Source organism: Bufo gargarizans, chromosome 2, assembly GCF_014858855.1.
Source record: "Bufo gargarizans isolate SCDJY-AF-19 chromosome 2, ASM1485885v1, whole genome shotgun sequence".
Classification (NCBI taxonomy): Eukaryota; Metazoa; Chordata; class Amphibia; order Anura; family Bufonidae; genus Bufo; species Bufo gargarizans.
The window spans coordinates 642,397,404-642,453,507 of record NC_058081.1 but is presented as its reverse complement, the minus strand read 5'-3'; the positions used below and the strand labels follow the sequence as shown (position 1 = coordinate 642,453,507).

The 56,104-nt window shown below is 44.2% G+C and overlaps 1 protein-coding gene and 1 non-coding gene across 2 annotated transcripts; one reads left to right on the top strand and one right to left on the bottom strand.

Annotated features, from left to right (window-relative positions):
* The first annotated feature begins 20,018 nt into the window (after positions 1-20,018).
* On the top strand, positions 20,019-53,971 carry LOC122926879 (EF-hand domain-containing protein D2-like). The gene is made up of 4 exons (XM_044278392.1): positions 20,019-20,200; positions 28,425-28,572; positions 49,761-49,895; positions 53,565-53,971. The coding sequence occupies exons 1-4, from the start codon at positions 20,037-20,039 to the stop codon at positions 53,697-53,699; spliced, it is 582 nt and encodes a 193-aa protein (XP_044134327.1). The 5' UTR covers positions 20,019-20,036; the 3' UTR covers positions 53,700-53,971.
* TRNAT-UGU lies at positions 44,204-44,282 on the bottom strand. Its single transcript has one exon. It is a non-coding gene; the product is annotated as a tRNA-Thr (tRNA).
* Positions 53,972-56,104: the final 2,133 nt, after the last annotated feature.

Sequence of the window (56,104 nt, the reverse complement as noted above, 5' to 3'; positions counted from 1 at the left end):
GGTTAGGCAGGGATATTCAGGGAAAGTTAGTGGGGGGAAAAAAAAAATCGGGTGTCCCTAGCACAGCTGGGTGACCCTAGACCCCCCCCCAGGGGTGCTGCAGCTTGCCCCCCCCTGCCCCCTCCCCCCACAACTGTTTTTGGGGAGCTGACTGTGGTCGGCACTTTTAGCATCCGGCCACTGTTAGCACATCGCACACCCCAGTTTGAATTTTATTTTATTTTTTTACATTTTTTGCCCTTTTTTTTTTTTATTTATTATTATTTTTTGTCTGTTAGGTTTAGGGTAAGTTCGTGAACACCCGTGCCCCCACACACATGCACACCAAATAAAGTTTAACACGCACACACACACACTTCCCTATGGCCCACCGGATGTTCTCGGCCGAGGAGGCATGCGCCCAGCTTGCCTCCGAGTCCCAGAGACCCAGTGAGGACGAGGATGACCCCACTTTCCTTTTGTCATCTGCGTCCTCATCATCTAGCAATGATGATGAGCCCCCAAGGCGGCAGAGACGCCGCCAGGCGGAGCAAGGGGACTGCAATGCTAGGGACCCTGTGGCCCACACTAGTACGAGCAGCTTCGGGGCTCGCACTAGTTTTCCGGCCCACCAGATAAGTCCACCTGAGCCCCCTACCGGTGAACTTGTCTGGTGTACCCCAGAGCATTTTGAGCCTGCGATTCCTGATTTTGTTGGTCAACCAGGAATCCAGATTTCCACAGTGGGCTTCACAGAATATGACTATTTTAGTCTTTTATTTCAGTGACCACTTTGTAAATCTGATGGTTGAGCAAACGAACCTGTACGCCCAACAGTTTATTGCTCAACACCCGGGCTCCTTTTTAGCTAGGGCCGGTGGCTGGACTCTGGTCAGTGCAGCCGAGATGAGGACGTTTTGGGGCCTCGTGCTGCACATGGGCCTAGTCAAAAAACCTAGTGTCAGGCATTACTGGAGTGGGGACATCCTCTACCAGACCCCACTTTACAGTACGGCCATGACACGTACCCGGTTTGAGGCCACCCGGAAATACCTGCATTATGGAAGGTGATCCTGCCTATGACCGCCTGTACAAAATCAGGCCGGTCATCGATCACTTTGAGGCCAAATTTTTGGAGGCCTATGTACCTGGAAGGGAGGTCGCGGTTGATGAGTCTCTAATTGCTTTCAAGGGGAGGCTCATTTTCCGCCAGTATGTTCCATCTAAGCGGGCAAGGTATGGCGTGAAGCTGTACAAACTTTGTGAGAGTACCTCAGGGTACACTTACAAGTTTTGTGTCTACGAGGGGCGAGATTCCCGTATACAACCCCCAGAATGTCCCCCCACTCTGGGTGTTGGCGGGAAACTTGTGTGGGGCCTTATGCACCCACTGCTAGATAAGGGTTACCAGCTGTACGTGGATAACTTTTATACTAGTATCCCCTTGTTCCAGTCCCTCGCTGCCAGATCCACGTCCGCTTGTGGGACCGTGCAGAAAAATCAACGCGGCCTCCCTACCCACCTCCTCCAGGTACCTATCCCCAGGGGTGAGACCCGTGCCCTTACCACTGGAAACCTGTTGCTGGTCAGATATAAGGACAAGAGGGATGTCCTTGTACTGTCCACAATTCACAGTAACGCCATCACCCCTGTCCCTGTGCGAGGTACCCTGGCAACGGTCCTCAAGCCCGATTGTATCATCGACTACAATCGGTATATGGGAGGAGTTGATCTCTCTGATCAAGTCCTCAAGCCATATAATGCCATGCGCAAAACCCGGGCATGGTGCAAAAAAGTTGCGGTCTACTTGGTGCAGGTTGCCATGTACAACTCTTTTGTGCTGTCCCAAAGCACTGGCAACACAGGGAAATTACTTCAGTTCTATGAGGCAGTCCTCAAGGACCTGATCTTTTCTGACCGGGAAAGAGCAGGCCGGAGTACCTCGGGAACTGGAGGCGCCCGGATCGTCCCTGGCCAACACTTTCCCGGTGTGGTCCCCCATACTGGAAAGAAGGGACGGACCCAAAAAAAGTGCAGTGTGTGTCACAGGAGGGGGATACGGAAGGACACCAGAACTCAGTGTGACACGTGCCCCGATCATCCGGGCCTCTGCATTGACGGTTGCTTCAGGGAGTACCACACTTCCATGGAGTACTAAATTTATATTCCCCTTCCCCAATTTAGCCACTGACAATCGGATAAAAAACTATGGTTCTCAGACTTGAGACACTAAAACAAAAAAATAATATTAGGTATCGTCACGTCCGTAAGAATCTGCTCTTTAAAAATACCCCATGACCTAACCCCTCAGATGAACACGGTCAAAAAAATAAAATAAAAACGGTGCAAAAAAAGGATTTTTTTGTCACCTTACATCACAAAAATTGTAATAGCAAGCGATTGTCACCTTACATCACAAAAATTGTAATAGCAAGCAATCAAAAAGTCATATGCCCCCCAAAATAATGCCAATAAAACAGTCCTCTCATACCGCAAAAAATAAGCCCCTACCTAAGATAATTCGCTAAAAACTTTTTAAAAAAAACTGACTCAGACTATGGAGATACTAATATGTTTTTTTTTGTTTATAAAAAGATAAAATAGTGTAAAACATAGATAAATAAAAAGGAAATAGACATATTAGGCAGGGGCGTTGCTAGGGTCTCAAAAGATCCGGGGCACAAGCCCCAATAAATATGTTGCCCCCCCCCCCCCGCACTTTGCTGTACTTACTATACAGCAGCACTTACCTGTCACATCGAGGGCCTCCAGGTGACGTCTCCTCTCTGTCATCATCTTCTCTGTAGATCTTCTCTTTCATCATCTTCTCCACTCGGTCCGGACACTTTTCTCAGCCGCCTTGTCTCTGCAGAGTGTGACACACAGACATCTTAGCTTCCTCACATTCTATCATTATCCCCCAACTGGAGTCCCCACAGTCTTATCCTGCTGCTTACTGTGCCCCCCCAGGGGTGTAGCTATAGGGGGTGCAGATCTAGCAGTCGCTACCGGGCCCAGGAGCCTGAAGGGGCCCAAAGACTTGTGCCGCATAAGAAGACACACAAAGCACTGAGGGAAGGGGAGCCCAAGCTGAACTCTTGCACCGGGGCCCATGAGCCTTTAGTTACGCCCCTGCCCCCCCCCCCCAAATACTATCCTGAAGAAACATTACTGCCCCCCATAGTAATAGTGCTCCTCATAGTCCCACCAATAGTAATTCCCTTCTAGAATGCCTTCATTAGTAACACTGCCCCAACCGTGATAATGCTCCTCAACAATGCCCCCATTATTAGAAGAGTCCTCCCATATTAATAATACCCTCACAGAGTCCCCAGTAGAAATAAGGCCCCCTATTGTTCCCCAGTGGTAATAAAGCTCCTTACAGACCCCTCAGTAGTAATAAGGCCACCATAGTGCGGTTAGTAGAAATAAGGCGGATCTATAAGACCCTCCTATAGAGCCCCCAGTAGTAATAAGACCGCCTATAATGTCCCCTGGATCTGCAGTGCCCCCTGCAGTTATACTCCTCCCTCCACCATACAGTCCCATGTAAATAACATCACCTCCTCCCCAGCCGCCTCCAACGCACAATCCCATGTAAACATCACACCCTAAAGCTACTTTCACACTTGCGTTCGTGCGGATCTGTCCTGTACTTGTACAGGACGGATCCGCACCGATATAATACAAACGAATGCATCCGTTCAGGACCGATTTGTTTGTATTAGATTTGAATTTCTAAGTCTCAATACGGATCCGTCCTGACTTACATTGAAAGTCAATGGGGGACGGAACCGTTTACAATTGCACCATTTTGTGTCAATGCAAAGGGATCCGTCCCATTGACTTACATTGTAAGTCAGGACGGATACGTTTGGCCCTGCAAGGCCATGCGGACACAAAAACGCTGCGTGCAGCCGTTTTGGAGGCGGACCCCAAAATGCTGCACGCAGCGTTTTTGTGTCCGCATGGCCTTGCAGGGCCAAACGTATCCGTCCTGACTTACAATGTAAGTCAATGGGGACGGATCCCTTTGCATTGACACAAAATGGTGCAATTGTAAACGGTTCCGTCCCCCATTGACTTTCAATGTAAGTCAGGACGGATCTGTATTGAGACTTAGAAATTCTAATCTAATACAAACGAATCGGTCCTGAACGGATGCATTCTGAATGGATCCGCATCCATTCAGAATGCATTGGGGTTAAACTGATGCATTTGGGGCTGCTTGTGAGAGCCTTGAAACGGATCTCACAAGCGGATCCCCAAACGCAAGTGTGAACGTAGCCTAAACAATAATTCCCATGTACATAAACATCATTCTCCCCCACCATCCACTTTCAACATACAGTCCCATGTAAATAACATCACTCCCTCCCCCAGCCACCTCAAGCACACAGTTCCATGTCAATAACATCCCTCCCTTCAGCCCTAACATACATCCCAGTTAAATAACTACAACTCCCAGCATCTGCCTCTCCCTTAACTTACCTCTCCTCATGTACAGACATCACCATAAGGCTCCTTCTCCTTCTCCTCTTCATTCCGGTCCAATCCTGCACTGGTCACATGATGGTGACATCATCCAGGTCATCCTATCACAGCCTGTTTTGCTGATCACATGACCTGTGATGTCACCACAGGTCCTTCGCCTCTTCCCAGTGTAAGATTCAATTGTATTGCCGTTCTGTGTACGGCAATACAGTTGTATCTAGTAGGCAGGCAGGACATTCGGGGCATGGGACAAAACATCCGGGGCCCAGGCCCCGAATGTTTTAACCTAGCGACGCCCCTGATATTAGGTATCACTGCGTCCATAAGAATCTGCTCTATAAAAAATACCCCATGACCTAACCCCTCAGATGAACACAGTCAAAAAAATTAAAAAAAAAAATTTCCATTTTAATCTGTTTTTTTCCCACTAACAAAGCAAGGGTTAACAGCCAAACAAAACCTAATATTTATTAACCTGATACTGCAGTTTACAGAAACACCCCATATGTGGTCGTATACTGCTGTATGACCAAACGGCAGGGCGCAGAAGGAAAGGAACGCCGTACGGTTTCTGGAAGGCAGATTTTGATGGCCTTTTTTTTTTGGGCACCATGTGCCATTTGAAGCCCCCCTGATGCACCCCTAGAGTAGAAACTCCATAAAAGCAACCCCATCTAAGAAACTACACCCCTCAAGGTATTTAAAACTGATTTTACAAACTTTATTAACCCTTTAGGTGTTCCTCAACAGTTTATGGCAAGTGGAGATGACATTTCAGAATTTCTATTTTTGGTAACCTTGCCTCACAAAAATTTTATATAGATAAACCAAAAATCATATGTACCCTAAAAATAGTCCCAAAAAAGCTGCCACCTTATCCCATAGTTTCCAAAATTGGGTCACTTTTATGGAGTTTCTACTCTAGGGGTAAATCAGGGGGGCTTCAAATGCGACATGGTGTAATCAAACCAGTCCAGCAAAATCTGCCTTCCAAAAACCACACTGCGCACCTTTCCCTCTACGCCCTACTGTGTGCCCGTACAGTAGTTTACGGCCACATATGGGGTGTTTCTGCAAACTACAGAATCGGGGCAATAAATGTAGAATTTTGTTTGGCTGTTAACCCTTGCTTTGTTACTGTAAAAAATGAATTAATATCGAAACTTTGCCAAAAGATTGAAATTCTCAAATTTCATCTCCATTTGCCAATAACTCTTGTGGAACACCTAAAGGGTTAACGATGTTTGTAAAATCAGTTTTGAATACCTTGAGGGGTGTAGTTTCTATTATGTAAGCCTCACAAAGTGACTTCAGACCTGAACTGGTCCCTAAAAATTGGGTTTTTGAAAATTTCCAAAAAATTTCAAGATTTGCTTCTAAACTTCTAAGCCTTGTAACGTCTCCAAAAAATCAAATGTCATTCCCAAAATGATCCAATCATGAAGTAGACATATGGGGAATATAAAGAAATAACTATTTTTGTAGGTATTACTATGTATTATAGAAGTTGAGAAATTGAAACTTGGAAATTTGCAAATTTTTCCCAAATTTTTGCAAATTTTGTATTTTTTTTATTTTACTTTATTTTACCAGTGTCATGAAGTACAATATGTGATGAAAAAATGTGGTCCTAAAGTCAATTTTTCTGTAAAAAATTTGAATTTTTAATTTTCACAGCCAATTCAATGAATCAGCTTTGAGGTCAAAGTTCTCACTACACATCTTGAAATATTCCTTGAGGGGTGTAGTTTCCAGAATAGGGTCACTTTTTGGGGGTTTCCACTCTAGGGGTACCTCAGGGTGTCTTCATATGCGACATAGCTCCCAAAAGCCAATCCTGCAAAATCTGTCCTCCAAAAGCCCTATGGCGCTACTTCCCTTTTGAACCCTGCCATGCACCCATACATCATTTTTTTCAGCACATATGGGGTGTTGGGGTATTCGGGGGGGAAATGGGGAACAAAATGTGGGGTAAATTTTGTCCTGTTACCCCTTGTGAAAGTGAAAAATGTGAGTCACTTTTTGACATATTTTGACAAGCACCTTGACATATTACTTGAGGGGTGTAGAGTCACTTTTTTGTGGGTTTCCATTGTAGGGCCACGTTGGGGTGTGTTCATATCTGACATAACTCCCAATTACCATTCCAGCTAAATACGCTCTCCAAAAGCCATATGGTGCTCCTTCCCTTCTGAAGCCTGTGGTGTACCCATACATCATTTTTTTAGCACATATGGGGTGTTTCTGTAAACTCCAGAATCAGAGTAATAGATTTTGAGTTTTGTTTGGCTGTTAACCCTTGATGTGTTGCAGAAAAAAATTATTAAAATTTAAAATCTGCTAAAAAAAAGTGAAATTTTGAAATTGAATTCCCATTTTTATTTAATTCTCGTTGGGCACCTAAAGGGTTAAAACGTTTCTAAAATCAGTTTTGAATAGCTTAAGGGTTGTAGTTTCTAAAATGGGGTGATTTATGGGTGGTTTCCAATATGTAATCCCCAGAAAGTGACTTCATAACTGAACTGGTCCTGAAAAAATTGGGGTTTGGAAATGTTTTGAAAAATTGTAAGATTTGCTTCTAAACTTTTAAACGTCCCAAAAAATAAAATGTAATGTTCAAAATGATTAAAACATGAAGTAGACATATGGGGAATGTAAGGTAATAACTATTTTTGGAGGTATTACTATGTATTCTGAAAGTAGAGAAATTGAAATTTGCAAATTTGTCCAGATTCTTGGTAAATTTTGTATTTATTTATTTTTATAAATAAAAATTAAATTTTTTGACTCAATTTTACCAGTGTCATGAAGTACAATATGTGAACAGAAAATAATCTCAGAATGGCCTGGATAAGTAAAAGCGTTTTAAAGTTATTACCCCATAAAGTGACACATGTCAGATTTGCTAAAAATGGTCTGGTCCTTAAAGGGGTTCTGTACTTTGTTTAAACTGATGATCTATCCTCTGGTTGGCGGGGGTCCGACACACGGGACCCCCGCCGATTAGCTCTTTGAGAAAGCAGCGGCGCTCCAGCAGCTCCATGGCCTCACTGTTTACCGCTGGCCCAGTGACATCACGAATAGTATCAACTAGCGTGGGCGGGGCTAAGCTCCAGTCAAGTGAACAGAGCATAGCCCTGCCCCCAGCAGGGCTATGACGTCACTGGGCCAGCAGTAAACAGTGAGAAGGCCGCGGTGCTGCTGGAGCGCCGCTGCTTTCTCAAACAGCTGATCGGCGGGGGTCCCGGGTGTCGGACCCCTGCCAATCAGATGCTGATCTTTTAAGAGGCTAGATCATCAGTTAAAACAAACTGCAGAACCCTTTTAAGGTGAAAAATGGCAGGGTCCTTAAGGGGTTAAAGGGGTTGTCCGGGCTTTTAATATTGATGACCTATCCTCAGCAGTATGAGGAGACGGTGCGCAGTGCGCATGTGCTATCTCTGATCGCTCTTCCTGCTAACTGCTGCTTTGTCATAGACAGCAGCAGTGAGCAGGAAGAGAGAGACTGGAGACGGCACGTGCGCTCAGCGCGCGCGCGCCTTCTCCTCATACAGCTAATCGGCGGGGGTGGGGTGCCGGGTGTCAGATTCCCACTGATCTGATATTGATGACCTATTCTGAGGATAGGTCATCAATATTAAAAGCCCAGACAACCCCTTTAAATCATTGATGCAGTAAAGTAGTAGTATTATATTTTTGTAGTAATGTAGAGTAGTATTATATGATTATATTGGTAAGGTAATGTAGAGTAGTGTTATATAAATATATAAGTGCAGTAGTGTAAATGAGTATTATATGATTATAATTATGCAGTAGGGCAGAGCAGAATTATATGAATATATTGGTGCAAACGTGTAGAGTAGTATTACAAAATGATTATATTGGTGTAGAGTAGTAGTATATGATAATGGTGTAGTGTATTATTATATGATTATAATAGTGTAGTAGTATAGAGAAGTATTATATGATTACTATATAAGAGTAGTATTATATGATTATATTGGTGCGGAAGAGTAGAGTAGCATTATATTGATATAGTAGTGTAGAGCAGCATTATATAATGATATTGGTGTAGTATTGTGAAGTAGCATTATATGATTAGTGCAGTAGTGTAGAATTATATGATTACAGTGCCTTGCAATAGTATTCACCCCCTTGACTTTTTTCATATTTTGTTACATTACAGCCTTAAGTTCAATGTTTTGTTAATCTGAATTTTATGTGATGGATCAGAACACAATAGTCTAAGTTGGTGAAGTGAAATGAGAAAAATATATAAATAAAACTATTGTTTAGAAACAGAAAATTGCCATGTGCGGATGTATTCACCCCCTTTGTTAGGAAGCCCATAAAAATCTCTGGTGCAACCAATTACCTTCAGAAGTCACATAATTAGTGAAATGATGTCACCTGTGTGCAATCTAAGTGTCACATGATCTGTCATTACTGTACATATACACACCTTTTTTGAAGCGAGAGGCATCACTAACCAAACACTGCCATGAAGACCAAGGAACTCTCCAAACAAGTAAGGGACAATATTGTTGAGAAGTACAAGTCAGGGTTAGGTTATAAAAAAATACCATCAAATCTATCAATAACAAATAGAAAGAACATGGCACAACAGCAAACCTGCAAAGAGACGGCCGCCCACCAAAACTCATGAACCGGGCAAGGAGGGCATTAATTCGAGAGGCAGCACAGAGACCTAAGGTAACCCTGGAGTAGCTGCAGAGTTCCACAGCAGAGACTGGAGTATCTGTACATAGGACGACAATAAGCCGTACGCTCCATAGAGTTGGGCTTTATGGCAGAATGGCCAGAAGAAAGCCATGACTTTCAGCAAAAAACAAAAAGGCATCTTATGAGTTTGCGAAAAGGCATGTGGGAGACTCCCAAAATGTACGGAGGAAGGTGCTCTGGTCCGATGAGACTAAAATTGAACTTTTCGGCATCAAAGAAAACGCTATGTCTGGAGCAAACCCAACACATCACAACTCCTAAAGAATACCATCCTCACAGTGAGACATGGTGGTGGCAGCATCGTGCTGTGGGGATGGGACTGGGAAACTGGTCAGAGTTTCGGGAAAGATGGATGGTGCTAAATACAGGGATATTCTTGAGCGAAACCTGTACAACTCTGTGAGTGATTTGAGGCTAGGACGGAGGTTCACCTTCCAGCAGGACAATGACCCCAAACAAACTTGAGGGGGTGATATGTAAATGTGTTGGAGTGGCCTAGTCAAAGCCCAGATCTCAATCCAATAGAAAATCTGTGGTCAGACTTAAAGATTGCTGTTCACAAGCGCAAACCATCCAACCTGAAGGAGCTGGAGCAGTTTTACAAGGAGGAATGGGCAAAAATCCCAGTGGTAAGATGTGGCAAGCTCATAGAGACTTATCCAAAGCGACTTGGAGCTGTGATTGCCGCAAAAGGTGGCTCTACAAAGTATTGACTTTAGGGGGGTGAATAGTCATGCACCTTTTCTGTTATTTTCTCCTATTTGTTGTATGCTTTACAATAAATAAAAAAACAAGCATCTTCAAAGTTGTGGGCATGTTCTGTAATTTAAATGATGCAAATCCTCAAACAATCCATGTTAATTCCAGGTTGTGAGGCAACAAAATATGAAAAAAGTCAAGGGGGTGAATACTTTTGCAAGGCACTGTATATTGGTGTAGTAGGATACAATATTATCATATGATTATATTGGTGCAGAAGTGATGCTTAGTATTCTGTATACTGGTGTAGTATTAGGCTAGGTCTACATGACGACATGTGTCGCGTAAAAAATTTGTCGCAAGAGAAATAGGGCACAACTACACTGCAACATGTGTCGTGCGACAATTTTTATAATGGTAGTCTGTGGTGTCGCACTGCGACATGTTGGTACTGCGATGTGACAGTTGCAGAAAAATCCATCTTGACTGGGTTTTTTGCGACTGTCGTGTCGCAGCCGCAGCATGTCGCAGTGTAACACCATAGACTACCATTATAAAAATTGTCACGCGACGTTGGTGCGACAAAATGTCGCCGTGTAGACCTAGCCTTATATTGTTGTAGTAGTGTAGAGCAGTATTATGATTATATTGGTGCAGTATTGCAGTATTATATGATTATATTGGTGTAGTAGTGTAGTATTATATGATTATATTGGTGTAGTAGTGATGCTTAGTATTCAGTAAACTGGTGTATTATTATATGAGTATACTGGTGTAGTAGTGTAGCGTAGTATTTTATCAGTATACTGGTGCAGTAGTATAGATAAGTATTATATGATTATATTGGTGTAGTAGTGTAGTATTATATGATTATATTGGTGAAGCAGTGTAGCGTAGTATTATATGATTATATTGGTGAAGCAGTGTAGCGTAGTATTATATGATTATACTGGTGTAGTAGTGTAGTATTATATGATTATATTGGTGTAGTAGTGTAGTATTTTATCAGTATACTGGTGTAGTAGTGTAGTATTATATGATTATATTGGTGCAGTAGTGTAGCGTAGTATTTTATCAGTATACTGGTGTAGTAGTGTAGTATTATATGATTTTACTGGTGTAGTAGTGTAGTATTATATGATTATATTGGTGTAGTAGTGTGGCGTAGTATATTATAAGTATACTGGTGTAGTAGTGTAGTATTATATGATTATATTGGTGTAGTATTATATGAATTTATTGGTGCAGTAGTGTAGCGTAGTATTTTATCAGTATACTGGTGTAGTAGTGTAGTATTATATGATTATACTGGTGTAGTAGTGTAGTATTATATTGGTGCAGTAGTGTAGCGTAGTATTTTATCAGTATACTGGTGCAGTAATATAGAGAAGTATTATATGATTATATTGGTAAAGCAGTGTAGCTTAGTATTTTATCAGTATACTGGTGTAGTAGTGTAGTATTATATGATTATATTGGTGTAGTAGTGATTCTTAGTATTCAGTATACTGGTGCAGTAGTATAGAGAAGTATTATATGATTATATTGGTGAAGCAGTGTAGTGTGGTATTTTATCAGTATACTGGTGCAGTAGTGTAGTATTATATGATTATATTTGGTGTAGTAGTGATGTTTAGTATTCCGTATACTGGTGTAGTATTATATGATTATACTGGTGCAGTAGTGTAGTATTGTATGAATATATTGGTGTAGTAGTGATGTTTAGTATTCAGTATATTGGTGCAGTAGTATAGAGAAGTATTATATGATTATATTGGTGAAGCAGTGTAGCATAGTATTTTATCAGTATAGTGGTGGAGTAGTATAGAGAAGTATTATATGATTATATTGGTGAAGCAGTGTAGTGTAGTATTATATGAATATATTGGTGTAGTAGTGATGTTTAGTATTCAGTATACTGGTGCAGTAGTATAGAGAAGTATTATATGATTATATTGGTGTAGTAGTGATGTTTAGTATTCAGTATACTGGTGTAGTAGTGTAGTAATATATGATTATATTGGTGTAGTAGTGATGCTTGGCATTTAGTATACTGGTGTAGTAGTGTAGTATTATATGATTATATTGGTGTAGTAGTGATGCTTAGCATTTAGTATACTGGTGTAGTATTATATGATTATATTGGTGTAGTAGTGATGTGTAGTATTCCATATACTGGTACAGTAGTATAGAGAAGTATTATATGATTATATTGGTGCAGTAGTGTAGTATTATATGATTATATTGGTGTAGTAGTGATGTTTAGTATTCAGTATACTGGTGTAGTAGTGTAGCATTATATGATTATATTGGTGTAGTAGTGATGCTTAGTATTCAGTATACTGCTGTAGTAGTGATGCTTAGTATTCAGTATACTGGTGCAGTAGTGTAGTATTATATGATTATATTAGTGAAGCAGTGTAGCGTAGTATTTTATCAGTATACTAGTGCAGTAGTGTAGTATTATATGATTATATTGGTGTAGTACTGATGCTTAGTATTCAGTATACTGGTGCAGTAGTGTAGTATTATATGAATATATTGGTGTAGTAGTGATGTTTAGTATTCAGTATACTGGTGTAGTATTATATGATTATATTGGTGTAGTAGTGATGCTTAGCATTTAGTATACTAGTGTAGTAGTGTAGTATTATATGATTATATTGGTGTAGTAGTGATGTTTAGTATTCAGTATACTGGTGCAGTAGTATAGAGAAGTATTATATGATTATATTGGTGTAGTAGTGATGTTTAGTATTCAGTATACTGGTGTAGTAGTGTAGTATTATATGATTAAATTGGTGTAGTAGTGATGCTTAGCATTAGTATACTGATGCAGTAGTGTAGTATTATATGATTATATTGGTGTAGTAGTGATGTGTAGTATTCCATATACTGGTGCAGTAGTATAGAGAAGTATTATATGATTATATTGGTGCAGTAGTGTAGTATATGATTATATTGGTGTAGTAGTGATGTTTAGTATTCAGTATACTGGTGCAGTAGTGTAGTATTATATGATTATATTGGTGTAGTAGTGATGTGTAGTATTCCATATACTGGTGCTGTAGTATAGAGAAGTATTATATTGGTGTAGTATTATATGATTATATTGGTGTAGTAGTGATGTTTAGTATTCAGTATACTGGTGTAGTAGTGTAGTATTATATGATTATATTGGTGTAGTAGTGATGCTTGGCATTTAGTATACTGGTGTAGTAGTGTAGTATTATATGAATTTATTGGTGCAGTAGTGTAGCGTAGTATTTTATCAGTATACTGGTGTAGTAGTGTAGTATTATATGATTTTACTGGTGTAGTAGTGTAGTATTATATGATTATATTGGTGTAGTAGTGTGGCGTAGTATATTATAAGTATACTGGTGTAGTAGTGTAGTATTATATGATTATATTGGTGTAGTATTATATGAATTTATTGGTGCAGTAGTGTAGCGTAGTATTTTATCAGTATACTGGTGTAGTAGTGTAGTATTATATGATTATACTGGTGTAGTAGTGTAGTATTATATTGGTGCAGTAGTGTAGCGTAGTATTTTATCAGTATACTGGTGCAGTAGTATAGAGAAGTATTATATGATTATATTGGTGTAGTAGTGATGCTTAGTATTCAGTATACTGATGTAGTAGTGTAGTATTATATGATTATATTGGTGTAGTAGTGATTCTTAGTATTCAGTATACTGGTGCAGTAGTATAGAGAAGTATTATATGATTATATTGGTGAAGCAGTGTAGTGTGGTATTTTATCAGTATACTGGTGCAGTAGTGTAGTATTATATGATTATATTTGGTGTAGTAGTGATGTTTAGTATTCCGTATACTGGTGTAGTATTATATGATTATACTGGTGCAGTAGTGTAGTATTGTATGAATATATTGGTGTAGTAGTGATGTTTAGTATTCCGTATACTGGTGCAGTAGTATAGAGAAGTATTATATGATTATATTGGGGAAGCAGTGTAGCGTAGTATTTTATCTGTATACATCAGTATACTGGTGCAGTAGTATAGAGAAGTATTATATGATTATATTGGTGAAGCAGTGTAGTGTAGTATTATATGAATATATTGGTGTAGTAGTGATGTTTAGTATTCAGTATACTGGTGCAGTAGTATAGAGAAGTATTATATGATTATATTGGTGTAGTAGTGATGTTTAGTATTCAGTATACTGGTGTAGTAGTGTAGTAATATATGATTATATTGGTGTAGTAGTGATGCTTGGCATTTAGTATACTGGTGTAGTATTATATGATTATATTGGTGTAGTAGTGATGCTTAGCATTTAGTATACTGGTGTAGTATTATATGATTATATTGGTGTAGTAGTGATGTGTAGTATTCCATATACTGGTACAGTAGTATAGAGAAGTATTATATGATTATATTGGTGCAGTAGTGTAGTATTATATGATTATATTGGTGTAGTAGTGATGTTTAGTATTCAGTATACTGGTGTAGTAGTGTAGCATTATATGATTATATTGGTGTAGTAGTGATGCTTAGTATTCAGTATACTGCTGTAGTAGTGATGCTTAGTATTCAGTATACTGGTGCAGTAGTGTAGTATTATATGATTATATTAGTGAAGCAGTGTAGCGTAGTATTTTATCAGTATACTAGTGCAGTAGTGTAGTATTATATGATTATATTGGTGTAGTACTGATGCTTAGTATTCAGTATACTGGTGCAGTAGTGTAGTATTATATGAATATATTGGTGTAGTAGTGATGTTTAGTATTCAGTATACTGGTGTAGTATTATATGATTATATTGGTGTAGTAGTGATGCTTAGCATTTAGTATACTAGTGTAGTAGTGTAGTATTATATGATTATATTGGTGTAGTAGTGATGTTTAGTATTCAGTATACTGGTGCAGTAGTATAGAGAAGTATTATATGATTATATTGGTGTAGTAGTGATGTTTAGTATTCAGTATACTGGTGTAGTAGTGTAGTATTATATGATTAAATTGGTGTAGTAGTGATGCTTAGCATTTAGTATACTGATGCAGTAGTGTAGTATTATATGATTATATTGGTGTAGTAGTGATGTGTAGTATTCCATATACTGGTGCAGTAGTATAGAGAAGTATTATATGATTATATTGGTGCAGTAGTGTAGTATATGATTATATTGGTGTAGTAGTGATGTTTAGTATTCAGTATACTGGTGCAGTAGTGTAGTATTATATGATTATATTGGTGTAGTAGTGATGTGTAGTATTCCATATACTGGTGCTGTAGTATAGAGAAGTATTATATTGGTGTAGTATTATATGATTATATTGGTGTAGTAGTGATGTTTAGTATTCAGTATACTGGTGTAGTAGTGTAGTATTATATGATTATATTGGTGTAGTAGTGATGCTTGGCATTTAGTATACTGGTGTAGTAGTGTAGTATTATATGAATTTATTGGTGCAGTAGTGTAGCGTAGTATTTTATCAGTATACTGGTGTAGTAGTGTAGTATTATATGATTATACTGGTGTAGTAGTGTAGTATTATATGATTATATTGGTGCAGTAGTGTAGCGTAGTATTTTATCAGTATACTGGTGCAGTAGTATAGAGAAGTATTATATGATTATATTGGTGTAGTAGTGATGCTTAGTATTCAGTATACTGATGTAGTAGTGTAGTATTATATGATTATATTGGTGTAGTAGTGATTCTTAGTATTCAGTATACTGGTGCAGTAGTATAGAGAAGTATTATATGATTATATTGGTGAAGTAGTGTAGTATTTTATCAGTATACTGGTGCAGTAGTGTAGTATTATATGATTATATTGGTGTAGTAGTGATGTTTAGTATTCCGTATACTGGTGTAGTATTATATGATTATACTGGTGCAGTAGTGTAGTATTGTATGAATATATTGGTGTAGTAGTGATGTTTAGTATTCAGTATATTGGTGCAGTAGTATAGAGAAGTATTATATGATTATATTGGTGAAGCAGTGTAGCATAGTATTTTATCAGTATAGTGGTGGAGTAGTATAGAGAAGTATTATATGATTATATTGGTGAAGCAGTGTAGTGTAGTATTATATGAATATATTGGTGTAGTAGTGATGTTTAGTATTCAGTATACTGGTGCAGTAGTATAGAGAAGTATTATATGATTATATTGGTGTAGTAGTGATGTTTAGTATTCAGTATACTGGTGTAGTAGTGTAGTAATATATGATTATATTGGTGTAGTAGTGATGCTTGGCATTTAGTATACTGGTGTAGTAGTGTAGTATTATATGATTATATTGGTGTAGTAGTGATGCTTAGCATTTAGTATACTGGTGTAGTATTATATGATTATATTGGTGTAGTAGTGATGTGTAGTATTCCATATACTGGTACAGTAGTATAGAGAAGTATTATATGATTATATTGGTGCAGTAGTGTAGTATTATATGATTATATTGGTGTAGTAGTGATGTTTAGTATTCAGTATACTGGTGTAGTAGTGTAGCATTATATGATTATATTGGTGTAGTAGTGATGCTTAGTATTCAGTATACTGGTGTAGTAGTGATGCTTAGTATTCAGTATACTGGTGCAGTAGTGTAGTATTATATGATTATATTAGTGAAGCAGTGTAGCGTAGTATTTTATCAGTATACTAGTGCAGTAGTGTAGTATTATATGATTATATTGGTGTAGTACTGATGCTTAGTATTCAGTATACTGGTGCAGTAGTGTAGTATTATATGAATATATTGGTGTAGTAGTGATGTTTAGTATTCAGTATACTGGTGTAGTATTATATGATTATATTGGTGTAGTAGTGATGCTTAGCATTTAGTATACTAGTGTAGTAGTGTAGTATTATATGATTATATTGGTGTAGTAGTGATGTTTAGTATTCAGTATACTGGTGCAGTAGTATAGAGAAGTATTATATGATTATATTGGTGTAGTAGTGATGTTTAGTATTCAGTATACTGGTGTAGTAGTGTAGTATTATATGATTAAATTGGTGTAGTAGTGATGCTTAGCATTTAGTATACTGATGCAGTAGTGTAGTATTATATGATTATATTGGTGTAGTAGTGATGTGTAGTATTCCATATACTGGTGCAGTAGTATAGAGAAGTATTATATGATTATATTGGTGCAGTAGTGTAGTATATGATTATATTGGTGTAGTAGTGATGTTTAGTATTCAGTATACTGGTGCAGTAGTGTAGTATTATATGATTATATTGGTGTAGTAGTGATGTGTAGTATTCCATATACTGGTGCTGTAGTATAGAGAAGTATTATATTGGTGTAGTATTATATGATTATATTGGTGTAGTAGTGATGTTTAGTATTCAGTATACTGGTGTAGTAGTGTAGTATTATATGATTATATTGGTGTAGTAGTGATGCTTAGTATTCAGTATACTGGTGCAGTAGTGTAGTATTATATGATTATATTGGTGAAGCAGTGTAGCGTAGTATTTTATCAGTATACTGGTGCAGTAGTGTAGTATTATATGATTATATTGGTGTAGTAGTGATGCTTAGTATTCAGTATACTGGTGCAGTAGTGTAGTATTATATGATTATATTGGTGTAGTAGTAATGCTTAGTATTCGGTATACTGGTGCAGTAGTGTAGTATTATATTATTATATTGGTGTAGTAGTGATGCTTAGTATTCAGTATACTGGTGCAGTAGTGTAGTCTTATATGAATATATTGGTGTAGTAGTGATGCTTAGTATTCAGTATACTGGTGCAGTAGTGTAGTATTATATGATTATATTGGTGTAGTAGTGATGCTTAGTATTCAGTATACTGGTGCAGTAGTGTAGTATTATATGATTATATTGGTGTAGTAGTGATGCTTAGTATTCAGTATACTGGTGCAGTAGTGTAGTATTATATGATTATATTGGTGTAGTAGTAATGCTTAGTATTCGGTATACTGGTGCAGTAGTGTAGTATTATATTATTATATTGGTGTAGTAGTGATGCTTAGTATTCAGTATACTGGTGCAGTAGTGTAGTCTTATATGAATATATTGGTGTAGTAGTGATGCTTAGTATTCAGTATACTGGTGCAGTAGTGTAGTATTATATGATTATATTGGTGTAGTAGTGATGCTTAGTATTCAGTATACTGGTGCAGTAGTGTAGTATTATATGATTATATTGCTGTAGTAGTGATGCTTAGTATTCAGTATACTGGTGAAGTAGTGTAGTATTATATGATTATATTGGTGTAGTAGTGATGTTTAGTATTCAGTATACTGGTGCAGTAGTGTAGTATTATATGAATATATTGGTGTAGTAGTGATGCTTAGTATTCAGTATACTGGTGCAGTAGTGTAGTATTATATGATTATATAGGTGTAGTAGTGATGTTTAGTGTTCAGTATACTGGTGCAGTAGTGTAGTATTATATGATTATATTGGTGTAGTAGTGATGTTTAGTGTTCAGTATACTGGTGTAGTAGTGATGCTTAGTATTCAGTATATTGGTGCAGTAGTATAGAGAAGTATTATATGATTATATTGGTGTAGTAGTGATGCTTAGTATTCAGTATACTGGTGCAGTAGTGTAGTATTATATGATTATATTGGTGTAGTAGTGATGCTTAGTATTTAGTATACTGGTGCAGTAGTGTAGTATTATATGATTATATTGGTGTAGTAGTGATGCTTAGTATTTAGTATACTGGTGCAGTAGTGTAGTATTATATTATACTGGTGCAGTAGTGTAGTATTATATGATTATATTGGTGTAGTAGTGATGTTTAGTATTCAGTATACTGGTGCAGTAGTGTAGTATTATATGATTATATTGGTGTAGTAGTGATGCTTAGTATTTAGTATACTGGTGCAGTAGTGTAGTATTATATGATTATATTGGTGTAGTAGTGATGCTTAGTATTTAGTATACTGGTGCAGTAGTGTAGTATTATATGATTATATTGGTGTAGTAGTGATGCTTAGTATTTAGTATACTGGTGCAGTAGTGTAGTATTATATGATTATATTGGTGTAGTAGTGATGTTTAGTATTCAGTATACTGGTGCAGTAGTGTAGTATTATATGATTATATTGGTGTAGTAGTGATGTTTAGTATTCAGTATACTGGTGCAGTAGTGTAGTATTATATGATTATATTGGTGTAGTAGTGATGCTTAGTATTTAGTATACTGGTGCAGTAGTGTAGTATTATATGATTATATTGGTGTAGTAGTGATGTTTAGTATTCAGTATACTGGTGTAGTAGTGATGCTTAGTATTCAGTATATTGGTGCAGTAGTATAGAGAAGTATTATATGATGATATTGGTGTAGTAGTGATGCTTAGTATTCAGTATACTGGTGTAGTAGTGATGCTTAGTATTCAGTATACTGGTGTAGTAGTGATGCTTAGTATTCAGTATACTGGTGTAGTAGTGATGTTTAGTATTCAGTATACTGGTGTAGTAGTGATGCTTAGTATTCAGTATATTGGTGCAGTAGTATAGAGAAGTATTATATGATGATATTGGTGTAGTAGTGATGTTTAGTGTTCAGTATAATGGTGTAGTAGTGATGCTTAGTATTCAGTATACTGGTGTAGTAGTGATGTTTAGTGTTCAGTATACTGGTGTAGTAGTGATGTTTAGTGTTCAGTATACTGGTGTAGTAGTGATGCTTAGTGTTCAGTATACTGGTGTAGTAGTGATGCTTAGTATCCATTATACTGGTGTAGTAGTGATGCTTAGTATTCAGTATACTGGTGTAGTGATGCTTAGTATTCATTATATTGGTGCAGTAGTATAGAGAAGTACTATATGATTATGTTGGTGAAGGAGTGCAGCGTAGTATTTTATCAGTATACTGGTGGAGCAGTACTATATGTGTATATACACAGTCAGGAGCCGCAGTATTCTGCAGCGAGCAGGAGACCACTGTCATGAGGCGCGGGCTCCAGTGACTGCTCGCTCCTCTGCCTTCAGCATCCTCCTCCTCTCCGTCTCTCTGGACCAGTCCCCGCCCCTCCTTCTCTCTCCTCCAATCAGGGGCAGCATTACATGGGGGAGCGGTCACATGACCAGTGCCGGCTGCATCTTCTCATGTGAGGGGGACAGGTGGCGGCTGCAGCCGGTGAAGGGACACGATGGCTGAGGACGAGCTGGCCTCCAGGCTGAACCGGCGCCTGCGGATGGAGGACCCGGCGGAGGCGGAGCGGGAGCCGCCGCACATGAGGGTCTTCAACCCTCACACCGAGTTCAAGGAGTTCAGCAGAAAGCAGATAAAGGACATGGAGGGGATGTTCAGGCGGTGAGTGCCCGGAGGGCTGGGGCAGTGACCCCGGTGCCCATCACCAGTCTCTGATGCAGATGGAGCTGAACTTGTGTCTCCAGTAAGTGCTCGGCGTACGTGCAGTCCTATGCAAAACTACAGGCAGCGCGCGAGGAGTGCTCAGTGACAAACTCAGCTCTGCTACATCTGTGTGTAATGGGCACATACACGCTGGATTGACATTTAGGGTCCAAAGCGACCAATCAGTGCCTTGCTTTCTTCTTTTAAATAGGGCAGGAAATATGAACCGTGGCCCCTGATTGGCTGGTTTATGTGGGGGCCCCATTGGCCCTCTTCACCGCTTCATGTTGTTAATGGAGTGGTCCTCTAAACACCCCACATGGACAGATTTCCCTACACGTCGCCCTTCATTTTGTGCGTCTCCAGCTGTTGTAATCCAGCCTGTCAGGCATGCTGGGAGTTGTAGTTTTGCAGCAGCTGGAGATCCTTACCTTACTAACCCCACTAGTGCATTTGCAGCAATGATTGCTAGCTCTTGTGCCCAGGACGTGATGCTCTCCTCCCACTAGGATAGTAACAGCACTACCCCCTCACCCCTCCATCCGGATTGGCTTTACTCCTCTCTCAGCTAATGGGTTAATGGCATTATGGCCGTGCGGGGTGGGGGCTGGGAGTAGAAAATGGCTTTTCATTCAGTAGTAGTCACAGTGGGGGCACTTGTCACGATGCGGATAATGAGGGCATTAAATCCTTCTTTCCCAGGAAAGGGTTAACCATAATGTGGCTTATTGGGGGAGGGGGGGGGTCCGTCCCGGGAAGTGTCATGTGTCATTATGATGCGGCTCTTCACCTTCCAGCGATGCTCTAGTAAACAGACGGAGTCTCTCCATTAAATCCGAGCCCACGATGCGCTTGTAGTAGGCGCCTGGCAGCCGATCAAATGCATCGCGGCAACAGGTCGTGGAGGAGAGCGGCGGGCCGCCGTGTGTACAGCATCTGACCGCTGCAGGCAGGTGCACCCCCCCAGGATGCGGCTTCTTCTCAGGGGGACGTGATGTGTAGTCAGGATATGGGGACAAAGCAGCTGCTGCAGAACCTCATGACAGACACCTCAGCTGCTGCAGAACTTGATACTATATGCCTCAGCTGCCGCACAACCTCACACTGCACACCTCAGCTGCTGCAGAACCTCATGGCAGACACCTCAGCTGCTGCAGAACCTCCTAATACGCACCTCAGTTCCTGCAGAACTTGATACTATACGTCTCAGCTGCTGCAGAACCTGATAATGCACACCTCAGCTTCTGAAGAACCCCATCATACACGCTTTAGATACCACAGAACCTGATAATATACACCTCCGCTGCTGCAGAACCTGATAATATACACCTCCGCTGCTGCAGAACCTGATAATATACACCTCTGCTGCTGCAGAACCTGATAATATACACCTCTGCTGCTGCAGAACCTGATAATATACGCATCTGTTGCTACTGGACCTGATAATATATGCTTACGTTGCTGCAGGACCTAATGGTACACACCTCTGCTGCTGCAGAACATCATCATACACACTTCAGATACTGCAGAACCTAATAATATATATTTCTGCTGCTGCAGACCCTGATAGTATACTCCTCAGCCCGCTGCCACAGAACCTCATCATACACGTTTCTGATATTGCAGAACCTGATGATCTACACCCCCAGAGCTGGAGAACCAGATAATATACACACCTCAGCTGCTGCAGAACCAGATAATATACACCTCCGCTGCTGCAGAACCAGATAATATACACACCTCAGCTGCTGCAAAACCTCATCATACACGCTTCAGATACTGCAGAACCTGATAATATACACCTCCTCTGCCGTAGGATCTGATGTTACACGTCTCCCCTGCTGCAGGACCTGATAGTACACGCCTCAGCTGCTGCAGAACATCATAATACACATCCGACCTGCTGCAAAACCTCATTATACACGCAGGACCTGATGTTGCACGCCTCCACTGACGCAGGACCTGATGTTGCACGCCTCCGCTGATGCAGGACCTGATGTTGCACGCCTCCGCTGACGCAGGATCTGATGATGCACGCCTCCGCTGACGCAGGACCTGATGTTGCACGCCTCCGCTGACGCAGGACAGGATGTTGCACTCCTCCGCTGACGCAGGACCTGATGTTGCACGCCTCCGCTGACGCAGGACCTGATGTTGCACGCCTCCGCTGACGCAGGACAGGATGTTGCACTCCTCCTCTGAACCAGGACCTGGTGTTGCACTCCTCCGCTGACGCTGGACCTGATGTTGCACTCCTCCGCTGACGCAGGACCTGATGTTGCACTCCTCCGCTGACGCAGGACCTGATGTTGCACGCCTCCGCTGACGCAGGACCTGATGTTGCACGCCTCCGCTGACGCAGGACAGGATGTTGCACTCCTCCGCTGACGCAGGACCTGATGTTGCACTCCTCCGCTGACGCAGGACCTGATGTTGCACGCCTCCGCTGACGCAGGACAGGATGTTGCACTCCTCCGCTGACGCAGGACCTGATGTTGCACGCCTCCGCTGACGCAGGACCTGATGTTGCACGCCTCCGCTGACGCAGGACCTGATGTTGCACGCCTCCGCTGACGCAGGACCTGATGTTGCACGCCTCCGCTGACGCAGGACCTGATGTTGCACGCCTCCGCTGACGCAGGACCTGATGTTGCACGCCTCCGCTGACGCAGGACCTGATGTTGCACGCCTCCGCTGACGCAGGACCTGATGTTGCACGCCTCCGCTGACGCAGGACAGGATAATATACACACCTCAGCTGCTGCAAAACCTCATCATACACGCTTCAGATACTGCAGAACCTGATAATATACACCTCCTCTGCCGTAGGATCTGATGTTACACGCCTCCCCTGCTGCAGGACCTGATAGTACACGCCTCAGCTGCTGCAGAACATCATAATACACATCCGACCTGCTGCAAAACCTCATTATACACGCAGGACCTGATGTTGCACGCCTCCGCTGACGCAGGACCTGATGTTGCACGCCTCCGCTGACGCAGGACCTGATGTTGCACGCCTCCGCTGACGCAGGACAGGATGTTGCACTCCTCCGCTGACGCAGGACCTGATGTTGCACTCCTCCGCTGACGCAGGACCTGATGTTGCACGCCTCCGCTGACGCAGGACAGGATGTTGCACTCCTCCGCTGACGCAGGACCTGATGTTGCACGCCTCCGCTGACGCAGGACCTGATGTTGCACGCCTCCGCTGACGCAGGACCTGATGTTGCACGCCTCCGCTGACGCAGGACCTGATGTTGCACGCCTCCGCTGACGCAGGACCTGATGTTGCACGCCTCCGCTGACGCAGGACCTGATGTTGCACGCCTCCGCTGACGCAGGATAATATACACATCTCAGCTGCTGCAAAACCTCATCATACACGCTTCAGATACTGCAGAACCTGATAATATACACCTCCTCTGCCGTAGGATCTGATGTTACACGCCTCCCCTGCTGCAGGACCTGATGTTACACGCCTCCCCTGCTGCAGGACCTGATAGTACACGCCTCAGCTGCTGCAGAACATCATAATACACATCCGACCTGCTGCAAAACCTCATTATACACGCAGGACCTGATGTTGCACGCCTCCACTGACGCAGGACCTGATTTTGCACGCCTCCGCTGATGCAGGACCTGATGTTGCACGCCTCCGCTGACGCAGGACCTGATGATGCACGCCTCCGCTGACGCAGGACCTGATGTTGCACGCCTCCGCTGACGCAGGACAGGATGTTGCACTCCTCCGCTGACGCAGGACCTGATGTTGCACGCCTCCGCTGACGCAGGACCTGATGTTGCACGCCTCCGCTGACGCAGGACAGGATGTTGCACTCCTCCTCTGAACCAGGACCTGGTGTTGCACTCCTCCGCTGACGCTGGACCTGATGTTGCACTCCTCCGCTGACGCAGGACCTGATGTTGCACTCCTCCGCTGACGCAGGACCTGATGTTGCACGCCTCCGCTGACGCAGGACCTGATGTTGCACGCCTCCGCTGACGCAGGACCTGATGTTGCACTCCTCCGCTGACGCAGGACAGGATGTTGCACTCCTCCGCTGACGCAGGACCTGATGTTGCACTCCTCCGCTGACGCAGGACCTGATGTTGCACGCCTCCGCTGACGCAGGACAGGATGTTGCACTCCTCCGCTGACGCAGGACCTGATGTTGCACGCCTCCGCTGACGCAGGACCTGATGTTGCACGCCTCCGCTGACGCAGGACCTGATGTTGCACGCCTCCGCTGACGCAGGACCTGATGTTGCACGCCTCCGCTGACGCAGGACCTGATGTTGCACGCCTCCGCTGACGCAGGACCTGATGTTGCACGCCTCCGCTGACGCAGGACCTGATGTTGCACGCCTCCGCTGACGCAGGACCTGATGATGCACGCCTCCGCTGACGCAGGATAATATACACATCTCAGCTGCTGCAAAACCTCATCATACACGCTTCAGATACTGCAGAACCTGATAATATACACCTCCTCTGCCGTAGGATCTGATGTTACACGCCTACCCTGCTGCAGGACCTGATAGTACACGCCTCAGCTGCTGCAGAACATCATAATACACATCCGACCTGCTGCAAAACCTCATTATACACGCAGGACCTGATGTTGCACGCCTCCACTGACGCAGGACCTGATGTTGCACGCCTCCGCTGACGCAGGACCTGATGTTGCACGCCTCCGCTGACGCAGGACAGGATGTTGCACTCCTCCGCTGACGCAGGACCTGATGTTGCACTCCTCCGCTGACGCAGGACCTGATGTTGCACGCCTCCGCTGACGCAGGACCTGATGTTGCACGCCTCCGCTGACGCAGGACCTGATGTTGCACGCCTCCGCTGACGCAGGACCTGATGTTGCACGCCTCCGCTGACGCAGGACCTGATGTTGCACGCCTCCGCTGCCGCAGGACCTGATGTTGCACGCCTCCGCTGACGCAGGACCTGATGTTGCACGCCTCCGCTGACGCAGGACCTGATGTTGCACGCCTCCGCTGACGCAGGACCTGATGTTGCACGCCTCCGCTGACGCAGGACCTGATGTTGCACGCCTCCGCTGACGCAGGACCTGATGTTGCACGCCTCCGCTGACGCAGGATAAGATACACATCTCAGCTGCTGCAAAACCTCATCATACACGCTTCAGATACTGCAGAACCTGATAATATACACCTCCTCTGCCGTAGGATCTGATGTTACACGCCTCCCCTGCTGCAGGACCTGATAGTACACGCCTCAGCTGCTGCAGAACATCATAATACACATCCGACCTGCTGCAAAACCTCATTATACACGCAGGACCTGATGTTGCACGCCTCCACTGACGCAGGACCTGATGTTGCACGCCTCCGCTGATGCAGGACCTGATGTTGCACGCCTCCGCTGACGCAGGATCTGATGATGCACGCCTCCGCTGACGCAGGACCTGATGTTGCACGCCTCCGCTGACGCAGGACAGGATGTTGCACTCCTCCGCTGACGCAGGACCTGATGTTGCACGCCTCCGCTGACGCAGGACCTGATGTTGCACGCCTCCGCTGACGCAGGACAGGATGTTGCACTCCTCCTCTGAACCAGGACCTGGTGTTGCACTCCTCCGCTGACGCTGGACCTGATGTTGCACTCCTCCGCTGACGCAGGACCTGATGTTGCACTCCTCCGCTGACGCAGGACCTGATGTTGCACGCCTCCGCTGACGCAGGACAGGATGTTGCACTCCTCCTCTGAACCAGGACCTGGTGTTGCACTCCTCCGCTGACGCTGGACCTGATGTTGCACTCCTCCGCTGACGCAGGACCTGATGTTGCACTCCTCCGCTGACGCAGGACCTGATGTTGCACGCCTCCGCTGACGCAGGACAGGATGTTGCACTCCTCCGCTGACGCGGGACCTGATGTTGCACTCCTCCGCTGACGCAGGACCTGATGTTGCACGCCTCCGCTGACGCAGGACAGGATGTTGCACTCCTCCGCTGACGCAGGACCTGATGTTGCACGCCTCCGCTGACGCAGGACCTGATGTTGCACGCCTCCGCTGACGCAGGACCTGATGTTGCACGCCTCCGCTGACGCAGGACCTGATGTTGCACGCCTCCGCTGACGCAGGACAGGATGTTGCACGCCTCCGCTGACGCAGGACAGGATGTTGCACGCCTCCGCTGACGCAGGACAGGATGTTGCACTCCTCCGCTGACGCAGGACAGGATGTTGCACTCCTCCGCTGACGCAGGACCTGATGTTGCACTCCTCCGCTGACGCAGGGCCTGATGTTGCACGCCTCCGCTGACGCAGGACCTGATGTTGCACGCCTCCGCTGACGCAGGACCTGAGGTTGCACGCCTCCGCCACTGCAGAACACCATAATACACATCCTACACGCTTCAAATACCACAGAACCTGGTAATATACGCCTCCACAGCTGCAGTCGCTCATAAAGGTGCTTTCACACATAGGTTTTTGGTGGTATTTTTTCTTCCATTTGTTTTTTATTTTTGCTTTTTTGTGGGGTAAAACACCAGCTCCAGATGTTAGCTAAGTGAAATATGGAACTCTGAACACAAATTTTTTTTTTTTGCGATTTTGTCACTTAAATGGCATATTTGTTTTGTCATTCTTGCTTTTTTTCATTAGCATGCTGGCGTTTTTGGTGTTTTATTTTTATTTTTTTTCAGGCATTTTGACATACCCTTCTTCTCCATTATGAAGAAAACACTAGTGGTAAGACACGGTGCGTTGGACAAATGCCAGAAAAAGACCCCACATGTAGCTAAAAAACAAAAACGTATGTGGGTATTCTCCTATTTTTACAGAAACATTTTGTGAGTAGGGCACCTCAGAACCTCATAATATACCCATATATTCCAATCAGTGAGCGATGAACAGGTAGCTCCCCCCTACTCCTAATAAAGAGGTTCTGCAGTAGCTATTTATTATAAGGACCAGTGTTGCTGCCACCTCTACTGAAAATATAAAGACTATCAGAGAGGTCCCAAAAGTCTGATGACACGACCCCCCCATGTCTGCAGAAGAGAAGTCACTTGTGTCATCTGGAACAATTATCCTGAACATGATGATTACGGGTCTTGATCAGCACAGTCAAAAATAGAAAAATTGGATGAGCCGAGTGTTGGGGGAGAGCAAATAGCAGAAAAATACGCGATCATTCATCTTTTTTTTATTTCTTTAAGGCAATAGATTTCTATTCTGCTAGGAACAGCCTTGTCTCCTAGCAGCAGCTCCCGATGGGCATGACTTACTACAGGGGCTTTTCCTACTGCCAGCTATGAATTAGGGAAATCATTATAGCGGCGTGCAGCAGTGACCATGTACAGACGACCACCACATCCCATACTGTTTGGGTTGTATATGCCTTCTCTACACAGAGGAGGTTGTCAGCTTCCCATTGCACAGTGTTCACATGAGACATTTTGGCTGCAGATTTCGCACTGAAAATGGAACATGGACCTCACCTCTCCCAATTGGTAAAACCTGATGTAGTTCGCAGTTTGGTAAAATTTGCCTGTCAAATTTTCTTGCGGGTTGGTTGTGGATTTATTGCAGATTTGTCCCATTGAGTTTCAAGGAAAAGTCAGAATCTGGAACAAAACCGCAAATCTCCTGCATAGATACCTTTAAAGGGGTTATCCAATGTGTAAAACATGCCGCCCCCCCCCCCCCAATACCCGAGCCCCTTATATGGGTTGTACTTACCCCGCTCACTGGCACCTGCATAGCTCCTGCCACTTGTTGCGTGGATCAAAACATCCATGTTATCTTTTCAGACTTTTGAACTTAAAACTACAGGATGATAGTAGTTGGTGTAGTACTTAAAGGGGTGTGCCCATCACTAGGATATAGCATAACTTTGTGATCAGTGGACGTCCAACCTCTGGGACCTTTTCTGATGATGGGAATGAAGGGGACTCTTGAGTGTGGGTTTGGGGGGCTCATCCCATAAATACAACAGACTCATAAACTAGCTTAGCCTTCCCCGCAGTTTTAGGATTAGCAGGCAGGAGAGTGGAGAAAAAGCAGTGTTAGCGCTGGCCTCATGAGTAGCATAAGCTGTTTTTTTTGCTCCCTGTCCCCTGCTATTATTGCCAGTTTGGGTAAATTTGTATAGACAGTAAACTAGTGAATCCTGAATGAGAATTTCTCATCTTGCTAGATACGACGCGGGGAAGGATGGCTTCATAGATCTGATGGAGCTGAAGCGGATGATGGAGAAGCTTGGCGCTCCACAGACCCACCTGGGCCTTAAGGACATGATTAAAGAAGTAGATGAAGATTTTGATGGAAAACTGAGCTTCAGGGAGGTGAGTGAGAGCCTGCGGCGGCAGTGTTCCTGCTGAAATCACACTGATAATCGTCAATTTCTAACGATTTTCTTAATAGCAGCACAACTGGGGTATTACTGCCCCTGTGGACAATCGGAAAAGGTAGAACTTTTATTAATTAAATAAAATAAAGTGATCATTAACCAAAAGGCCCCTATAAAGACCTCCCCCAACACACACACTGTGCGACTTAAGTAAAAAACTAAAATTTGTGGGAGGGAAATATGTGTGCTGCTGTTAGGACTAAGGGAAAACAAATTATCGGTAGAAATTAACGATTCCCTTACGTCCCAACAGCAGCACAACTGGGGACTTAGCAAGAAGAGAACCTAGGAGGGAGGGTCTTCCAGCTGAACTAAATTCAGGACAGACCCGCCAAAGTGTCAAGCCTATAATGGCTTACAAATGTAGCGTGGGAACTCCATGAGGCAGCAGCACAGATGTGCTCCAACGGTACTAGGCTCCTCTCAGCCACAGAGGCAGCTACCGCTTGGGTAGAATGAGCGTGGACAAAAGCAGGGAGCGCCAATCCCTAAGCGACAAAAGCTACTTTAATGGCTTCTTTGATCCAACGGTTTAATGTCGGTTTAGAAGCTTTAAGACCTCTGTTTCTTCCAGTAAAAAGAATGAAAAAAGTCTCGGATCTTCGAAAGTCTTTAGTTCTTTCTAGGTATATTTCTGAAGGACCTACTCTTCTTCCGACACTGGTGATGGATAAAAAACAGGTAAAGAAATAACCTGGTTTAAATTGTGGAAAGAAGGTTCCTTAGGCACAAAGGTAGGAAGAAACCGCAGAAGGACTCTATCCGGTAAAAATAGAGTATAAGGCTCCACAGCAGCCAAGGCCTGCAATTTTCTGATTCTCTTTGCTGAAGTAATGGCAAGCAAAAAACAGGTCTTCCAAGACAAGAACTTTAAATCCACGCTCTGAAGGGACTCAAAGGGGGGAGAGCATAACCCCCTGAGCACGACTGACAGATCCCAATGAGGTATAGGGCTCAGGATCTTAGGCTGCAGTCTTCCGGCTCCTTTAGGGAACCTTTTGATTAGAGGGTCCTGAGAAAAAGGCTTGCCCAAAACTGCAGACAAAGCTGAGGTATGCACCCTTAAGGTTGAAGGTTTGAGACTCTTGTCTAATCCATCCTGTAGGAACTGAAGAACGGATGAAAATAGGGGGAATCAAATGGGGACACCTCATTTAGGGCACACCACTGCCGAAAAGTCCTTCAGATCTTAGAATAGGCTTTGTTGGCAGATACTGATCTAGAATGGGATAAAGTCATCAGGACCCTTACAGACAACCCTCTAGACTCTAGAAGGGGGCGATCAACCTCCAGGCTGTCAGGTTGAGACTCTTCGAGTGTAGGCAGGACCAGATGTGCTAGGTCCTGCCTCAGGGGAAGCTTCCAATATTGTCCCTGGCTCATCTGCATGAGCTGGATGAACCAAGATCTCTTCGGCCAGAACGGTATTATGGCGATCACTGAGGTCTTGCCTGAGTTTCATCAATACTGTTGGTATCATGGAAACTGAAGGGAATATATAGGCCAGCCTGAACCTTCACAGAATGGACAAAGCATCCACCGCCCAAGTGAACTGTGGCCAGGTGGGTAAGGTTCTTTTCTGCCCAAGACAGGATCCATCCTACTTCCTGGAGGAGAGGTTGAGATCTCGTTCCTCCCTGTCTTTTTATGTAGAATACTGCCGTCATATTGTCCGAGCAAACTGTCACTGCCTTGCCCTGGACTTGAGGCGCGAAGTGTAGGAGCGTCAACTGGACCGCTCTAAATTCTCTTAAGTTTCATGACATTTGGCTCTCTTGGAGAGTCCAAATACCCTGTGCTGGAACCTCTTCCAGATGGACTCCCCAACCTAGAAGGGATGCATCTTTGGTCAACATGATCCGCCTGGGTGGAATCAAGGACCTTCCATCTTTCAGCTGCTTCCACCACCTGAGGGAGCAGCATACCCGAGGAGACAGGGAGACTTTCTTGTCTAACCTAGTTATGTTGCAGTTCCACAGGCCCAACACTTCTGACTGAAGAGGGTGCAAGTGTGCTAGGGCCCAAGGGACTGCCTCTACAGTTGTTGACATGTGACCCAACATCTTCATTAAGGTTCTGATGGAAACCACACATTAGAAACTCTGCGGCTCTGATTACTTTCTGGCGTCTCTCCGGAGTGAGGGAGAGAGTCGTCCGAGAGGAGTCTATTATGAACCCCAAGAATCTTCTTGATGTTGCCAGTAGAATTTCAGATTTCTCCCAATTTATTATCCAGCCTAAATGCTGGAGAAAAGTAAGCGCCTGGTGAAGATGGTTCTGCAACACATCTAGAGATGCGGCTTTTAGTAGCCAGTCGTCTAGGTAAGGAATAATCTCTAAACCCTCTAGCCTCAAGGCTGCCACTATAGCAACCACAACCTTTGTGAAGGTGTGGGGTGTGGGGCAGAAGAGATTCCAAAGGGCAGGACAGCAAGCTGAAAATATCTGACAGTGCCCCTGAGAGGGACAGCAATCCGTAGGTATCTTCTGTGATCTGGATGAAGGGGTACATGAAGATATGCATCTTTTAGGTCTATGGTGACCATGAGGTCCCCTGGTTGCAGAGCTTCCATGACTGCAAATGGTCTCCATCTTGAACCACTTTGGGGTTATAAAACGGTTTAGATGACGGAGGTCTATTATCATTCGCCAGCTCCCGTCCAGCTTGGTTACAAGAAACATTGGGGAATACACTCTGGACCCCCTCTCTGCAGAGGGCACTTCCTCCAATGCTTCCTTTTGTAGGTAAAGGATGGATTGTTCTAAGCACGTCTGTTTTTCAGGAGAGAGGAGTGAGGTCCTCACGAACCTTGAAGGAGGAGGAGCTAAAATACTTATTCTGTACCCTTCTCTTACATCTTGGAGGAGCCACTGGTCCGAAATTCAGAGTTCCCGCCTACAGGAGTAAGAAAGCCGGGGAGGGGGGTCTACCAAAGGCTGTGCCAGAGGAGTAGAAATGGCGTCAAAGGCTCGGTAACCTCGGCCTTTCTGATACCAGGAACGGACGGCCTGAGGCAAAGTAGATCGTAGCCAGAGGACCGCACTCCGGCCCTAAGAGGAATAAAAATTTAGAAATTGGTCCCAAAGAGACCACCACAAATTGCATGGTGTGTGTGTTGGGGGAGGTCTTTATAGGGGCCTATTGGTTAATGATCACTTTATTTTCAGTTAATTAATAAAAGTTCCACCTGTCCTTATTATCCACAAGGGCAGTAATACCCCAGTTGTGCTGTTGTTGGGACGTAAGGGAACCCCCTGTGCATGAGTCCCGGGAGATGTCATAGACAAGGCTTCAGGGGACATCACTCCCAGCGCCCGAAGTTATGCTGGAAATCCAGATCTGAACCATATGAAATACTCATGAGGCTTCTCCAGTCATTGATTCCTTCATCACGCCTGTCACTAGTAAGGTGACTGTGGACACTAAGGAGCCGTGATTGTCTGCAGCATGTATGTGTCTATCTACTGATGGACTAGAGCAGTGGCTCCCAACCTGCGGCTCTCCAGCCGGTGCAAAACTACAACTCCCAGCATGTTCTGCCAGCCGTAGGAAACCTTTGCGGTAATTATTGTAACGATGTGTGTTTCCAAGCAATCGTGACAATAATTATGCGGAAATTGGTCATAACCAATGCATGAGTGAGAAGAGGGAAGAGGTTGTAACCTATCTAAGTAGGGGCACATTTTGGCTCAATTATCTTCTTAACCGCTACAGGACCGCCGTACGCAGGATCGCGTCCTGGCGGCGGCCCTGTTATTCCTCCTAGACGCGCCAGCGCGTCCTCTCGCGAGAGGCGAGATTTCCTGTGAACGCGCGCACAGGATCGGAAGGTAAGCGAGTGGATCTACAGCCTGCCAGCGGCGATCGTTCGCTGGCAGGCTGTAGATGCGATTTTTTTAACCCCTAACAGGTATATTAGACGCTGTTTTGATAACAGCGTCTAATATACCTGGTCCTCTGGTGGTCCCTTTTGCTTGAATCGACCACCAGAGGACACAGGCAGCTCTGTAATAAGTAGCACCAAGCACCACACTACACTACACCCCCCCCCCTGGTCACTTATTAACCCCTTATTACCCCCTGATCAACCCATATAGACTCCCTGATCACCCCCCTGTCATTGATCACCCCCCTGTAGGGCTCCATTCAGACGTCCGGATGTGTTTTACGGATCCACGCATCCATGGATCGGATCCGCAAAACACATACGGACGTCTGAATGGAGCCTTACAGGGGGGTGATCAATGACAGGGGGGTGATCACCCCATATACACTCCCTGATCACCCCCCCTGTCATTGATCACCCCCCTGTCATTGATCACCCCTCTGTAGGGCTCCATTCAGACGTCCGTATGTGTTTTACAGATCCACACATCCATGGATCGGATCCGCAAAACACATACGGACGTCTGAATGGAGCCTTACAGGGGGGTGATCAGGGAGTCTATATGGGATGATCACCCCCCTGTAAGGCTCCATTCAGACGTCCGTATGTGTTTTACAGATCCACGCATCCATGGATCGGATCCGCAAAACACATACGGACGTCTGAATGGAGCCTTACAGGGGGGGGTGATCACCCCATATACACTCCCTGATCACCCCCCTGTAAGGCTCTATTCAGACATTTTTTTGGCACAAGTTAGCGGAAATTGATTTTATTTTATTTTTTTCTTTTTTTTCTTACAAAGTCTCATATTCCACTAACTTGTGTCAAAAAATAAAATCTCCCATGAACTCACCATACCCCTCACAGAATCCAAATGCGTAAAAGTTTTTAGACATTTATATTCCAGACTTCTTCTCACGCTTTAGGGCCCCTAAAATGCCAGGGCAGTATAAATACCCCACATGTGACCCCATTTCGGAAAGAAGACACCCCAAGGTATTCTGTGAGGGGCATATTGAGTCCATGAAAGATTGAAATTTTTGTCCCAAGTTAGCGGAAAGGGAGACTTTGTGAGAAAAAAAATAAATAAATCTATTTCCGCTAACTTGTGCCAAAAAAAATAAAAATTCTATGAACTCGCCATGCCCCTCATTGAATACCTTGGGGTGTCTTCTTTCCAAAATGTGGGGTATTTATACTGCCCTGGCTTTTTAGGGGCCCTAAAGCGTGAGAAGAAGTCTGGGATCCAAATGTCTAAAAATGCCCTCCTAAAAGGAATTTGGGCCCCTTTGCGCATCTAGGCTGCAAAAAAGTGTCACACATGTGGTATCGCCGTACTCAGGAGAAGTAGGGCAATGTGTTTTGGGGTGTCATTTTATATATACCCATGCTGGGTGAGATAAATATCTTGGTCAAATGCCAACTTTGTATAAAAAAATGGGAAAAGTTGTCTTTTGCCGAGATATTTCTCTCACCCAGCATGGGTATATGTAAAAAGACACCCCAAAACACATTCCCCAACTTCTCCTGAGTACGGCGATACCACATGTGTGACACTTTTTTGCAGCCTAGGTGGGCAAATGGGCCCACATTCCAAAGAGCACCTTTTGGATTTCACAGGGCATTTTTTACAGATTTTGATTTCAAACTACTTCTCACGCATTTGGGCCCCTAAAATGCCAGGGCAGTATAACTACCCCACAAGTGACCCCATTTTGGAAAGAAGACACCCCAAGGTATTCCGTGAGGGGCATGGAGAGTTCATATAATTTTTAAATTTTTGTCACAAGTTACTGGAAAATGAGACTTTGTAAGGAAAAAAAAAGAAAAGAAAATTCATCATTTTCCGCTAACTTGTGACAAAAAATAAAAAGTTCTATGAACTCACTATGCCCATCAGCGAATACCTTAGGGTGTCTACTTTCCGAAATGGGGTCATTTGTGGGGGGTTTCTACTGTCTGGGCATTGTAGAACCTCAGGAAACATGACAGGTGCTCAGAAAGTCAGAGCTGCTTCAAAAAGCGGAAATTCACATTTTTGTACCATAGTTTGTAAGCGCTATAACTTTTAAGCAAACATTTTTTTTTTATCAAAGACATGTAGAACAATAAATTTAGCGAAAAATTTATATATGGATATCGTTTTTTTGAAAAATTTTACAACTGAAAGTGAAAAATGTCATGTTTTTGCAAAAATTTCGTTAAAATTTTGATTAATAACAAAAAATGTCAGCAGCAATGAAATACCACCAAATGAAAGCTGTATTAGTGAGAAGAAAAGGAGGTAAAATTCATTTGGGTGGTAAGTTGCATGACCGAGCAATAAACGGTGAAAGTAGTGTAGTGCAGAAGTGTAAAAAGTGCTCTGGTCATTAAGGGTGTTTTTTTTAGCTAGGGGGGCTGAGGTGGTTATTGTCCATTATTAGAAGTTCATGGCTGCTTTAATCCACAAACAGCTCCACGTCTGCCCACGGGTTGCCCCTGGTATTGCAGGCCAGCTCCATTTAAGTGAATGCGGCTGCTCTGTAATACCACACACAATTTGAGAACAGGTGCTGTTTATAGAAGAAAGTACGTCCTCATATCTGCTTTATAGACAGGTAAACTTGGCTGCAGCCACCACTAGAGGAAGCGTAGTGCATACTGTGTATAAATCAAACTAATCAGATTTCAGAAGGCTCCCCCTAGTGGACAAAATGTTGTCACTGAAAGGACCGTGGCTTCCCTATCCATGGTAAGCAAAATGGTGGTGGTCATGTGGTTTACTCACATGACTGCATCGTCTTCTGTGCAGGGACTGGACCAGTTCAGGTGCAGATGAGAATGTAGCCATGGATGACCGCCACCATTTTGGTTTCCATGGGCAGGGCAGCCGTGGTGCTGCACAGTTTACATAGGCAGTGGACATCTGGAGCCTTCTTTACAGAAACATTGGAAATATTCTTCTTAAGTGGCAAAACCCCTTTAACGTGGTGTCTGTGCAGTTTAGGAGCTCTGGATTTAGAAGAAAAAACTCAAACTCCGTATACCAAAGCAGAATGCGGACAGCACATTTTGAAGATATGCGGAACGGATGCGGACCCATTTTGCAGATATGTGAATGGACCCTAACTCTGGGTTGTGCTGTTCCTCCATTATTTCTCCTGAATATGTAGAAATGAATTAACAACTGGGTGTTACTATTACCCTTGCCCCCCTATACTGTCAGCACTGATAGGACAGTGTCAGTAGGGACTCACCTCCGGTATGACGCCCAGCTGTCAATTCATTCATACACTTTGAGGAGGTATACAGAAAACTAAGAATAGATGCTTCAGAATAGTTATTTCCTGAAGAACACATTTACCTGCTAGAACAGCAGCTGGTAAATGGACGGTGTGACAGTCATTTAGGTCATGGCTGGTCTTCTGCGTTCCACAATTACATTACAGTACGGATGGAGAAAGATGCGTCGATCTGCTCTAACAAGAGACAAATTACCTCCTGACCCCAAACTGCAACCGGCCAGGATCAACTTTCAGAACAGAAATTCTCTATATTTCCATTAGTGTTCATGTTATTATCTCATAAGATAGCATTTGAACAGCTGTGAAATGTTCCTGCCATTACCACATCCCGAGGCGAGAGTTCCTTAAGTTCACAGCTTTTGCTCACTCTGGGGACAGAACTTTTTTCTTCTCTCCAGGCGGAAGCAGTGCCTTCTTGTCTTTTGAGGGGATTTTACATGGAACAGCTTTTTACCATATATAAACTGTACTTGGACAAAAGTAATGGGGCACCTACATGTTACACCTACAGGAGCTTTTATGACATCCCATTCTAAATCCATAGAAAGGGATGCAGATGAGCTCTTGGCAAGCTCTGCCTCTGATACCACCAGATGTAAGGCAGCTATCCTATAGGTCAGTGTTCAACCCTTTAAATAGGCCTTAAGGAGACAAATCGAGGGGCGTGTCCTGACTATGGCGGAGTGAACACACGTCTCTGAGAGCTCCTGCCTCGAGAGTGAATTTGCAAGCATTCCTAGCTCACCGGTGCCTGGCTTTTAAGCTCCGATGGTTCGGACGAGAAGGGGTTTGACAGTCGGTCCCCCTAGTACTCCCGCAGACGTGAGGTACAAGGACATCCAGCAGTTTTTCGCTTTGAAGGGGCAGAAGGTAACAGGCCGCGACCCCGACGTGGCTGCCTTCCCACTAGCAGAACGCGAACTTAACATCGCAGAACCCCCATACAAGCCCTTACTAAGCCCGAAGTCTGCTGAGAATGATTTACGTCTCAACATGCACCAGTCCCAGTCGCCCGCCACAGGTCAGAAGAAGGACTCATCGCTGCCTCACCCGGCCCATGCTGTAAACGGCGGAGACACGAGGCACACGCCATCTTGTCAGGCCGCACTTGATCCCATACCGATGACTCAAACATCAGTGCCCCTGCACCCGCAAGTCTTATCCCAGTCCTCTCCTCCAACAGAACCGGATGATCCATCCTGGGACTGGAGAGCTCATGTTCGGCAGCTGCCGACCAGACAGGAAATGGAACAATTCATAGTACGCCTGGAGTCTTCATATAAACAAGAGCTCCATACCCTGTCTACCAACTTACAGTTAGTTGAGGAGAGGGTTGATGATGTTTCCTCTCACCAGGCTGAATTGTCCTCCCGACTGGATGAATCGGAAGATAAAGGCCTTCAGAGAGATCAACACATTAGCCAGCTATACCGGCTACATGAAGATGCTGAGAACCGCAGCAGGCGGAATAATATCAGGCTGCGGGGCCTACCTGAATCTATACCTACAGCAGATCTCATCCATACTCTGCAGGACTTTTTCAAGATGATACTAAACAGACCGGTCTCTGATGACCTGGAAATCGACAGGGCACACAGGCACTCGGCCCACCGAATCCTGATCCTGCTAGACCCAGAGATGTGATTTGTCGCCTACATTATTACTCCATAAAGGAGGTAATCATGCGGAAGTCGCGCAACACGGCTTCGATCGAATTCCAGGGGGCCCACATCTCGCTATTACAAGATTTAGCCCGCTCCACCCTGCAACAACGAAGAGCTCTTCGCCCCCTGTTAGAATGCCTCTGGGAAAGAGACATTCCCTACATGTGGGGATATCCGTTCCAGTTGGTGGTCAGAAGAGGTGGCAAGCGTCATGAATTGCGAGACCCTTCAGAGTTGGCAGATTTTCTAGCTGCGCTGGGACTACCTGATATCGAGCTACCTGAATGGAGCACCACCCCTCCAATCCCGACGCGGTTCTCAGTCTGGAAGTCTACACCATCGGGTCGCAATAAGGGGTCGGATAATCGGAGACTGCCATCTTGATCTCCCCATCATATTGTATTGCACATTGTGTACAGTTTGTTTCTCATAAAATGCTCTATGCTTGTGGCCTCTTGTCAGTCGTGGCCTAGGCCTCTTGGCCTATATTAGACAGGGGTTACCCTGATTGACAAGACGGCTTGGTTCCCCTACCTTTAGATGTGGAGCAAACATCTCGTTAGGCGTTCTCTACTTTATTGCCCAGTTTTTTTAGATATAGGGCTTTGTTATTGATACATGGTGGCAAGTTCTATTCACCTGTCACTCCTTCCGTCCACTATCCTCCTTTTTTAGGACGCTCACTTTGATAACTAATGACAATGAATACTCTCGGACAGGTCTCCGTACCTGCTATTGGAAGACAGTCCCCGACTAACGTTTTACGTTACCCTCCTCAGTTCCGAGGTTTACTTGATACACTTTGTGTGTCATCCCTAGTTTGTGGTCTGCGTCTACTCTCCACCTTTTTCTTGTTAGTGTCCCTTCCTCCCTCTCCTCCTTTTCATTTTTTCCTCTGTGGTCTTTGTGGTCCTCTTGTCTAATTTTCGCTAGTTATCCTCTGTGATATTTGTTTGTCCTGTCTTCCCCCCTTCTTGTGTTTTCCCCTACCTCAACATCTATCCCTGATTCCTTCCTGAGTCATACATCACTGATTCGCTCCGAAGTCAGAAATGAATCAACAGGCTGAAATTAAACTGGTCTCCCTAAATGTTAGAGGGTTTAATATCCGTGACAAAAGAGCAGAGATACTTGCGGGGATGCAAAAGGATAAGGCGCAGATCTTGCTTCTCCAAGAAACACATTTTAAGACACACCATATCCCAAACTTTAGGTCCAAAACCTATACCACCTGGTTTCACAGTACAAATCCAGAAGCTAAAGCTAAGGGTGTTTCAATCGCTTTGCATAAAAATTTACCCTGCTCTGTTATAGATTCCAGATCCTGCAGCAAGGGACGTTATGTCTTTGTCAAGCTGGCCATCCATGGGAGAGCGTACACTGTAGGTAACATATACCTTCCAAACTCTGGACAAGGTAAGGCGTTTGCAGCTATTATGTCAAAGCTCAAATCTTTCATGGATGGTATTGTACTGCTGGGGGGCGACTTCAACTTGCCTCTTAACCCGTCACTAGATACCTCCCTAGGACGATCTCTTGTTCCTAACTCAACATTATCCAAAGTTCGCTCAGTCTTGCAGAATAATAGGCTTGTAGATGTATGGAGGATTTTGAACCCGGCAAGTCGGGATTACACATACTACTCCCCGGCCCATAACACATATAGCAGGATCGACTTGTTTACTATCTCCCATTATGCACTGTCATACCACCCTAGGGCAGCTATTGGTTCGGCTGTATGGTCAGATCATGCTCCTGTTTCACTTATTCTAGCTCTGCCGGACTTGGTTGCCAAAGAGTGGACGTGGTGGCTCAATGACAATCTACTGAAGGATATGGTATGTAGGCAAGCAACAGCGAAAACCATTACGGACTTTCTTGACTCTCATGCTAATGATTCCACGGCCCCTTCTCTGCAGTGGGAGGCACTTAAATGCGTGTTACGGGGTATGTTTATTCAATATGGCTCGAGATTGAAAAAGGAAGGGGAGGCACCTATTAGGAGCCTGTCTGAGAAACTACTCCATATAGAGTCCTTACACAAGGGCTCTTTTACCCCTGCTCTGTTAACAGAGTTGACTTTGGTTAGGAATAAGCTAAAAGAAGAGATCAGCAAGAAATTTACTTATGCTAGAGAACGTTACCAGAGCTTCTTATTTGAGAGAGCCAATAAATGCGGGTCGGCCCTAGCCAAACTCCTACATCCCAGATTGACACAATCCTATATCCCAGAGATTAAAGACTCAGGTGGTAAGACTTTGCATCATCCTCTCCATATTGCTGAAGCATTCAGATTGTATTATGAATCACTTTACAACATAAAAGGCCAATTCGCGGACATGCCATCTCCTGAATTAGACAACCGTATTTCATCCTACCTAGAAGAGTCGGCCCTACCCATAATTTCGTCGGATCAACAGACCGACATGGATCAACCTTTCTCTGAATCTGAAGTAAGATTGGTGGTCAAGTCTCTTAAAGGGCATAAGAGCCCAGGACCGGATGGGTTTACTGTTTTTTTCTATAAGAAATTCCTTGATCTGCTTATTCCCTTGCTGACAAAAGTTTTTAATAGCATCTCTCCTACCTGTCCTTTCCCAAGCAATCCTTAGAAGCCCACATTGTTGTTATACCTAAGCCCAATAAGGACACCACGGTTTGTGGCAATTATAGGCCGATATCACTAATAAATTGTGACATAAAAATCTATTCAAAAATTCTGGCGAATCGACTTCGGATGATTTTGCCGAAGAGTATTAGTCTGGATCAGGTTGGGTTTGTCCCGGGCAGAGAAGCCAGAGACAATACCATCCGCACTATCACATTGATCCACCAAGCTCAGGAACAGCAAAGTCCCCTGTGCCTGATGTCTGTTGATGCCAGAGAAGGCATTCGACAGGGTTCACTGGCGATTTATGTTGGCTTCCTTGCAGCATATTGGAATAGGTAACAGATTTTTGGAATATGTATCAGCTTTATACACCCGCCCCACAGCTAGGGTTAGAATTAATGGTGTCCTTGCCCCTTCTTTTGAGATTCGTAATGGGACACGTCAGGGGTGCCCGCTATCCCCTCTCTTATATGTGCTTCAAATGGAACACCTAGCACAGGCCATTCGTCTCAATCCAGATATCAGGGGTATCAACATCAAGAATAGACAGCATAAATTGGCGTTGTATGCTGATGACTTGCTCCTATATGTGTCGGCCCCCCCCACATCTCAATTCCATCTCTACTCTGTGAGTTTGATAGATTTGGACATCTGAGCAATTTTAAGGTGAACCTCTCAAAGACGGAGTTATTGAATGTATCTCTGGCCCCTGAGGACGTAACCACCCTCCGAGACAACTTCTCCTTTAAATGGAAAGGGCAAAGCTTGACGTACTTGGGCGTCCAGATCCCTGCGCAACTGCATTTGCTCTTCCCGCTTAACTTCTTGCCACTGCAGAGGAGGACACTGGAGGATATGCAAAAATATTCCCTTAAAAAGTTATCCTGGTTTGGACGTATGGCCGCCTTTAAGATGGATATGCTACCGAGGTTTCTATACCTCTTCCAAACTATCCTGTGCATGTGCCTAGGTCATACTTCGAGAATTACAAAAAGGGCTGAACAAGTTTATATGGCAGGCCAGCAAACCCAGACTACAGAAACGGGTCCTGACTAAGCAGAAATCTTTAGGAGGATTTGGACTCCCCGATATGTCCATCTATCATAGTGCAACTGTGCTCACCAGACTGAGGGACTGGCTACATAAAGACTCTCAGAAATTGTGGGTCGGCCTGGAACAATCACCTATCTCCTCTGTCTCTTCAGGCGTTGCCCTGGATTGCTTTGGCTGACAGACCACCCACTGATAGATGGCCATATTTGGTGAGGCATGCCCTGGCAATCTGGATTACTGGATATCCTCTTCACAGGTATCCGCAAGACCTGGTCCTATGACTCCTTTACATAGCAACCCGGCATTTTCACCGGGTCTTGCCCCCTTCCTCATTCCTCATTAAAATTGCTCGAAACGGTTTACTGAGGGTCAGAGACATGATCGCTTCTGGTCAACTATCCTCTATAGGGACACTTCGACAGAATGCAGCCTTCACAGCAGTTTCGTGGTTGGGTTATGCTCAGGTAAGGTCATTTTTTGGGCTCACGTTTTCAGGCAGAGTGATAGGCCAGCTGACAGACTTTGACAAACTTTACCTAGCTCCTGCGGACGGTCGAGGTACAATATCAGCCATGTATCAGATTCTGTTAAATCTCCAAAACGGAGAGAGGGCCCCATTTATCGATAAATGGGAGAGGGATCTACAAATTACCTTTTCGGAGATGAAGTGAGGAAGTTGTGTACGCTCTCCCATGGGATGTCAATGGCGACTCAAGTTAAAGAGAAGAACTATAAAATAGTCTCCAGGTGGTACTATTGCCCTACTACTCTACATCAGATGTTTCCTTCAGTTTCAGATCAATGTTGGCGTTGTGAACGGGAGAGAGGTTCCATGCTTCATATTTGGTGGGGCTGCCCGTTGATAAAGCCTTTCTGGGAACAGGTTTTAAAGATATACACTGCTAGCTACTCTAGTAAATCTATACCTAATACACCTCAAATCACTCTGCTCTCACTCCTTCCGGGATCCATTTCACAAGTCAAGAAGGGGGCGCTACGGCTCTTTTTGGCTGCGGCGCGTATGGTAATTCCAAGACATTGGAAAACCAATACCCCCCCACTTTGACAGAATGGGCAAGTGAATTGAAACACATCTTAAGGATGGAAGAACTGATAGCAGACAGTCAAGAGGGGGGAGAGTTGTTTCAGAACAGATATACCTCTCTGACTTTATTTTTGGATTCTCAGGGATTTAAGAATATGTTGTGATCCTGTGGATATTCTTATACAGTTTTCTGCAAGTATGCCTCGATACCACTTGTACCCCCCTCCCACCCTTACCCCCTTTCCTTCTGTGTCCTATATGTTTTGTTTGACTTAGGAATTCATTTGATACAACATTATGCCAGGTGCTATCATTCATGAGCCCGCAGGCTTGTGACGAGTCTTATATTACTGCAAGATGTCCCCTGTTACACTCGGGATGATAAATGTTTCTTTAGTTATATTGTGCACTTATAATATGGCTGTATTATGTGGGTCCTGCGTGACCTATTGTTGGGCTTTGTCCGTACCATGTGTTCTGCTATCTTTTTCTGTAAAATGTCACTTGAAAAATAAAATAAAATCAGATTACACATAAATAGGCCTTGAAACATGACTTAGCAGAGCTTGCTAAGAGCTCATTTGCATCCCGTTCTTCACAGAATTCCAGAGGAGCGTGTATGGCCTATAAGTTGTGAGGTCAGACACTGGTGTTGGATGAGAGGGTCTGGTTCACAATCTCTATTCTAGTTTTTTGTGCACTGAGGCTCAGTCATCCTGGGACATAAAAGGGCCTTCCCCAAACCGTCCCGCAAAGTTGGAAGCATACAGTGATGCAAATTGTCTTGTTATGCTTAAAGAGGACCTTTCACTAGAATAAAACTTCTAAACTAACTATACAGACATGGAGAGCGGCGCCCAGGGATCCCCCTGCACTTACTGTTATACCTGGGCGCCGCTCCGTTCTCCCGGTATCTTCATATGTTAGGCTCCACCCAGGGGAACCTGCCGGCGCCTCCTTCTCCCATGCTGTAGCGCTGGCCAATCGCAGCGCTCAGCTCATAGCCTGAGAGAGAGAAAAAAAAAGCCTGTGAGGCTATGAGCTGAGCCGGCAGGTTCCCCTGGGTGGAGCCTAGCTATGAAGATACCGGAGGCTATACCGGGAGAACGGAGCGGCGCCCAGGTATAACAGTAAGTGCAGGGAGATTCCTGGGCGCCGCTCTCCATGTCTGTATAGTTAGTTTAGAAGTTTTATTCTAGTGAAAGGTCTTTTTTAAGCAATAAGATTTCCCTTCACTGGAGCTAAGGGGCCGAGGGTAACCTCCGAAAAACAGCCCCCCAGCATTGTCCCTTCACCACCTAACTTTACAGTTGGAACAGTGCAGTCAGGCAGGTCACGTTCTCATGGCATTCACTAAACCCAGACTCGTCCATCAGACTGCCAGATAGAGACGCGCGATTCATCACTTCACAGAACACGTTTCCTCTGCTCCAGAGTCCAGCGGTCGCGTGCTCTACCCCATCCCATGCCTGGCATTGTGCTTGGTGATATAAGGCTTGCATGCAGCTGCTCAGCCATGGAAACCCTAGCACAGCACAATTTTTGTGCCGATGTTAATGTCAGAGGAGGTTTGGATCCTGCAGGTATTGATTGCTTCTCTCCAGCACACGTTACATCAGCAGCCGCTAGAGACTGGGTCGCCTACAAGTGAATGAGATGCCTTTTGTAACAGCAGATTGCTCCATAGTTCAGGGGTTAGAGCGCTAGTCTTGTAAACCAGTGGTCATGAGTTCAACTCTTGCTGGCACTGTCACAAATTATAATTTTTTGTGTGTTAATATTTGTACTATTGCTTGTACGTGAAACCCCAGTTGCATTGATTTGTGCCCCCATCATAAATCTACCCCCATCATCTCATTTATCATTCATCTCTCTATCTATCCTGAATTATGTGTAAGCAGACCTGTCATATTTATATAACGGAAAGCATATTTCATATGATAAATTGAGCTAAAATGTTCTTTGCTTACTAAAAGGAGTAAGTAATAGTACAAATATTAACAGACCAAAAATTTTTTGCAAAGGTACCAGTGAGATTTGAACTCACGACCTCTGGTTTACAAGACCAGCGCTCTAACCTCTGAACTATGGAGCAATCTGCTGTTTGGAAAGGAATCTCATTCACTTGTAGGCGAACCAGTCTCTAGCGGCTGCTGATGTAACGTGTGCTGGAGAGAAGCCCGTGTATGTCAGCGGCTGAACACAGCGTGCCTCCGTTATACACCAAGGAAACTTGTATCCAGTACTGGTGCCTGGTATTAGTGTCCATAATATATATATATATTGTGTGAAGACAATGGTCTGTGCTGCCAGCGCTTGCTGTAAACATATTTTACATTCTATTACTACGGCTGATGGAGTTTAGGCTGAGGGCGGACACCTGATGGGCTGAGTGATGGAGTTTAGGCTGAGGGCTGATAGAGGAGGCATTTTTTGACTGACGTCTGAGGGACGAGGAAGTTTTGAGTTAGGGGTAGGGATGTTTGGCTGATGGAGGAGGGAGTTTGGTCTGAGGGAGGACGACTGATGGAGGAGGGAGTTTTGGCTGATGGAGGAGGGAGTTTTGGCTGACGTCTGAGGTAGGAGGGAGTTTTGGCTGAGGGAGTTTGGTCTGAGGCAGGAGGACTGATGGAATTTGGGCTGACGGAGGGGGGACTGATGGAGTTTTGCCTGACTGAGCAGGGTTTTGCCTGACGTCTGAGGTAGGAGGGAGTTTTGGCGGATGTCTGAGGTAGGAGGGAGTTTTGCCTGAGGGAGGAGGACTGATGGAGTTTTGCCTGACGGAGGAGGGAGTTGTGGATGATGTCTGAGGATGTCCTAATATGTATGCCGTATACATGGACCAATGATCTCTCAGATTACCGGTAACAAAGCAGACGCTCCCAATCACTGTCAGATCATCAGTGGAGGACAACATTTACATAAAGCTATCACCTCACTGTATGGGCACAAGTGATTGATATATCGATTTGAATGCTTTTATAGAAAATCAGTATTCCTATTTATATACCACAATCTGCTGCACAGTAATGGCGATTTTTGGTGCTGCCTGAAAGACACGATCACCCGGTGAACAAATGTTTTGCTGGTGCCTTTAAGACTGGCAGCGTATTGGGAATAAGGGTTTATACAAATGGTCTTCCCCAATAGTGTGACATGTCATCGGTCTGTGTAAAAGGACCCTTAGCCAGTTGCCCAACCCCCCCCCCCACTATACATAGCACTATTCCGTTGGACTTAAAGAGTAACTACATTTTTTTAATACATTTTTGTTAACCTTTCCCTAATAACAGTTTTCTAATATACCGTATTTTTCGCCGTATAAGACGCACTTTTTCTTCCACCAAAATGGGGGGAAAATGCCCCTGCGTCTTATACGGCGAATGCAGTCAGTTTTACATCGCTGGCAGCGATGTAAAGCGAGCGGGGACTCTGGGAGGGACTGGGAGGAGGAGCTGGGGCCGGCAATAGCGGCGGGGCGGTGCAGTCACTGTACTAAAGGCCCGCCCCGCCGCTCCGGTGTACTAATAAAATATGTCATATTCAATTAATGGTTATTAAATATGCCCCTTTATGCCTAATAGTACCTTAAATCCTAAGCGCATCCGTACAATGCAGGCCGGGCGGGCGGCAGCGTAACTCCCTGATGTCACGTGCCTGCGCCGCCTACTTTATGAATGAAGCAGGCGGCGCAGGCAAGTGACGTCAGTGAGTGACGCGCCGCGCCGGCTGCCCGGCCTGCCGGCATTGTACTGAAGCGCTTAGGATTTAAGGTACTATTAGGAATAAAGATGCATATTTAATAACCATTAATTAAATCAGACATATTATATTAGTATACTGGAGCGGCGGGGGATCTGTGGATGGCACAGTTATGGGCTGGGAGGGTCTGTGGATGACACATGTATAACAGTGCCATCCACAGATCCCCCCCTGTAACAGTGCCAGCCACAGATCCCCCCCATAACAGTGTCTGTCATCCACAGTTCCCCCATAACAGTGTCCGTCGTCCACAGTTGCCCCCATAACAGTGTCCGTCATCCACAGATCCCCCCCATAACAGTGTCCGTCATCCACAGATCCCCCCATAACAGTGTCCGTCATCCACAGATCCCCAGTAATAGTGCCATCCACAGACCACCTAGTTCCAAACCCACAGCACACCTTTTGGTTAAAAAATTTTTTTTTCTTATTTTCCTCCCCAAAAACCTAGGTGCGTCTTATACGCCGGTGCGTCTTATACGGCGAAAAATACGGTACTTTATTAATGTATTTTGTATTTTTAATACACTTTTCCCTCCCTAAAGTGCATCTTTCTCTTCTCAGCAGAGTACAGAGAACACATGAATAGGGCCGCAGCGCAGGGAGTACAAGCAGGAGCGCAGATTGCTGCTCCTGCCGATGCCCCCCCAGAGGTTTACTTAATCTGAGCATAGCACATAGGATTAGCAGAGCAGAGCGGGCTCCTGCCTGTGCATGCTTCACTTAGATAAAAGCTGACATGAGGGACTCTTAGCTTAGCGAAGCAGGCACAGGCAGGAGCTGCTCCACCCAGCTAATCCTGGCATAGCACATATGGGTGCAGGTTACCCATGTGCTATGCCAGGATTTAGTGATCCTCCGGGGAGCACGGATACGGGCCGCAATCTGCGCTCCTGCCTGTACTCCCTGCGCTGTGGCCCCATTCATATAATGTGTTCTCCGTACTCCGCTGAGAAGAGAAAGATGCACTTTAGGGAGGGAAAAGTGTACTCAAAATACAAAATACATTAATAAAGTAGATTGAGAAACTGTAGAGCCCATACTCCATACACTGCTGACAGCAGTGTACAGAAAAGTCAATTTTAGGCGCACAGGGTAAGGTGCGATTTAGAGAGGGAAAAGTGTATTCAAAATACATAAAGTATATTAGAAAACTGTTATTAGGGACGTGTTAACAAAAATTTATTGTGAGGGATACCACCCCTCGTGCCCGCTTGACGTCAACTACGTCGAGCTCACGAAATACGGTATGGTCACTGGTTACCAAGGCGTGACGTTACACCCTCCTGGAGGAGTGGGTAAGGTCAGTCTTGGTACAGATTTCTCCTGTCCACACGGGCACAGAGAAGCAACAAGCTGAGAGAGTCTTTTCACTGCCCCAGTGAAACAGCGCGTTCTCAGCCCAGAAAGACTGCCACCAGTTCCTTGTTTGATATAAGCCCGGTCTGCTAACAGGATTATATAGGGTAAGAAACCAACCCGCGGTAGAGTATTACTAGGCTGAAACACGGACGTGGGGATTCGTGATAGAGATACCAGACAGCACAAGATTGAATTATATATTTAATCGCCTTAAGGCCTCATGCACATGACCGTTGTGTGCATCCGTGTCCGTTGTTCCGTTTTCCGTGATTTTCTGCGGACGCATTGACTTTCAATGGGTCCGTTGAAACTCGGAAAATGCATCGTTGTTCATCCACGTCCGTGATTCGTGTTTCCTGTCCGTCCAAAAAATATGACCTGTCCTATTTTTTGGACGGACAACGGTTCACGGACCCATTCAGGTCAATGGGTCCGTGAAAAAACACGGATGCACACAAGATTGTCATCCGCGTCAGTGATCCGTATCCGTAGGCTACTTTCATACAGACGGATCCGAAGATCTGTCTGCATAAAAGATTTTTTAGAGCTGAGTTTTCACTTCGTGAAAACTCAGATCCGACAGTATATTCTAACACAGAGGCGTTCCCATAGTGATGGGGACGCTTCAAGTTAGAATATACTACGAACTGTGTACATGACTGCCCCATGCTGCCTGGCAGCACCCGATCTCTTACAGGGGGCTGTGATCCGCACAATTAACCCCTCAGGTGCCGAAGTGAAAACTCAGCTCTAAAAAATCTTTTATGCAGACGGATCTTCGGATCCGTCTGTATGAAAGTAGCCTACGGATACAGCTCACTGAAGCGGATGACAATCTTGTGTGCATCCGTGTTTTTTCACGGACCCATTGACCTGAATGGGTCTGTGAACCGTTGTCAGTCAAAAAAAATTAAAATAGGACAGGTCCGGCTTCCAGTAGAGTCCAAGCCTGGTACCGTTATTTGGTTTCTGTGGGAAGATGTGTATCTCCCCTCCCTGGCATCCCACCACCAAGCTATGACCACAGACCTCTTCATAGTGGCCACAGGGACACATATGTATCTGGTTTATGTCTGTGATGGACAGGCGATTCATAATTCCTCATGATCCGCCGGTATCATGATGGCCTAGACCCCTGCAGAGAGGTTTTTCCTGTTCCATTAGCTGGGTTCCTAGTTGGCTGAATGGAGGTGAGAAATTGTAAACAAAAGGTTGTGCAAGAAGTTCTCTGCCAGTTGGCTGGGCTTTGAAGCAGGGCACCCCTGTGGAGCTCACTACCTCTGCTACCTTTCAGCAAACGGTTGGTGTGGGAACATGGCCGACAGTAAATAATAATCCCTATTCCTCACATGTATTCAAAAGTTTAGTTTAAGGTCCTTTTACACAGACTGATAATCGGGCCAGTTATCAGGGGGGAAGCATTTGTTGAAACACTAGTTTCTGATAACTGGCCCGTATAAGGTCCCTTTCAGACATGCTATGTAACCCTTAGAGGTTTGGAATGTACTGTATAGCACTGACATAATGCTGTCCGTGTTATACAATACATTCCAGAACAGGTAAGGGTTACAGAGCATAATAAATCAATATAATGCTATGCGACCCGGGCAGTGCTGGAAGGTCAGGATAGGTACTGCGAGTCCAGAGCGTGACACTAGCTCGTCTGAAGGGGGCCTAAAGGTGATAAACGAGTAATCGTGTGTTTTGCTTGGTGCCATAAATCATTGTTTCTGTGCAACATTTCCATGTGTTAACGGGGCTCTGCTGTCCAGGAACCATGAATGTGTATGGGCACAAGTGATCACAGTAGCGGTGACTCATCCCCATACAGCGGAGGCGATTGCTATATGTAAATGCAGCTCTTCCTCTGACTATCAAATAATTGCCTATAACATTGGTGCACGTGAAAGGACCTTTAGGACCGGCTGCATGACTTTGTATGCTGCTATTTAGTCTATGATCAAGTACACCCAGATCCTTCTGTACAAGTGACTCTTCCAGCTTCACTCCCCCTCTACATATGATGCATGCAGATTCCTATCTTTGGCTAGGTCTACACGACAACATTTGTTGCGCGACAGATAGGGCGCAACATTTGTCGCGCGACATTTAGTTGCACTAATGTCGCGCGACAATTTTTATAATGGCAGTCTATGGTGTCGCACTGCAACATGCGACATGCTGCGACTGCGACGCGACAGTGGCAGAAAAATCCATCTCGAATGGATTTTCTGCGACTGTCGCAGTCGCATGTCGCAGTGCGACACCATAGACTACCATTATAAAAATTGTTGCACGACATTAATGCGACAAATGTCGTCGTGTAGACCTAGCCTTTATCCACACTGAAAGCTCTAATGATGTTATTGTCCTTTTCTACTTAGAATATTTTTCTTGTAGTTTTGGCTCTTGCTTTTTATTAAATTTTTTATTTCTTCTCTCCTTGCAGTTCCTTTTAATTTTCCGCAAAGCAGCAGCAGGGGAACTGGAAGAGGACAGCGGGTTGCATGCTCTTGCGCGACTCTCAGAAATCGATGTTTCAATTGAGGGTGTGAAAGGAGCCAAGAGCTTCTTTGAGGCAAAGGTAAACTGGTTTGTAAGATTTTAACGCCGGAGAAGACCTAGAACAGAACTTCTTAAAAAAAAAAACACAGATAAAGTATGAAACAAGTATAGTACGAGTCCACTTAGGCCGAGGATCCCCTTCCCAAATCAGGGGTGAAGCAGGTTCCAGTGATGGGGAAAAGCACAGTGCCAAACTAAAAGATTCACCCCAGTTAAATTATTTATGGATAAAACCAGTAGCTCTGATACAAACTGTTAGGCTCCATTCACACGTCCGCAATTGTGGTCCGCATCCGTTCCCCAATTTTGCGGAACGGGTGCAGACCCATTCATTCTCTACGGGGACGGAATGGATGCAGACAGGACACAGTGTGCTATTCGCATTTCCGGAGCGCGCTGCCGATCTTCCGGGCTGCGGCTCCGGAAAAAAAATATAACATGTCCTATTCTTGACCGCAATTGCGGACAAGAATAGGCATTTCTATGGGGCTGCCGGCCGGGTTTATTGCGGATCCACAATACACTACGGCCGTGTGAATGGAGCCAAAGAGGCACTCAATACTGTTTTTATCTGGGTTAATCTATACATTAGGAGAAACGCAAGTATGGTGTTGTGCTGCTCCCCAATACCTGACCCCACTTCTTTTCGCCCCTGACTGTGACTATCCACACTTATGCCATTGACTTGCTTATGAAAAGTTACATTTCATGGCTGTTTCACACAGGCTGATGACTGGAAGCAAACAACAGTAGTTTTTGATTATAGTCCCATGTAAATACGCCATCGGTCACTGCCGCCTACAAACATACGTTTTATAAAAAAAAATAAAAAAAAATTATATAAAATAAATGCAAAGTGAGCTATCCGCGCTGCATCCTGACACATACAATAAAATCAGAAATCGCAGCAAAAAAATTTAAAATATAAAAGCCAAAACACCATAAAAGTGTCCAGGATATTAGAGATCAGACGGGATGAATTACCATAGGAAGTCTGAGCTTTACAATGAAGTCCATGCGCTGCTGCTTTATAATGCCAGGAGGGACCCAGGGACCACATGTAAATGAAAATCATGCATATACACAAAAAAATAATAATAATATGGAAAAGAACATAAGCCTATATGACCAGTTAAAAAATAGGAAATAGATTTTTTTTTTTTTTTAAAGGGATCGAGTTGTATTAGAAATTTCTCACAAGGCCGCATTCACACGACCATATTTTCGGTCTGGGTCCATGCACATTTTTTGCAGATAGCACGTGAACCTATTTATTTCTATGGGGCTGCAAAAAAAATGTCATCGTTGTTCTGTCCGCATCCATGTGGCCGTGCTGCAAATGATAAGAACACGTCCTATTTTTGTCCATTTTGACAATGGGGCCCGCGAAAAGTGCGGGATGCACACAGCCAGTATCTACATTTTGAGGGTTGTAAAGCAGATACAGTTGTGTGAATGTAAGATGGTGCACCATCCATAACTTCCACCTAGACAGATAAGCATTATAGGTCCCTGGACAAGACGCGACTGAGCCCTTCCATGGTACGTATTACAACATTAATACAGAGCGCCTATTTCTAACAATAAAAGATTCAGCTGCTTTAGAACATGAAATACTCCAATTTCACATCTTTTATGCTGCACCAAAAATTGCCATTTGTAGGCAGGATATTACCTACAAGAACTACAGTTGCAAGACAAAGTATGTGAACCCTTTGGAATGATATGGATTTCTGCACAAATTGGTCATAAAATGTAATCTGATCTTCATCTAAGTCACAACAATAGACAATCACAGTCTGCTTAACCTAATAACACACAAATAATTAAATGTTACCATGTTTTTATTGAACACACCATGTAAACATTCACAGTGCAGGGGGAAAAAGTATGTGAACCCCTAGACTAATGACATCTCCAAGAGCTAATTGGAGTGAGGTGTCAGCCAACTGGAGTCCAATCAATGAGATGAGATTGGAGGTGTTGGTTACAGCTGCCCTGCCCTATAAAAAACACACACCAGTTCTGGGTTTGCTTTTCACAAGAAGCATTGCCTGATGTGAATGATGCCTCGCACAAAAGACCTACGATTAAGAATTGTTGACTTGCATAAAGCTAAAAAGAGTTATAAAAGTATCTCCAAAAGCCTTGCTGTTCATCAGTCCACGGTAAGACAAATTGTCCATCGGCGCAGGCGCAGATACGTGAAGTCGTCCATTTGATCGCATTCCGGAGGAGATGGGCGGGCTGGAGTGACGCGCTGGGCGGCGGCATCTTGTGAAGGTAGACCGATCCTCTAGGTGCTAATGACGCCCCCATAGCACCTAGAGGGTCATTAGCATATCAATATAAGTTCTTTTTTTTAGGTAAACGGCTGCCCCAAAACCTATTATAGCAGGATTGTTTGGCAGAGCAGACACTAGCGGATCGCTAGTGTCCGACACCTAATTATGTGAAATCAAAGTGGTAGAAACCCTTTAAGAATGTAATAAATGTGGTTTGACGGTAGCAGTTTATCCGTCAGTAAGCAGCTTTACAGAAGTCGCACGTTTTTATGAAAAAGTCGCATGTTCTATTAAAAAGTCTCATAAGATAAGCATGGTCCTCACTACTAAATAGTCCCAATAGTAAATCTGTCTAGAGATTCATTTACATAAGAAAATACCCCCACTTTCAGAAAACTGGCGAGCATAGTGCAGAGCAGAAAAAGAGTCACAAATTTGTGCGCAGTTTTAGCGTTTGCGCATTTTTTTGCGACTTTTACACTCCATTATTCTGACTTGAGCTAATGATAAATCTGGCCCTAGGTGTGGAGAAAAAGAGGCACAGCACACCAACATCCAAACCTCATCCCAACTGTGAAGTATGGTGGTGGGGGCATCATGGTTTGGGCCTGACCTCAACCCGATTGAGATGCTGTGCCATGACCTCAAGAAAGCGATTCACACATGACATCCCAAGAATATTGCTGAAAAATGGACATGAAAAATGAAAAAAATAATCTAAGTCAAGTTTGCCTTTAAAATGATAGGAAAAAACTGACACGGATCACGGACGACAATCTTGTGTGCATCCTTGATTGAATGGGTCCGTGAACCGTTGGCCGTGAAAAAAATAGGACAGGTCATATTTTTTTCACGGACTGGAAACACGGATCACGGACGCGGATGCCAAACGGTGCATTTTCCGATTTTTCCACGGACCCATTGAAAGTCAATGGGTCCGCAGAAAAAAAACGGAAAATGGAACAACGGCCGCGGATGCACACAACAGTCGTGTGCATGAGGCCTAAGGTAGTGGGATCCTGCGCTATCATGGATACACCGCTCCTGTTTGGGGGCAGAAAATCTTTACATTTTGCGATAGACTCCATTTGAAAGTAATGGGGTTAGTCAGAAGCCATAGTGTGACAGATCGGCCACTACGTCATGGCTTCATTTATAACTGGGAACCAGGACACTGATGTAAACAGTCTTTATTCTTCATTTTTCAGACCTGGACGAAATTCTGTGTAAATTGTAAACGTGGGCACAGGTTCAGTCTACAGGGAACATTCCTCTACTATATTTGGTGGTTTCCTCTTATAAATATATACATTAGAAAAAGCTTATACCATGTAAATCTGCAGCTGCTCATCTATGGAACATATACCCTGTCTACAACTGTGGATTTTGTTTTATGCACCAAGGTACAGGCCATCAATCATGGCAGCCGATTCGAGCAGGAAATCAAAGCCGAACAAGAGGAGAAGAAGAGACAGGCAGAAGAGAAGGAGCAGAGGAAGGCTGCCTTCAAAGAGCTACAGTCCACCTTCAAGCCATAAAACAGAGCAGAGTATTTTCATAGCATGCAGAGAGAAATTATCTATATACAGTACCTATATAATGCAGGGTGTACAAACTTGTTCTTCCGTTGTTGCTGGATTACAACTCCTAGCATGTTCTACCAGCCAAGGGCTGCAAATAGTGGTTCATCAATACCTGAAGAGCTAAGATGAGACATTCCTGCTGCTAAATATATGGAAAAAGAATATATCTAATTTATTGCTTACGGTTGGATGGACCAATAAAGTGAATCATTTCACTAGTGATTTCCATTTTTATGTTGCAGACGCAGTATTTTTTTACATCATTACTGTTTTTTTGTGAAATGTGTAAATAAAAAAATAAAAAAATCATGGCTGCTACTTGATGTTTTTTTTTTCCAGTCGTACAGTTTAATTTTGGCACAGTCCAGGGGGTGGCACAGAATTTTCTGGTCCAAAGGCCACATTGTCAAACCACCACTCTCAAGGGCTGCAATCAAACTCTTAGGCCTCTTACACATGGCCGTTGCCCCGCCGTGGCCGTATTACGGCCCACATACACGGGGCACTGGCCGTGTGCATTCTGCATCAGGAATGTGAACCCATTCACTTTTTTTTTCTATCGCCCAAAAAATAAAAAAAACTATAGCTCTCAGAACATGGAGACACTAAAACATACATTTTTCTATTTCAAAACTGCTATTATTGTGCTAAAGTGAAATACATAAAAAAATATACATATTAGGTATCGCCGCGTCCACAACAACCAGCTCTATAAAAAAACATCACATGACCCATCACTTGAATGGGTCCGCAAATCCGGAGATGCGGTGCGGAACGGAAGCACTGAACGGAACCTAATGGAAGCACTACGGAGTGCTTCCGTGGGGATCCTTTCTGAAAAAATAAAATAAAATATAGAACTTGTATGTTTTTGCAGAACGGATGGATCGCGAACCCCATTCAAGTGAATGGGTCCGCGATCCGCATGCGGCTGCCCCGCGGTCCGTGCCCGCAATTTGCGGTCTGCAGCATGGACCCGGCCAGCTCATGGTCGTGTGCAAGAGGCCTTAAAGTGTAATTGTCATATTTTTTTTATTTGCTAGTTTATTAGCGCTAGGCATGTATACCGAGTTAGTCTGTCAATGATTGTCAAAAGATCTGTAATTACCTTATAATAACAGCTTTCATTAATGTCTCCTGTCCCTTTCCACTGGTCCCTTAAAAGACACTTGCTAGGGCCTGTCTGTCTTCCCTTTAGTATAAACAGAAGACAGAGGGGCAGTGAATGCCTGCATTATGCTTCACAGTGAGGAGGCGTGTCTCTCAGTAATCCAATCTGATTGGCTGGCAGGGAGCTGCTGGCTATAGCAAGTGTGTATGTGAAGTGAGGGAAAGCAGTTTTGGCCTCAGTGAACTGGCAGAAGATCCTCATATTGTAGGGTTCAGAACAGCCATAACTAAGGGAAAAGCTCAAGGAAAACAGTAGTATGTAAAGAAACGAAACCTTGCTTTATGCATAATGCTGCTGCAGCAGTAACATATGCCAAAATAGATCTTTTTAATGAAAACATGACATTTACATGTTAAGGGGTCATTTATTAAGACCAGCGTTTTAGACACAGATCTTAATAACTCTTATAGCTGGCTGTGGATCCGCTTAAGTTATGAAGAGGAGCCGGCTTCTAAATAACTTCGGTGTGTCCAGCGCCAGGCGTAGAGAAAATGATTAATTGAAACGGGCCTGCCGCCCCGCCCCCTTCTCCGTCACTATAACCTTAAGGCGTATATCTGGATAGTAAATGACCCCCTTAGTTTATATTCACACAGAGCAGTTTTGTAGCAGACATTTCTGAAGGAAGCCATTCACATGTACAGAGTGGACTTTTGGGATGCGAAAATTTCTGCAGTAAATCTGCCAAGTGTGCATTGTGGGTAACTTCACACAGGGTGTTAAAGGGAACCTGTCACCGGGACTCATCTCAGGTTAATTTGCATATGTATCAAATCTTTTTTTTTTTACACAATAAAAGCACACAGAGCTATGGGGACTGGGTATTACGGATGTGCTAGGGGCCATCTAGCAAACCATGTCCTCAGCTCTATACACAAAATCCCGGTGACAGGTTCCCTTTAATGCTGCTAATTGGCCTGTGGCACATTTGCAGCATTTTACAGTACCAGCAACGTGGATGAGATTTTAAAGAAATCTCAAACACGGAATGAAAAAAATAAATAAAAATTGTGTAAATTGGCCCCCGGTGCGGATTATCTGCAGCATGTCAGCTTTAGGGCTCATGCACACAAACGTATTTTCTTTCTGTGTCCGTTACGTTGTTTTTTTTTTTGCAGATAGGATGCAGACCCATTCAATTCAATGGGTCTGCAAAAACAGTTTTTTTTTTGCGAACCGCAAAACGCAT

Bases quoted from the DNA above. Each gene is read 5' to 3' on its own strand.
- LOC122926879 (XM_044278392.1), top strand. From the start codon at position 20,037: ATGGCTGAGGACGAGCTGGCCTCCAGGCTGAACCGGCGCCTGCGGATG. The intron at 20,201-28,424 runs GTGAGTGCCCGG...TCATCTTGCTAG, and splicing joins ATGGAGGGGATGTTCAGGCG to ATACGACGCGGGGAAGGATG. The intron at 49,896-53,564 runs GTAAACTGGTTT...TTATGCACCAAG, and splicing joins AGAGCTTCTTTGAGGCAAAG to GTACAGGCCATCAATCATGG.